This window comes from Nicotiana sylvestris, chromosome 11 (genome assembly GCF_000393655.2).
Source record: "Nicotiana sylvestris chromosome 11, ASM39365v2, whole genome shotgun sequence".
In the NCBI taxonomy this organism is placed as follows: domain Eukaryota; kingdom Viridiplantae; phylum Streptophyta; class Magnoliopsida; order Solanales; family Solanaceae; genus Nicotiana; species Nicotiana sylvestris.
The window spans coordinates 16,938,902-17,010,990 of NC_091067.1; positions in this window are offsets into that span (position 1 = coordinate 16,938,902).

The window sequence follows — 72,089 nt, forward strand, 5'->3', positions numbered from 1 at the left end:
CTTACCCAATCTCTGGTTTTCTAGATTAATTCCTTCCTAGTGTCCTAATGCACTTTAATCATTAGGTGGCAACTCTCCAATTCAAACCCAATTCCCAAAGGGGAACGAGTTGTCCTCCCAAATGTCCTAAACCCGATTTCGCGAGAAAAAGGGGGCGCGACAACATTCATATGTCAAAGCCTTTCTCTCAGTTAAATCTTATAGTATCTCCCAAATGGCTGGTAATAGCTAGTTGTGTAGAAGTGTGTTGTAGTGCTTCATTGTGAAGTAGAGTTGCTAAACATAATTGGATTTTTGAATTCTGGAGTTATACATCACGTGACTACATACAAAGATCTTCTCTCAAAAATCTAGCTTCTTGTAATCCCTTATATTACCACCCTTCCTAGTGGTTACAATGTAAAGGATACTTCCATAAGCTCTCTCACTTTCTTTTCATTTACCTTGCATCATATATCATTTCTCCATATTTTTCAATACGATCTTATCTCATTTTCTCGGCTAGCTATCCAACTATATGATTCGATCCAATTCATCTCACTTTTATGTACTCTACAAGCCCCATTTTCAAAAAAAAAAAAACACTGGAAGTGGGTAAATTCCCCTTTACTATAAACTTCTAATGTCTTCAACTCAGTTTAAGCTTGTTGGTTCCAAATGGTGCTCATTAGTTTTGTTGCCCTACTATCTATTTAATCTGATAACTCTCATTGTAAAATTCATTTATGTTTTATGGCATCAAAGAGGAAGTCTTATAGCATCAAGGATGGAGACATATGCCTTTTGTTAGAATAAATAAATATTGTTGGTATTCCTTGTAGATGTTCTTATAACAACCATTTACCTGCTCTTCTTGTCCTTGTGAGTAGATAATCCAGGTTACTTTTCTCCATTAAATACATTAAGATGTCTCATTCTTTCAAACTTATTCATGTGGACACTTTGAGGCCTTATTCTACACCAACTCGTAATGTTTTAAGTACTTTCTTGCCATTGTTAACTATTTTCTAGGGCTACGTGGGTTTGTCTTATGGGTTCCAAAAGTAATGATTTCCCTTAAGTTCAAGATTATATTGCCATGATTTCAAACCAAAGTGCATCCCTTTTTCAAAAGTATTAAATGAGTCGGATTGTATGGGTTACGTGGCCTTCAGCTCACTCGGCTTCTAGGATTATTGACGACGTCATTTTCATGTGCGGGGAGTTTTGCTATCCTTGGTATTCCACCTTCCTGGGTGGATAGGAGTGTTATTTGTCTTTCTCGCCGGAGCATCATGTTAACCATTAGAACCCCTCTAACCAATACATGATTTTGTCCCAATATTAAGATGTCCTAGCTATGTGGTTTCACTCATGAAAGGTTGAGATTAGATGCCTTCAGATTTTTGCACATATCATGTGCATATTGATTTGGAAGACAAGTTCTCATATCTTTAGTTCTCTCATATAGGATCATTTATCATGAAGGGTTAAGCTGTTTGAAACATGATAATCTCATAAGTGTTCAACTTTTTTTCATCCTCATGGGCTTGTGGCATAGATTCCTTGTGTTAGTTAACGATAGGAGTGTAATTCAACTTCTTGTACTTTGAAACCCATATCGCATTGAAGGTGCCAAAGTATTCTCCTTCCCAATAAATTGATTCTCCTACACTCCAGGAGACGACTGGGTCACGTACTTAAATATTCCTTATTAATTATTCCTATTGCCAATGTACTAGTTACCCATATGCCTCATGTGTCTAATAATTAATGTCGTCAAAATAATTAACCATATTAGTATTGTTAGTAGTAATCTTCGTGTCTATTAGCATATAACCTCATGAAATACTTTGCTCAGCATATTATTGGATTCATGTATAATTCTAGCCTGATCTTGAATTCCGTTGCTCCTCACTGTATTAAATCTAGTGGGTATTAAAGGTTCAAACATGTCAAAGAGGAAGCATCCCTGTGTGATCACATATATTCGATATGTAATTTTATGGTCAGTTTATGATAGCACATCTTAGAGTAATTGTTGAAGGTCATCAAAGGTTTAGTGTGGGTGTTCGTATAGAGATTTAGAATTGAGGAGGGTGAGCAGGTTATTCTCAATATTTTCCCTTCAAGACGTTATGTGAGTTGATAATAAAGGTTGCATAAGTTTATTTCACATTAGGTTGCACTAGGAGTATGAAGTTCCCCATAGTTGTTCCCCATATATTTTGTGTTTTCACATGTTTATGCCTAAGAAGGTAGTTGGAGATCCTTTAAGTATCATTCTGATGGAAATTATTGAAGGTAAAGTTAATGGATAGTTAGCTTATGCGAGGTATCTAGTTGTCATCCTTGTTAGATAAGTTTGGAGGTTGGGGTGTTTCCGTGAATGTGTTTTGGCAAAGCCTGTAAGTCGAGGAGGCCACCTTGAAGGCCGAAAGTAAAATATTTTCGCTTGATTGTGTAACAATTAGTTTCGATTTGAAAAGTACTTTATAGGTGTTATGATTTAAAAATGTGCAGTCAATGTTCAGGTATCATTATGATTATGTAGCGCTTGTAATGGTAAGATTAGTGTTATGAAAATATACATTGTGGTGCTTTGTCGAGTTGTGGATGAGTTGTTAGGGTGTTTTGGTGGTTCTCTGGCAGGTGGATAGGCTTAGTTACAAAGGAGATGTTGCCGAAATTTCTGAAACATTTGGGAGTTAGTCAAAATTTAGGGACTCGAGGTAGGTTAGAAAAGAGATATGTTATCTTAAGTGTTTGGGGAGGAATCTACTCCTCATTCGAGGACGAATAATCCTGGGGGGGGAGAATGTAAGGCCCCGAAAAGTTTCGCTAAGTAAATTAGGATTTCGTGGTGCCATATAGGCTAATTATAATATTTTATGTGCTAGTAACATGATGGACATCAATTTGATTTGGTAAATAAGTGTATAAGTCATATAATGTTTAATATGGGGTCTAATGGGAGGCCTAAGTCTAAGTCAAATTGAAAATTTTTATACTAGGATAAAATTCCAAATGAGTTTGCACAAGTCTACACTTTGGACGCGCATATCTAAATATATATAAGGTTTTACATGGTGAACAACCTATCAAATGAAAGGTCTTCGAGTCTAGTTTCTAACGCTTCAAACCGTTTGTCATTTGGACATTCCTGCACAAAGTTATGATCAAATTACCAAAGGATGGATTTGCGACCAATTTTGCGATCGCAAAATGACTATGCAGACCGCATATGCGACACATAATGAAGCAGTGTCGGGCAAAATATTATGTTGTCGCATGTTAATTATGTTGTCAATTATGCTATCGCATAATGATTATGCTACAAGAATGCTTCCCACATTTTGATTATGCTATAGCATAATTGCACCACATAGTTGACTTCGGGGGTCATTTTTGAAAATTTTCATATCCGAACCCACTTTGATAAATAAGCTTTGGGGATTCATTTGGGACATTTTACACTAATTCTAGAGAGAGGTGAGAGCATTTTAGAGAGAGAAAGAGGGAACCTAGCCTCCTAATCATCAATCTTGCACAAACCCTCAAGAATCAAGCATGCTAATCTCTAGCTCACTATCTTCCGGTAAGTCCTACTTCTAATATATTATATATGCGATTATGATTTCAAAAATATATTGTGGGGTTAGAATAGGCCATGCATGTGACACTAAGCTATAGTATGTTGGATTAATGAACTATTTTGGGTAGTTCTTGATGAAATTAGATGAGGGAAGAAGGAATTTCCATTGTAGAACCTTGTAGTCTATTTCACGTGATTAGGTGTTTAATGAAATTCCTAAAAGAGATATACCATGGGAAATCCTTCTAAATTATTAATTAATTTCGCTTTCTCCTTATAGATTGTTATTGCTAGAGGTGTTGGTGGATTGTAGAAACATAAGAAAAGCTTAAACAATGTATGTATGGCTAAAACCCTCTCTTTTTAGAAATTGAGCTCCCATGGTGTCCCCTCATGTGTTGTAAGTCTGGAATTTGATCTATGTAGTATTTGTTATTTTAAAGAATTTGGCGTTGCAAGAATATATGTGAAAGGTGTGTCTCAATGTGTTCAATGTGCTATTCTTGGTAAATTGGGGATATGTGAAGAATGTGAACTATATGCTAAATTACATAGATTTCAAGTCAAGTTTAAATTGTGATTATTATGCCGAATCATGAGAATTCCTCTCTATGCTTACAACTTGAATTGCTCTTGTATGTGCCCATTATCTTAAATTGCAAGTTTGATGTTGAAAGTGAAAGTGATGTGGAATGTGAGTTATGAAATGTAGCCTAATGCCAAATATGCTGTGATAATTGTGACCCTAAATGCCTATGAATTGATATATGTGAAATAAAGATTGAACTGAGATGATTAATGAGAAAGGAACAGCGCCTTGGTAATGTGGCCTAGCCGATCGGGCCGTGATCGGACGCCATGCCACACACATGGTGGTATTGTGCTGATATTGAATTTTGGAAAGTGAGAATGAGATTTTGATTGAGGTACATGTCTCAAATGAGGCAACCTAGCCGATCGGTTTGTGATCGGACTCCGCTCAAGAAAGCGGTGATATTGTGAATGATGATGAACGGTATTAAATGCTCCAAACTAAAGCTATGGAAATTATGTGAAAGCTATGTGATTCCTTTTATTTGATGATGTGGTGATTCTTTAAAGCTTTTGTTGAATCCTTATGATTCTTTTGTTCTTGTATGGTTGTTCTTTCTTTTGAGATGGTGTTTAGTTATACATACTAGTGCTATTCGATGGCACTAACGTCCCTTTTTTCGGGGGCACTACGTCTTTAAATGGATGTAGGTGGTTCCATAGCAGGCAGTGGTGGTCGCAGCTAGTGACACGTCTTCCTTTCTGCTAACATAGTGAGCCCCACTTTATTTTGGGGTCCTGTATCAATTGTTTATCATGTACTTTGTATTTTGAGGTATAGCCGGAGCCTTGTTGTCGGCATTTCCATATTACTCTTCAGTTGTATTTAGAGGCTCTGTAGACAGGTTGTGGGTGGTGTTTGATAATGGGGAATTGAGTTAGAATTCTTGATATTTGGCAAAGATTTATAAAACTTGTAATATTTTGATAATTATGAATTAAGCTGCTAATGGAAATAAAATGAAAGTTGTTAATGAAATACTTACAAAGTATGATTAATGGAGTCCATCTCCTATTTATTCATGAATTAGTTTGGGTAGAATGAAACCTAACAGGCTTGCTCAGTCGGGTTTACTCGGTTGAGCACCGGTCGCGCTCCTCGGTTTTCGGGGCGTGACAGTTATGTCCTACAGTATTATATTACAATGATGTTACGTCCTACAGTATTATATTACAATGATGTTATGCATTACAATATTATATTATGAAGATGTTACGCTTCACAATATTAAATTACGACGATGTTGCACCCTGCAGTATTGTACGTTGAATTTGTCGTAAGGTAATGGACATCGGTCCACGGAAAAATTTATTTGGAGATTATACAGATTATGCTATTTCGAACAAGTGATGGGTAAATTCGTGAAGGTGAGAGGGGAAGCAAGTCAAAGAAAACAAATTTTCGTCCAAGTTTGGCATGTTGGGATAAAATACGGGCCGAGCGCTAATACCCAATATTTATGGACTAGTGTCATACAAGGTACTACATGACCATGATAGTAAGGTGTACAAGGTTTGTTAAAAGTGAATAGTATTTTAAGTAATTTAGGGTAAAGTCTTAATTATGTGGGTAATTAGCTAATTATTAAGTAATGGGATATTACCTAAATATTTAAGGGATTATTGGATAATGATTAAACCCTCCCCCTCCCCCCACTAAGGAATTAGGTGGAAGCACCCCAATCCCATTTAAATGATTCATTTAGTCTTGCATAGATGTCATCTTTGGAATGATTGAGATGACTTAGTCATCCAACTAGTGGGCCACCCATAATAAGTAAGACTATCACATTACTTCATTTTTGGCAATGTAAGTTCATATGTCTTACAAAACCAAATACGTGAATTGCAAAACATTTGATAACATACCAAATCCATGGCTGACTGTGAGCTCTTTAAATAGCAAAACAAATCGTACCAAAAAATTGATAATGTTGGTTGATTCATTTTGTAAAGCGTGATTGCAAATTCTAAGAGAATCGGTTCAGGTATGTTAAGGTAATCCCTTCTTTTTTTTTGGCATGATCCATAAGATACAAATGAAATGTGCAAATGCACAAGTTCCATACATGACTCTATTCATAGAAATATTAGAGATGCTTATGTTCTTGATTTCCCATGTGTCATATTATTCTATCATCTGTTCATGGGTATTAGAAAAATACGTAAGTTGAAAAAGTTTACTTCATAATATTATTCAAATGTATAATGATCTTATGACACTCCAAGAGATTTAATTGACGTACCTTTCATGCATTGCATTCATGTACATTGACACAGGACCAGATAGCCTTATATACGCGCATATATATATATATATATATATATGGGAAAAGGTTACGGCGTTATATATGCATCACCACCTGATCAACTGGTATACATTGATGATTTGCACATAGTGACCGAGATGATATGATGGGATGCCCTCAGAGGCTTGATAATGTTATGAACACATGTACCTATGCACTACATGAAATTCACACGCATATGCATGATACTATAAGTATTTCATGATTTACAGAGTTATCCAAACATACAGGTTGAATCATTTACTCTATATTTCTTCCATGTCTGTTATGTACTTATTTATGTGCCTTATATACTCGGTATATTATTCGTACTGATGTACCTTTTGCCTAGGGACGTTGCGCATGCCCACAGGTCCCGATAGACAGGTCGAGAGCCCTTTAAGTAGGCTATCCGCTCAGTGGAAGATGTTGGTGCGCTCCATTTGCTTTGGAGTTGCTTGTTTGGTTAGTATGATTTAGATGTGTATTGTTTGGTATGGCGGTACTCTGTCCCGACCTTTATGAAAATTATGTGTTCTTAGAGGCTTGTAGACAGATGTCATGTACGTAAAAGATTGTATGGCCTTGTCGGCCTATATTCAGTGTACGAGTGGTTATTTTGGCCTTATAGGCCCGTATGTCTTACTCATAAATTGGTATTACATGTTATATTATAACTATTTCACAGTAGAATCTCCTGCTCAGTTATCTATGATAGTATGATACGAAAAGATATGTTATATTTGTACTCGGTTGAGTAAGGTACCGGGTTGTCATGCCCCGAACCTGGGCCTGGACGTAACACGACACTCGGTGCCTAACTACATGTGACCGAGCGAACCAACTGGCTGGCTGAATCAACATGTGGTATCTAACATACTGAATACGGAAGATAAACTAACACATGCTGATATACTGAAAGTCTGAATGATATAAATCAAAGTGCGGAAATACTAATACAATTCTGAAACATATTTGTAGCCAACATAGCTTAATATGAAAAGCCCGTGACTTTGTATAACTATTACTCTAGTCTATGAAGCCTCTATTTGAGTACTGAAAACATTGACTATATGTGAATATTGAAGACTGTAATAATGATAATGCCCTGAAAGAACTAGGGATCACCAAATAGCTGGTACGAGAATCCTAGCACTCTGAATCATTAACCTGTAAATCATTACCTGCATCGTGAGATGCAGGCCCTGAGCAAAAGGGACGTCAGTATATTTGAATTGTACTGGTATATAAAGCAATTGAAAGAAAGAATTATAAATGCTGAAACTGAAACTAAGCTGATAACTGAGAATTGATAATTGATCACTGAAATGATAACTAATAAATGAAATGATACCTAATAACTGAACTGAACAAAGGAAGTAAGGATATAAATACTCTCTCTTCTGAATGATGAACAACCTGTTTATCTAAATATTAAACTGCGGCCTCAGGCCCAATATATATATGCGTACAAACTACGGTCTTGGGCCCAAGTATACATATACATAACTGCGACCTCATGTCCAAAATGCATAAAGCATAAACTGCGGCCTCAGGCCCAAAGATGCATAAAGCATTAACTGCGGCCTCAGGCCCAAATATAGGTATTCAACATTCAGGGATTTAAAATCATGAACTAAGAATCATACCGCAATACATAATAGTGAAATATTGAATCACGCTGAGTTATATGATACTGGAATACTGGATCACACTGAGTTATATTATACTGGAATACTGAATCATACTAAGTTACATAATACTGGAATACTGAATCATACTGAGCTACATAATACTGGAATACTAAATAGAACTAAAATGAGACATGTATTCTTGAACTGGTTATGAACTCTGAAACTTCAACAGTTTATGACATGCTGAGTAAGCTATACTAAGACTTAGGGACATCAAGCCCAAGTCTATGTTGAATATGAACTGAGCTCACAACGTTCAGAATGAAAGTCATGAATGAGTTATGAAGCTAGAGAATAGAAGTCCTACAACTATTCAAGGAACTAGGCTTAACTATATTTCTGAGGCAACTGATGCAGTTCGTAGGGCCGAATTCAAAGCTTAACAATTGGAAGGCTACTCTTATCCCTGCCAGGAAGGAGTCTTGGTAGTTTGTTTTGTTTTCCTTTCTATCTGGGTCATTCCAGGGTTGTCATAAAAGAAACGTAGAGTAGGGAGAATCATTAAAATTCCCAAACATAGAGGGTTAGCCTCACATACCTTAACTTCCTGCTCTTGAGCATAATACAACATTCGCCAACCCTTTCAACTTTAATCTTTTTGACGTTCAATCTTCTTGAATTCGATTTCTAGGGTTTTTATCTCAACAATGGTGTCCCAAGTCGAATATCTAATGATATGGAGGGTTTACCCATGTTAATAAGATGTTGGGAAATTATAATTAACTTAGAATCACCATTAGAACTTACCTTGGATGGTGGAGGGACCCTTGAGGAGTTAGTTTTTTTAGAGTTTTCTTTTGTAGAGAAAGTTTTTATGTTTTGGGGTTGTGGGGGATGAAATAGGGCTAAAAATGACTTCCCAAGTCATCCACCGCGTCTCGGTTGGCGCGACCGCGGTCCCGACCACGGTAAATCGCTGGAACACTGCCTCACCACCGCGGTCGCTGTAAAATGCGGCAGGACCGCGGTGGTTGCATACCATTCTGTAAAATGGGAATAACATTTTTCATAGAGCTCCATTTGGAATCCATAATATATCGTTGGAAATATATTTCAAAGGCCTACAACTTTCATGCCTTGAATGTTTCCAGATTCCTTACACATTTTCACTAAAACCTGTTGGAAGATAGACCTTCTGCAAACTTAGTCGATTTTGCCAAATCTTATGCACCTCACTTTCCATCTTGATATTGAAACAATTATTTTCACCCATAATCATCCCGATGGGACTTCACATGTTCATAATATATCCTTACTACTCCTTTAACTCATTCATACCTAAGCCAAATTTTTACGGGGTGTTACATTATCTCCCCATTGGGATTATTCGTCCTCGAATGATTGTCCTGACCGTAACTTCTGTTAACTCCGGATCTTAAACGGGTCTGGTGCAACAATGAACTTTCATCAACACTTGCATACTAAACATAATGAATACATGATTACTGAACTGTTTAGATACTGAACTGAACTGCATTGCCTGAATATTGATCTGCCATGAATACGTGAATACTGAACTAACATGGATATCTGAATATTGAACTGGCACGAATATTTGAGAATTGAACTAACATCAATATCAAAGTACTAAGTTGGCATGAATATCTAAGTATTGGACTGACATGAGTAGTTGAGTATTGAACGGACTTAAATATCTGAGTATTGAACTGACATGAGTATCTGAGTACTGAACTGGCATGAGTATTTGAGTACTGAACTGACATGAGTATTTGAGTACTGAACTGACATGAGTATTTGAGTGCTGGAAACTTGAATATTATAACATTACACGCGAAATACTAGTTGTACCACCACTAATTCTGGTGGCAACTCTAACTCATAAGCTAATTGACCGATCATTCGCAAGATTCTATATGGCCCAATATAGTAGGGACTATGCTTTCCCTTCTTCTCAAATCTCATAATGCCTTTCATATGCGAAACTTTCAAAAACACCCAATCATCAACTTGAAACTCTAGGTCTCTATGTCACACACTCGAATAGGACATTTTGGCGGCTCTGAGTTTTCTTCAAACGCTCTTGAATCAACTTAACTTTCTCTATAGTCTGATAGACCAAATAAGGTCCTAACAACTCCACTTCTCCAACTTCGACAACCAATTGGTGATTTACACCTTCCCCCATACATAGCAATGTACGGTGCCATCTTGATACTAGAATGGTAGGTTATTATTATCAAGGCCAATAAGAGGTATGTGATCATCCCAATTACTTTTAACACCAAGGAAATATCCTCAATTGTTTGAACAATGCGCTTTGCTTTTAGGATGAAAAATGTGTGCCTAATCATTTCTGAAAGAACTTTTAAAAGTTCATTTTAAATTGAGCACCACAGTCCCAAATGACGTACCATGGAGTCCCATGTAATTAGACGATTTCCTGAATGTATAACTTGGTATAATCTTCTGTTGAATCTGTACTCCTTACTGGCAAGAAATGTCCTGACTTGGTACGTCGATTTACAATCATCCAATCAAATCATGCTTTTAAAATGAGAAATATAATCCCGTTTATAAATTTCATATTTACTATCTCCATATAAAATATGTGTATTCTGTGATAAAATACTAGGCTTTCTGCTGCTCGACTTTCACTTGCTGATAATTAAGACAATTAGCCGCAAGTCTGCGACGTTCTTTTTCATGTAGTTCATCCAATCAATCTCCTTGGTCATGATGCATATTTGGGGGACCTGGATGGAAATAATACTAGGAATTATAGGCTTCTAACATGATCTTCCCTTTTTAAGTCCATCTATGTTTGGAACACACAATCTTGGTACCTCAAAGTACCATCATCTCCCCCTTATTCTAAAGCCATCATCTTATACTTGTGAATGTCCTCTTTCAGCTACAACAAATAGGGATCATCAAACTATTTCTCCTTCACTTAGCCTACTAAGGGGGAACAAGTCATATTCTAGACAACAACTCTGTCATCTTTTAGAGTCCGAAGTCGAATTCCTATCTTGGCTGGTGAACTTCTTTTACCAGAGTTCTCTTTTCTACCTCAATCATGAGTTATACTTCCCACACATTATCTTCTTAAGAACTTCCTGAAAACACTTATAGAATTGTTGTGAGCTAAGTCTTTAACCAGTACTCTGAAGACTAGAGTCTCGTGCAATGACACTACCCTTCTGATAAATAACTGGGCATGATTATATAGCTTTCTGTGATCATTTTATCATCAATAACTAAACTCGGTGATCATTCTACTCACTTTATTTTTCTTACTCTTGCTAGACATAATCCGTATGGTAATTATACAATTTTCCCTCATTACCGAACTAATTTTCTTTTTCATATGCCATGCTTCTATTCGAGTTTCAGATCTCCAACTGGACTTACTAAAAAATTTCACATCACCCCTTAGACCACAAGTCTTATACTTGTGGATCCTTCTTTTTTTGCTGGGATCCAAATAACTTTCCTTATTCTCTGCAATTCTTTGCACTCTACGTCAATGACGACTCATCTTCCAACTTACTTCTGAGAAATATTTCTTACTAGGAAAAACTAAATTATTCACTTAACGGAAAGCAAATGTATTCATAGCTATCATATACAATCTTAATAATTTAACTCTGCCCACACTGTCAATCCTGGAGAAACCACATTACGATAATTCCTAAAGGCTATTCTTCTATAGTTTGTGCTCTCACTGCTAGCTAATATTTTTTCCCACTACTACTGTACTTCGAGTTTAACTTAAACTCTTTGGGTTCTAACACACGTTCGGTATTTCAAACTGTCATCCACTCACTAGAGTTAACCTGGCTAAGTGAATCAAATTGTACCCCTACTAGCTCTGCTGAAAGTGCTAATCCACTGTATCAACTCAAAACTTACTTACTATTCTTTTACTAACCACCTGCTAACATCATATTTTCTTCTCCTGACTTGAATAACTAAAGTGAATCATAAGGTTACTCCTAAATTCCCTCACCATCTGACCATATTCTTTTGCCTCACACTATCATTCTTTTCGAACTATATACATGGATCACACTTAGGGAAATTCATCTGTCTTAAACAAAATTAGAATATGTAACCCCAAACTTTCAATATAATATAAAATCATATCATATTATAAACATCCCGGGTAATCATTTAGTCACATAACCTAAGGGGGAATTGCCATATCTTTTATCTTACACCAATAGCTGCTTCTTATAGTAACTTACTAATGTGGTACTTCTAGTTCTGATTTGAATAAATATGAACAACTTAAAATCATTCCCTGAAATTCACTATTGGCTGCTCTTAGTTCTCATTTCATACATCATATCTTCTAGTCATTTGCATGAATTGTACGAAATCACATCTTTAGTAATAACAAACGTTTCTAACTCCTAGGTATTTTGCCCTTAGGCTCTTTTCTGTCCAAAACTATAATGACAAATGCTAGGGTCTAACAACTCAACTATCATCATCCAACTTGTGGCTCCATTTCCAAAATTAAAAGAAATAGTTTTCTAAGGTAAAACACATACGATTACCATACACAAACTTATCCTTCAGAGTATACCATCATCTGATAAATCACTTACTACACCATCCGACGATTCTTGGGTCTTAATCCGGACCTAAAATATGCGAAGATTTAGTTATAACCACTCTTACTTACATTTTCTTTGAGAACCCATAGGCATCACTGTATTACTCACCCGTCACCAGAATTTTGATACACTGAAAATTGGATATCTGGTAAATATATAACTGAATACTGGCGTACTGAATAACCATAAACTTGCTAACTGAAAGATTGTATAACTGGTAACTGAGGTAAACTGATAACCATAAGACATGATAACTGCTTTTGTACTTTCTGATAAGGTTATGCTCTAATCTGTAACGCTATCCATTGCATCCCACTTTTTACATCCTCTAAAGTTGCGTATTTACCAACCTGTACTACATAATTATACCTCAATGGACAATTATCCTCTCTTGGACTTTAGGTTTCTCCTGCACGTCGCTTGGGCATCCAATACATTTGGAATTCGATAGGAAGAAAAGGCTACATATTGCTCTAAGATTCATGGCACGATCTAGAGTAGAAAGAAATGAGACAATCCTGGATGTCTTGGTAGTTAACCGTTTATATGAGTGGATGACACACACATATAAAGGAAACTCTACTAGACACAGCTTCATAGACTCCTTAGGACTATTGAACCTAGTGCTCTGATATCAAGCTTTGTCACACCCCGAGCCTGGGCCTGGACGTAACACAACACTCGGTGCCTGAATACATGTGACCGACCGAACCAATTGGCTGGCTGAATCAACATGTAGTATCATAACATACTGAATGCGGAAGATAAACTAACACATGCTGATATACTGAAAGTCTGGATGATATAAATCAAAGTGCGGAAATACTAATACAATTCTGAAACATATTTGTAGCCAACATAGCTTAATATGAAAAGCCCGTGACTTTGTCTAACTGTTACTCTAGTCTATAAAGCCTCTATTTGAGTACTGAAAATACTGACTGTATATGAATAGTGAAGACTGTAGTAATGATAATGCCCCGAAAGAACTGGAGATCACAAAATAGCTGGTACGAGAATCCTAGCGCTCTGAATCATCAACCTGTAAATCATTACCTGCATCGTGAGATGTAGGCCCCGGGCAAAAGGGACGTCAGTACATTTGAATTGTACTGGTATGTAAAGCAACTAAAAGAAAGAATTATAAATGCTGAAACTGAAACTATGCTGATAACTGAGAATTGATAATTGATCACTGAAATGATAAATAATAAATGAAATGATACCTAATAACTGAACTAAACAAAAGAAGTAAGGATATGAATACTCCCTCTTCTAAATGATGAATAACCTGTTTATCTGAATATTAAACTGCGGCCTCATGCCCAATATATATATGTGCACAAACTGCGGCATCGGGCCCAAGTATACATATACATAACTGCGACCTTAGGTTCAAAATACATAAAGCATAAACTGCGGCCTCAGGCCCAAAGATGCATAAAGCATTAGCTTCAGCCTCAGGCCCAAATATAGGTGTTTAACATTTATGGATTTAAGATCAGGAAGTAAGAATCATACTGCAATACATAATAGTGAAATATGGAATCACGCTGAGTTATATGATACTGCAATATTGGATCATAATGAGTTACATTATATTGGATTACTGAATCATACTGAGTTACATAATACTGGAATACTGATTAGGACTCCAATGAGACATGTATTCTTGAACTGGTTATGGACACTGAAACTTCAACTGTTTATGACATGTTGAGTAAGTTATACAGAGATTAGGGACATCAAGCCCAAGTCTATGTTGAATATGAACTGAGCTCACAACATTCAGAATGAAAGTTATGAACGAGTTATGAAGCTAGAGAATAGAAGTCCTACAACTATTCAAGGAACTAGGCTTAACTATATTTCTGAGGCAATTGATATGTCGTAAAAGAAACGTAGTGTAGGGAGAATAATTAAAATTCACAAACATAGAGAGTTAGCCTCACATACCTTAACTTCTTGCTCTTGAGCATAATACAACATTCGGCAACCCTTTCAACTTTAATCTTTTTGACGTTCAATCTTCTTGAATTCGAGTTCTAGGGTTTCTTCTCTCAACAATGGTGTCCCAAATCGAATATCTAATGATATGGAGGGTGTACCCATGTTAATAAGATGTTGGAAAATTTAAATTAACTTAGAATCACCATTATAACTTACCTTGGATGGTGGAGGGACCCTTGAAGAGTTAGGTTTTTGAGAGTTTTCCTTTGTAAAGCAAGTTTTTATGTTTTGGGGCTGTGGGGGACAAAATAGGGATAAAAACGACTTCCCAAGTCATCCACCACATCCCGGTTGGTGCGGTCATGGTCCCTATCATGGTAAATCGCTGGAACACTGCCTCGCCACCGCGGTCGCGGTGAAATGTGGCAGGACCGCGGTGGTTGCATACCATTCTGTAAAATGGACATAACCTTTTGCACAGAGATCCGTTTGGGCTATATAAAATTTCGTTGGAAAGTATTTCAAAGGCCTATAACTTTCATTCTTTGCGTTTTTCCAGATTCCTTATATATTTTCACGAAAACCTGCTGGAAGATAGACCTTCTGCAAACTTAGTCAATTTTGCCAAATCTTATGCACCTCACTTTCCATCTTGATTTTGAAACAACTATCTTCACCCATAATCATCCCGATGGGACTTCACATGTTCAAAATATATCCTTACTACTCCTTTAACTCATTTATACCTAAGTCGAATTTTTACAGGGTGTTACACGGGTGCCCATCGTAGCCCATCGATTTGGGTCGTGACAGTTATATGCACATATGGTGCGGTTCTATTTGAGATTTATAGCGGAATTTGAGCGAGATGAGTATTTGGGTATTGCATGACTGATTGTGTGTTGGCTATGTTCTTTTCTGATTGTGGTATTGTGTTATTTGCTCTCCATAGTTATGGTAATGCACTTTGGGTTCTTGATGTCGAATTTTGCATGGTCATTGATTTTGAGTAGGGTAGCTCGAGGTACATAATATGGACCAACGTTTGTATGGGTCACGTATTGTAGCAGAGTTATGTTGTGACATGATCCTTTGTATTATATTCGTGTGGTTTGGTTATATGGTGTGTGATAAGTTCTTAGCATTTCTTTGTGGCTGTATATGTTGAGCTTGCGAGATAATTCCCTCGCCCGAGTCATTTTCCATGATTGAGTACATTTGGAATATTGCTTATTGGTGCACAGATTGCATGAGTTGTGGCTTTAAACTGTATTACTGTGTCATGGAGTGACTATGTTAGATGAGATGAGGTCATCATACGTAGAATGGGTGCTATCAGATCAGATTACGGTATATTTGGAAGGATATTGATGCTGATCGACTTAGAAATTTGCTATAGTTCCTATCAAAGGAGAGGGAGTTCCACAACTTGTTGGTCTGATGAATGGTTATGAGTTTATGTGTGTTTCTTTCATCGTTAGCAGTATATGAACGTGTTAGAAAGAGGCTCTGTTTGATAAGAGGTTAATTACCGGTAGTGGGTTGTTTTGAGCAGCTATTGTGATTAGAAGATATTGCTATGAGTATTTGAGTTATATGGTATATCATGTGATTTCATCTTGGGTTACAAATATGGCTTGATACAGCTTGTTCAGACTTATACAGTGTGTAGATGTGAGATTATGATTTTATGGAAAATTTCGGATGTGAAAAATTTGGTTCTAAGGCTTATGGGCTAGGTTGGATTAATAAATTTCAGTCATGTTGTGTTATCAGACCTAGATGAGATAGAGTGACGTGAGATCACCCCCAGGTATGTGCATAGTGAGGTTACACGGCTATTTGATGGCTTTTAGAACAACTTTGGGCGCGTTCGAGGACGAACGTATGTTTAAGTGGGGGAGAATGTAACAACCCGACCGGTCGTTTTGAGCATTTGCACTTTGCTAGGTAGTTTGGGGGCACGAGTAGCTCCATATGATATATTAGGACTTGTGTTCAAAATTTGGGTTAATTCTGAGTTGATTTGATATGTTTCGGCGTGGGTTTTTGGAAGTTCAAAGTTCGAAAGTTCATTAAGATTGATTTGAGGTGTATTTCGTCGCTTCGATGTTGTTATGTGTATTTTGAGGCCTCGAGTAGGTCCGTATTATGATGTGAAAATTTTTGGTATGTTTAGACGGGGTCCCGAGGGGATCAGGTGAGTATAAGATAGGTTTGGGTTGTGTTGCGCTCGTTTTTCTTATGTTTCAACCTCATTTCTTTAAGCATAAATGGTACCACATTGAACAAATGAGCTCCGATTTCTATTTTTATTGAAGCATTAGATTTGTATTGTAATTTGTAATTATGGAGCCATAGAAAAAAGACTCGTCAAATTTGGACATTGTATGAGGATTTTATAGTCATTTTACTAAGAATTGGGTTGCCAGATTTTTTTTAGATTAATTACAAAATTGTCACTGTTGCGTATTTAAATATCTACACTATTTCTAAATATTAAAACAAATATATCTCCCTCAATATAAGGTCAAATGGAGTGATTCAAAAGCCTATATTGACTAGAATTTCACAAGGAATCCATTAGAGGTATCAAAAGTGAATTTAGAGATCTTTTGGCACAAGAAACGTGGCAGAACAGTATTAAAATGAGGGTTTTATGCATTTAACATATTTTGAGTTGGGGAGCTCGGAGTTGGGCATTTTTTCGAGGTACTTTTCAGCATATGAATTTGGGTAAGTATTCTCTACTCGGTTTTGGTTATATTTCATGAATCTATCTTCGATTTTAGCTTTTGGTTGATGAATTTTAAAGAAGAAATTGGGGGGTTTGGCCTAAAGTTTCATAATACAAATTTTTTAGTTTTGAACACCGATTCGGAGTTAGATTTGAGTAAAATAGTATGATTGAACTCGTAATTGAATAGGTTGACGAATTATGTGAGTCTTGTCGGGTTCCGAGGCGCGGGCCCGGGTTGGGCTTTGGGTTTTCGATTAAATATTCGACCTTTTTCCGATTGGGATTGGTTCCTTTAGCATTGTTTGATGTATTTAAGTTGTTTTTGATTAGTGTCGAGCCATTCGAAGGTCAGAACACGCGTGATGGGATTTTTGGAGTATTGTTTGGCTTGCTCGGTGTTGGAATTGTCTTATTTAAGATAAGTAACTCTTCTAAGCTTAGTGTTGACGATATGAAACCCCGAAGTACGTGTTATGTGATTGGTATTGAGGTGACGCACATTCTAGCTGACGGCCGTATGGGTGTGTACCCTGTGAAATGGGACTTTGTTATTCCCATGGCCCTGTATAGTTGCCCTATTTTGTTGATATTTGTATTTTCATCATGTGATAAAGCAATTGAGCTGTCAATCATGCTAAATATCATGTTTAGGCTTATGCTAATATTGTTTGTACCCATAGTGGTTATTTCTTGTTATCATCTCACTGATTTCCATTGATATTTTGTACTCAGTCATATCCATGTATTCATATCGTGTCTCAGTCTCAACTATTGTTGTTGATGAATCATATCATTGTTGTCGGGCTAGTTTCATGAGATTTTGAGCCCGTGAGCGACACTGGAGAGAGTGATGACTGAGTGAGGCAGAGGGCCTGATTATGAGGATATAAATAGATATATGGATCGGGCTGCAGCGATATATAGATCGGGTTGCAGGCTGCGGCGATATATGGATCAAGCTGCACGCCATAGCGATATTGGGTCGGGTTGCGCGTCGCAGCGATATAGAACTTGGGATGTAGGAGCCCCTTCGGAGTTTGTACACCCCCAGTGAGCGCAGTCAACTATATATATATGGATTGGGTTGTACGTCGTAGCCGTTATTATATAGCGCTGAGTGATTTAGTGTGCTGAGTATTGAGCTTAGTAAGAGAGGATGCAAGGTAATGAGAATGAGTACTCTGAGAGTGCGAGTACATGTTTCATCTCTGAGATACATGGCATTCACATGCATACATGACATACAGGCATAGGGATAAATTCTTCATCATGCTATATAGTATCACGTCATTCATGACTTATTATGTACATTGATATGTGGGTATGGGGAGGCACTTTATACTTGTTATTTGGAAAGAAAATAAAATATTTTATTTAATGTGGAAAGGATATTTGAAAAATTACAATTTTCAAACTTACTCGTACTTTTAGCATTTTCGGTAAGAGATCTGGGATTTTCTTTCACTGAGATATTTGAAAAGCATGACCATTTTCTGGAACTGTGAACAAGCTGAGTATTTTGCTTTTGAGATATCTCTTTTATACTTGCATTTATATTGTTATGACCTGTTGTGAAAATATTGGCTTTGAACCCGATCTTGTGTTAACTCGTCAAGGCTTTCAACTTGAGGTTACGTTTGTTACTTTTTGAGTACATAGGATCGGTTGTACTCATACTGCACTTCCAACACAGTGCGTACAGATCCCGGATGTCGATGTTGCTACGCTCGATTGTTGCTGGGTTTGAAGGCGTACCCAATTTGAATTGTTTTATTAAGTTAAATGAAACTGGGTAATTGTTAATTGGCTTACCTAGCGGGTTGAGTTTGGTGCCATCACGGCTGGTGGATTTTGGATCGTGACATATAAAAAATAACCCGATATGATAAATTAAATCGTCAAATCAATCTCCAAATAGTAACAGTTATGTAAAATCAGAACCCCATAATAAAAGAGTTTAGTCACGAATAGTCATGATAGCAATCTCAATTAATTTCCAAGAATACAAAAAATCAATAAAAGAAGGGAAAAGGTAAGAACCCAAGACGAATTATGTCGTTTTCGAACTTTGTGATTGCTTTTCTCTGCCTCCCAATGTATTAGATGACCTAAAACACTACTAATACACTGCCTAAAATTGTCCAGAAATACGAACTGAAATCGGTCGAAAAATTGAACAAATCGACCGATTTCTTACTGACTTTAATCCGCCAAAATTAGACTGGTTGGTAATAAATAGCGACCGAAGTTGATAGCAATTTCCTACTGATTTCGGTCGGTCAATTAAATTTCGCAAACTATCCAAAAACAATCTGCCCAAAAAAACCAACCGAAGTCGGTCTGTATTTTTCGACCAAATTCGGTCGGTATTTTTATTTATGCAATTTACAAATGCACCGTTTGGGAATCGAACCATGGTCTATACTATAGAAGGATATGACTCTACCATTGGACCATTAATACAATTTTGGTTTAAGTCTTTCTATTATTTTATTTGTACTCTTTAATTGCATTTTCGCACGAAAATAACCGACTGATTTCGGTCGGTTTTATTAAAAATATAAAATTACTGATCGAAGTCGGTCATTTTTTTAAAATAACTGACTGAAATAACTGATGATTTTGGCTGGTTTTTTAATTTTAATTTTAATGTTCAATTTATTTTATATGAAAAACCAACCGATTTCGGTTGCTTTCTTAAAAAATAAATTTTGTGGGATGCTAAAATAGTTTTCCGCATTTTTGCACAAAAAAATGACCGAAGTTGATTGTTTCGTAAAATAAATTAAAAAATAAAGTATTTTTAAAAATCGACCGACTTTGGTCGGTTTTGGCCAAATTTCTTGTAGCGAAAGAGGCAGTTTGGACTTATATATTGCGTACAAAAGTTGTGGGCTGAAACTTTTCTTTTCCTTTTCGAGTCAGCTCAGGGATTGATGCTAAGTTGGATGCTTTGCGTCCTCTTCAGCTTGAACTTCTCAGTATCGGATGCTAGGATGGATGCTTTTCGTATCCGCCCTCTCTTCCTTCAACTTTGATGTGCCCAGGTGTGGATGCTAAGGTGGATGCTCTCTTGAGACTTCACTGCTAAGGGGGCTTCAGTGGCATTTTCTCTACCTCTTCTCCGTAGCTGGAGTTATCTTTTCTTTATATTTTTGCACTCTAAAAACCCTAAATCATCACACATAACTTAATTAGTCGAAAAACCAATAATTAACATGTGTTGGGCATTTTTAATATCAAATAACACCAAAATACGGTTAAAACATGGGTAAAGTGACGTTAAACCATATAGAAATATGCCCAACATCACCAACCCACACTTAAATCATTGTTCGTCCTCGAGCAAGGTAAAATTAACCTATAGTAGATCGAACAAAATTAAGCTTATAATTATCAGGCCACAACTTTTGAATTAAGGTTTGATCATATATATTTGCTAGATAAATTGGATAAGGAGGAATTTTCATAAAGTACTATAGTTTAGAGTCCAATAACTAAGTTTACCTAATTACCATTTGTTGTTATTGTTCAATTGTTACCAGCTTGTATAACTTGTATTCTAACGCATCACAAATACCATATGAGTTAACTGTTTCAAACGCGCAACGAATACAAATAATCTCAATTCTCAACCTCACGCCTTCCGATTGACTTATTGCTTGCGAGGAAATCTTAAGGTGCAATAGATAATATTAAAATCTAAAATGCTTACTAGCTATTTTACTTACTTAAGTTAGTCACAAAAGGAAAAGAACTATTAAATTTTATTGACTTGGATATCAGATACCAGATAGTTATACAAAAAAAGAAATCACGTTCACTTATTTGAGGGATATATGTTAGTTGACAATTAGCTTGTTTAAACATCTTGCCATGTATTCGATCGTTGAACAAATTTATTGCTGACCAAGTCTATCTATTCTTTGTTCAATTATGGGTATGAAATTCTAAAACTCATCAAAATGTGCAGATTCTTGATAAAGTAGAGAATATGGCAAATTAAAGATGCAAATTACACCATTCTGACTAAAGTTGGAATATTGGACTTTCAGTAAAAGCATGGCTAAAAGGAGTCTTGCGTCAAACCCTTTTAACGAGTCACGTTGGAGGGAAGTGTGAAAACACTATAAATCCTCCTAATTTGGAAGGAAACTAAAAAACACTATGAGCTCGGAGAATCAAATTCATTTGTTAGGCCCCACTTAAAAATAAGGTCAATCATAATTCAAAGGGGAGAAAATGCACTGAATTATTTTTATAACTGTCTAAGGTTACTTCTTTTTATTGAATTGATCAAGTTAGAAATACTATTAGAAATCAGGTGATTTTCGTTCACAATTTTCGACCAAATTCTAACCGATTTTAATTGGACGGAAAAATAATGGTCGCAAATGTGGACCGATCACAATTGGTTGAGTATTTCCGACCGGAATCGGTCGAAAAATTCAACGCGTTGACTGACTGTCAAACTTTATTTTCCGATCGAAATAGGTCAGAAATTATTAAATATTTTTTTAATTTTCAAATTTCCGACCGAAATCTGTCGGAAAATATTATTTTTTTTAATTTTAGTTTTCTGACTGAATTCAGTCGGAAATTTTAAAAAATAATAATAATATTTAATTAAACAATTATTTGTAATCTGTTAATTTATTTTAAAAAATAAATATAAATTCATAATTTCCGACCGAATTTGGTCGGAAATTTCAATAATTTGGAGAATTTATTTGAAATTTCCGACCGAATTTGTTCAAAAATCTGGGTAAAAACTGGGCAGAAAATGGCTGCTTTTAAGCTATACCACCTGCCATTTTAAACCAATATACATTCTATAATGGCAGCTTACATTGCTGCCATTCAACCATGAAAACCCAACAAAATAACAATAATTAATAACCACCAACAATAACAAATAACCAACAACAACAATTAACTAACAACTAATAACCACAACCACAACAACTAATAACCACAACAACAAATACTAAAATGTTCAATAGCAAAATAACAATATAATCATCATTCAAATAACCAACAACAACAAAATATTGACAAGTTTAAAACTTTATTTAACAATACACAACATTCAATGAGTTTTTTATGTAGCATCATCTCCATCTTCAGTCCTAGGACCTTCATCGTCGGCACGTGGGGAAGGAGGAGGAGACCGAGGAATGGGGAAAGCACCACTAGCAAGAAGATTGACCAGCTAACCTTGAAGGAGATCAAATTGTTCGGTCCTCCTTTCTAGCTGAGTTTGAAGGGTATCAAATTGTTCGTCCCTCCTTTCTAGTTGAACTTGAAGGGTATCAAATCTCTTTTTTTTCTCTAGCCTTGGTCTCTTCAAGCTCTGATGTCAGTTTTGCGATCTTCTGTTCCATAGACTGTATAGTCAAACTAACAATCGCCTCGCCTTGGGCGGAAGTCCCTGTACCTTGCAATCCAGCCCTGTAGCGCCGAAACGATTTATCTGAAAGGCCGTATGCTATCCCTTTTTTAGGACCGCCGACAGTATCCAACCATATCCTTTCCTCTTCTTCGTCTGAAATGGGCGGTCGCTCGCCTTGCTCATTCGGTGGCAAGCTCTGAGTGTACTCCTCCAAATTGATCTTGCAGCGACCCTTTATTTAGAAGATAGAAAATTACTAACTATATAATATAATAAATATTTATAGTAGTTATGAAACTTATATATGTAGTCTCCGCCCGGTCCTCGACCCTTCTAGTTGGATCTGTCGGTGCCTTCTTCTTCCGAATGTGAATCTCCATGAAGAACTCATCATGACTCATCTTCCTCCCCAATTATTTTTCCTACAAATATAATAAACATGTTAACGAAAGTTGTAGTTATACTCGCATTTTGTTGTAAAAGCAGAGTGCAATTTAAGAAATAGGAATTTTAAGTAACTAGATCGTTGAGAGAAACATAGAATAAAAAATACAACATGAAGCTGCAGGTGACAAGCTTCTGTGGTGAAAGTGTTTAAACATATTATAGGTCTCGTGCAATCTGAAAACAGACACATCACAAACTTTTGTGTTTTTTACTCCTATCACATAAAGAACTATCTCAACTCCTATTTAATGAATATAAAACGTGAAAAATATGCAGTTTAAAACAAGAACAGATTTGGGCCATGCAACCTCAAGTATAAGTAAATGACTTTAGCGTGACTTATACTAATTTTTTGAAGTCTGAGCCGCAAAGGCCAAATATCTAGTTCATTTGCACGATAACTAACAGAAAAACCACGGGTCAATTCGGTGACTACTCCAACGGACTGCTAAATGACTAATATTCTAGACCACAAAAGTTTATAACCTCATCTCCTACAAACTAATACCACAAAACCTTTTGACTTTGTTCCTTGAAGAAAAATGCATCGTAATGCCAGTTTAGTCAGAAAATTATGAATTAATTGAGTAAGTATCCAATGCCTATAAATAGACTTCTTCAAACATGGAACAATTAACTTCAAACATGGAACAATTAAGGATGAGAACAAATAAATTAAGTGTCCAATGCCTATAAATAGACTTCTTCTTGATAAGCAGTCAACTAACCCTCACTTTTACGTTCTGTTATAGCTCCAAAACAAGTCACTTAGCTAATTAGAGAGCAAAAACAATGTGTTTCCACCAACAGCCGATATCACATAAAGAAAAAGAGTGAATTGATTATTTTTAGTATAAACTCCAAACAAGTATTTCTGCTAATGCTTACAACTTGTATAGATTATTGGGATAGTTCGGAGAGGATTGTGGATAAGCTAACTATACATTATGTATGCAATTTTTTTTTGGACGGTGATGTTCAAGCCAACTTAAGCTCACCTTGACTATTTCACCGCGTACCTATTACCTCCAACCAACATAGGTACCGGAATATTATGTGTGTATTTTTGAAACGCCAACTTGCCGTGATATTCCAAAATTTTGGGAGATATATAAATATAGTTCGATAAAAATAGACCGAAATATTTTAAGGAATTATCAGTTGTCTCCTCGTATCCCCCATGCTCCTTGAATCCAGACAGTGCAAGGAGCCACCCTTCTCAGATGCTCGGGCCTTCTTTCCCTATTCACTCTGCTTCTTGAATTTTTCGGTGGTCCAATACCTCTGCAGATCCACCCATACACCCAGTAGAACCCATGAAGACTTATTTTTAACCCTTCGAGCGGAGCTAAAGGAATCAGAGAGTCTCTTACGACATTTGTACTCCCAATTTTTACAAATTTCACGGTTATACCGGTCCTCCCAGGAACACTTAGTTTGCAAATAAAGTAAGTAACGTTAGATGAAAATATTGTAATATAACTTAAATAGATAAGAATTGTATTAAAACCTTAAATTGGTTGAACATCTGTTGCACGAGACTCTCTGGAAAGTCAACGGATAGGGTGTCAAATACAACGAGCCAAGAATATCAGTGATTATCTTTGTAACCCGATGATTAAGAATAAACCTGCAACATAGCAATTATGTTAAGATTATATATATATATATATATATATATATATATATATATATATATATATATATATATATATATACTAGTTTTAGTGTACACGCTTTACGCGTGTATCCTATATCATAAGTATATAATTTTAAAAAATTAGGTAATTGTATTAAATAATTTATTTGAGTTATTGAACAAATTAAACGAAAGAAGATCTAAGCCCTAAGAAATATAAATATTAATCTAATTTAGCTAGTTCAATAAATAAAAATTATGTCTCATATACGTATGTGTTTTTGTAATTTCTTAGGACATATGTGAATATCTTATCAAATTATTGTTAGTTTTGTTACATAATACAGAAAATAAATAATAAGTTAAGATTACAACATAATCAATTTTACTCTTATTTTTTCACCGTCAATCCTCTTCTTATAGAAATAAATTTATGTATCTTAAGAGTATTATCAATTTAAATTTTTAACTTATATGATGCTTTTAAAAAATAATTAAATTGAATTATTTTGCTAATTACTCTCTCCTTTATAGTTTATGTGAATCTTTTTACTTTTCGAAAGTTAATTTGACTACTTTTAAAAGCTAAATTAGATTGGATTAACTTGATATTTTAAAATTAAAATTTAAATATTTAAAAACTATACCCGAAATACTATAAGTTGCAATTATTCTCATGTCAATATAATAAAAAAAATATTTTAACATTTAGTTAGTTTGAATCTCAGAAAACAATTTTTTAATATAAACTTAATTGAAGAAGTAATTAATCAAAAGACATAATTATTTGTTCTAACTATTAAAAATAAATTATTTTATTTTTTCTGCATTGGGGCTTCATACTTTTATAATATTATATGAAATATAGATTATTTGTTAACTACTTTACTACTCGAATAATTTTTTTTATCTTTATTATTGTTTTATAATATTTAAAATGTACATTCACTAATTTTAAAAATATTTAATTAAATATAAACCTCTCACTTTTATTTAATAGTAACAATATACAGAAGCTTTCCCTTAGAATTCAAAGTGTTTTATAAGAAAAAATAAATGTCAAACATGTCATTGAATTTATCGTAAGCAAATGTATCGAAAAGAAACGTAATACTCCTATGTATTACTGATTTCCCCAAAATAATATTATTTGAATGTCCTAAATATTAGGATTTCTATGTAATTCAAATAAGAAAATATTTAATAACAAAAATTTTAGCTGATTTCAAAGTCATAAAATTTAGGAAAATAACTAAATTACGATTTTGTCTATTATAAAGTCTATTTTTAAAGGGTAAAAAAGGCGAACGATATTTCACTAAGGGTTTTCGTGCTTTTAATATGTATATATATATGTATGTATGTATGTATATATATATATATGTGTGTGTGTGTGTGTGCGCATGTATGTATAGTATAATGTAGTATATATACTAAGTGTGTAGTATATAAGCTATATTCGATATAACATTAGCTCTATTAAGATGTATATACTATACACTTAGTATATATACGATATTATACTCTCTCTCTCTCTCTTTCTATATATATACATAAGTATTAAATATTATTTATTTAAACCATCTTTATTATTTACACACATAAATATTATTAGATTTATATTTTAATTTGTATAAAAATATTTTTCCGACCGAATTCGACCGGAAATATTGAATTATAATTATTTTGGTTGGTTAATTAAATATATATAATTTTTGTCTTGGGTGAAAAACAAATAATATCAAACTTTCCGACCGAATTAGGTTGGAAATTTGAAAACAATTTAATAAATAATTATTTTTTACATTACATAGAAGTATGACACCAATTTCCGATCGAATTCGGTCGGAAATTTAGTAATTTTTTAATAAACAATTATATTTGTACATTATACAGGGTAGGCTGAATAATTGACCAATTGAAATTGTCACGACCCTAAACCCGGACCCGGTTGTGATGGCGCCTCTCGTGAAGACAAGGCCAGTCGACACTTCCCATATCCAATTATTAACAGTTAAACCATAAGAAATAAATCTAAAGCATGATAAGATAATCCAACGTTAACAGATAATAGCATAATTCGCGGAAAATAACCCAACACAGCCGATACCGGGGTCTCACTAGTCATGAGCATCTAAACACTTCGGAATACTCCAAATCAAACTACAAAGTTTAATACAGAAACTAAGAACATAAAGAAGTAAGATATGGAAGAGCTCCGGGCTGCGAACGCCAACAGCTACCTAGAGACTCTTCGGGTCTGCCTGAGCCGGAAATGATCAGCACCCGAAAGCGGGACCAGATACACCTGAATCTGCACACAGGGTGCAGGGAGTAAAGTGAGTACTCTAACTCAGTGAGTAATAATCATAAATAAAGACTGAAAGCAGGAAATCACGTAAGACACAAAAGCATGCTATAATGAAGCAGTAAAACCATTAAAACAGTAAACCAGTGAAAGATAGGTAAAAATCCTTTAACTCAAATTTAACTTCATGAAAAGCCTTTTTCAACAATTAAGCAGGTAATTTGACAGTCAATTATGAAAAATAGACATATAAAAGTTCTCCCCACGGGCACAGTATCAACATATTCTCCCCTCGGCCAATATCTCAGAACAATACCAGCCCATCGGGCAATCACATGGAACAATACCAGCCTCTCGGGCTCAATCTCACATCACAATGGGTACCCCCGCTCACTGGGGTATATAGACTCCTGGAGGGTCCCCTTACGGCCCAAGCACAATATCAAGTCATCTCGTGGCATCATCACTAGACCCTCGGCCTCAAATCAATCAAGCTACCTCGTGGCGTATATATCTCAGGCCCTCGGCCTCATAATCAGTATTAAATGTTTCCTCACAACATAGGCCCTCGGCCTTACTCAATCAAAATCCTCACACGCTACTCGGGCAATAGTAAAACATGATTCTCGGCCCAAAAATATTATTTAATGTATTAAAACAGAGTAAACATGGCTGAGTACGAAAACAGAGAAATATAACATGACTGAGTTCAAGTATAAAATTAAAAAAGTGAGGAAATACCAGTAAAAATCCCCGAAGGGTTCAAATAGTTGGCACAAGGCCCAAATATGGCATTCAGCCCAAATCATGATGATAGCAAATAGATTTCAGTCAAATACGTTGTAAAATAGTCATTTGGGATGGACTAAGTCACAATCCCTAATAGTGCACGACCCTACGCTCGTCATCAAGCGTTTGTGTCACCTCAATATAGCACTACGATGTGCAATCTGGGGTTTCAAACTCTCAGAACATTATTTACAATTTTAATCACCTCTATCCAGTCCGAACTCTATCCCGTGATGCCCTTGCCTCTCGAATCGGCCTCCGGATGCTCCAAATTTAACCAAAATCAGTGCAAAACCATCAAAATGTGCTAAGGAAACAAAGCCCACTCGAAATTATCCAATTTCAATAAAAAATTCCCAAATTGGTCAAACCCAACCCCCGGGCCCACGTCTTGGAATTCGACAAAATTTACAAAACTAGAATCCTCATACTCTCACGAGTCTAACCATACCAAAATTATTCAATTCTGATACCATTTGGCCCTTCAAATCATCATTTTATATTTTTGAAAGGTTTCACAAATTTTCTTCCCAAATTTCATCTCAAATCATGAATCAAATGATGAATTCAATGATAGATTCATGTACTCTAGCCAAATCCGAGTTAGAATCACTTACCCCGATGAATTTTTTGAAAAACCTTTAAAAAATCGCCAAAATCCGAGCTCTCTAGGTCAAAATATAAAATAAAACCCTAAGCCTCGTATTTATAAAGCACCTCCTGAATTTCCACCACTGCTGACCGCACAAAATCGAGTGCGGACCGCGGTGGAGCACCGCCGACGGCATAAAAACCAGTGCTGATTGCGGTGGATTTGACTACAGTGACAGGCTTTGGTATTTTAGCCATAACGTTCGCTACAGATATGCAAATGCCAATTATAATATGTTTCTAAAAACAAGATTCAAAGATCTTCAACTTTTGTTTTTGAATTATCCCGCAATTCCTTGTAGATCAAATGATATAAGCTTCTGAAGTCAGACCAGTGAAACCTTCCTCACCGTGGACCGCACAAAATCGAGTGCGGCCGCAAAGCCCCCACCGCGGCCGCACAAAATCCTTTGCGTACCGCACTGGTGTCTGTAACCTCTCTGAACCTGCAACAGCTATGTTTTTAGGCCTAAAACATCCCGGAACCTACCCGAAACTCACCCGAGCCCCCAGAACTTCAAACCAAATGTACCAACACATCCCATGACATCATTCAAACTTGTTCAAATCTTCGGAACGCTCACAACAACATCAAAACACCAATTTAACATAGCATTCAAGCCTAAGAAATCCAAAAACTCTTAAATTATGCTTTCGATCAAAAAGTCTATCAAACCTTATCCGAATGACCTGAAATTATGCAAGCACGTCACATACAACGCTACAAAGCCATTCCAACTTCCGGAATTCCATTCCGACCCTTAGGTCAAAATCTCACTATCGGACCAGAAACTTCAAATATTCAACTTTTGTCATTTCAAACCTAAATAAGCTATGAACCTCCAAAACACAATCCGAACATGCTCCTAAGTCCCAAATCACCTAACGACGCTAACCAAATAATAATAATTCTGATCCGAGATCATATACAAACAGTCAAATCTTGGTCAAACCTTTCAAATTTCAGGATTCAAACTAAGAACTGTTCTTCCAAATTCATTCTGATTACCCTGAAAACCAAAACCAATGATTTACATAAGTCATAATACATCACACAGGGCAAGTCATGCCTGAGAACTGGCGAGCAAAGTGCAAAATCTCAAAACGACCGGTCGGGTCGTTACATCCTCCCCCACTTAAACATACGTTCATCCTCAAACGTGCCCAGAGTTGTTTCACAAGCCAATCAATCGCTGAATAACCTTACTATGCACATATCGGGGGGTGATCCCACATCATCCTTGCTCATATAGGTCCGACAATACAATATAACTGAAATTTCACAATGCAACCTAGCCCATAAACCTTAGAACCACATTTCCACTTCCGAAATCATCCACAAGACAGAATCTCACATCTATACCCTGAATAAGCCCTAACAAACTGTAATAACTCATACCTGTAACCTTAGGTGCAATTACATGATATACCACATAACTCAAACGCTTGTAGCGATAACTTCTAATCACAACAACTGCACACAACAATCGAATACCGATAGAAAACCTGTTATCAACTAAAATATCATTCCAACACTTTCATATACTGCCAATGATAAACGAAACACGTAGTAAGCCATAACCATTTCTCAGATCAACCATTCATGAAGCCACTTTTCCTTTGGCAAAGTCCATAGCAAATTTCTGAGCCGAACCTCGATATTATTCTTCCAACACGTTGAAACCGAATCCGTTTGTATTCATTCTAGAACTTAACGATCACATCTAATCCAATAAAACTTCTCTGGTGACATGACACATCAATGCAATCTAAAGCCATAACTCGTGCAACTCGCACACCAATAAACAAGAATCCGAACATACTCAAATCATGAAAGTGACTCGAATGAAAAAGTTGTACCGCAAGCTCACCAGTACCACCACAATACAATGCTAAAAACCAATCACACGTCGTAGAAATGGAACACACGAATCTAACCCGAAGGGTCATACCTCCAAATAACTTCGCTGCAATGCGCGACCCTATCCAAACACTGGCCCACATGAAACACCTCAAGTCACTATGCTCAAAATCGACAACCACGCGCAATTTGATGTCTAGAACCAAAGCAAATCATCATAACCACGGCGAAGCAATTGACATAACATTACACAAACCCGAAAGGACATAACTGATACGCTATCCACCGAGCAATACCCAGTACTCTTCCTGCTTGACTTCTACTAGTAAACCCCAATGGGACCGCACCATGTGTGCCTATAACTAACAAATCCTAACGCCTCACAAACCAGAAAAGTAACTCATAGATCAACTTAGAAAACTAATAGCTCAATAACCACTAAATCGACACATCTCTCACCAATAGCAACTCGAAGTCAACAAAGCCGTCTCGATGCAGAACACACATCTATATAGGTCTACCAATGAACCCCTTATCAAAGAGTTCTTGAAGCTGCTCCTTCAACCCTTTAACTCTGCCGGTGCCATATGATACGGTGCCCAGCACCAAATCAATACCGAATTCAACAACCCGATCCGGCGACATGCCTGGCAACAGGAATCACATCCGAAAAAGTCCCTCATCCCTAGAACTGAATCAAATAGTAAGAGTCTCTGCACTGACATCCATCACGAAGGCCAAATAAGAAAGACAACCCTTCCCAGCCATCCGCTGGGTCTTTAAAATGACTCCACCCTACTGGGAACATAATCTGTCGAACCTCGCCAATCAATCCGTGGCATTCCCGGCATAGCCAATATTGCTGCCTTAGCGCAATAGTCCAGAATAACGCGACACGGAGACAACTAGTCTATACCCAATATTACATCAAAATCTAACAAACCAAGTAACAAAAGATCCACTCGGGTCTCCAAACCCCGATATTCACTATACAGTGCCGATACACGTGACCCACAACCACAACATAACCTACTTATGAGGACTCCCAGTATTCAACTCCGTATAGCACACGAATCTCCATATCAAATCCCAATTCTACCGTCCGAATACATACTACACCTCTAATACCCAATCATTCCACGAGAGATACATCCAAAAATCCTTCTGTGCCACCAGGCAAACTCGAATATCAACAATCAATCCAACAAGAGAATGCCGCAATACTAATGAAGTATCATCAACTTAAACAAGTTATCCTTTTCTGAAACGTATACCCTCATCAAGCCATGCCAATTAGTGTCACACCTCCTTTTTACATACCCGCGAGGGTACAAGGGAGTTTTTTCCAATTAAAGGACAATCGAAACGGGATTCGTTTATTTATTTCAGAGTCGCCACTTGGGAGATTTAGGGTGTCCCAAGTCACCAATTTTAATCCCGAATCGAGGAAAAGAATGACTCCATATTACAGTCTGCGCACCAGAAATCCGGATAAGGAATTCTGTTAACCCGGGAGAAGGTGTTAGGCATTCCCGAGTTCCGTGGTTCTAGCACGGTCGCTCAACTGTTATATTCGGCTTGATTATCTGATTTTATACAAATATGAACTTATGTGCAAAATTTTATCTTTTTACCGCTTTCTTACTTATTGTTATTATTTTACGAGAATTGCAACGTCGTGGAAACATATCTCGAACCACGTTACATCAATGCACCCGTAGTTGTTTGGCATATCTCGACTCGGTTGAGATTTGGATTTGGGTCACATAAATGTGCACCCGAGTTAAGGAAAATAAATTATTAAAGGCGCGCCTAAAGCAACTAGCGTCTTGTTATTTTGGGGAAGGCCGTAAAATTCGCTAAACGGTCTGTCCTCGAATTCTAAGTATTTTAATATATACATTTAGAGGGCCCCGCAGCTTGTGCATTTTTTGTTTGTCGAGGCTCGTCTCATTCATTATTAAAAAGAATTTGCAATGTCATGGAAATACATCTCAGACCACGTCACAATCAATGTACCCGTGATTAGAGACACATTTCGATTTCGTTGAGATTTGGATTTGGGTCACATAAATGTGCACCCGAGTTTAAGGAGATAACATTATTAAATACGCGCCTAAAGCGACTAGCGCAGGGTTATTTTGAGAAAAGGCCGTGAAGTTCGCTAAGCGGCCGATCCCGAGTTCTAAGTAATTAACACATACATTTGTGAGGGCCCCGCAATCTATATATTTTACTAGGCGAGGCTCATCTCATTTATTTTAAATGGACAAATCCTAAAGCGACTACATCTTTTCTATTAAAATTAGTCTCTAAAATAAATAAAGAAAATCCTAATTAATTACGAGCTTTTTTTTATTTAAGAAAGCATGGCATACTAATTGCTATATTAATACAAATATTGATGAACAAGAATTTTACTAAAAAAATTCGAAATTATAAATAAAATAAAAATTTGACAACTAATATTCAAAAGAATCAAATATAGTTAGATTGAAGCTCGCATTGTTATATATATAAATAAAAAACTATTGGAATTAATTATTCACAACCATTTGAAACTGGATTTAACCATAATACTAAAGCTTAATAGAAAGTTTATTAGACTTAAACGTTCTTCTAATTTTGTTTGAACTCAAATCAAGCCTTAATACCTAATTCACGAAATTTAGTTCAAATTCATGCCTTAGCTAAATTTAAGTACTTGTTCACAATTAACCTACTGTTGATAATCTTAGAACCTTCATAGCTAGTGAATTAACCCGTTTTGCCAAGCCGATTCATTAAAGACTAACTTATGTTATTTTCTCTTATTCCAATTATTATTCAATAATACATAAAATAGCCTAAATACAATCAATAAAAGGAACAGAGAAAAAGCGAAATTAAAACTTCAAAATTCGATTCTTCATATGTATTCATGCTTCCACATTTTTAGCTTGCAATAACTAGTATTACATTCGTGTACCTGGTATTGGAAAACAAGAGAAGATGAAGCTGAGAAGCAGCAACAGTAGTAACAATGTAGCACAACAACGACAGTCCAGCAACACAGGAATAGACCAGTAACAGTAGGAATAGTAGAAAACCCAGGAGACTATAAACGACTCCAAGTATAGAGAAGAAGTAAAAGGCAGGAAGGTTCTGACTATTTCAGATCTTAAGCGAGGCAATGAAACAGTAACTATTCTTTTTCAACTTCAAAACTCTCCAAAATGAATTCTGCCCCTGTATATTCAGTGTATCCAGAATGTATATCGGGTGTATACTTCTCACTCCGCCCCCTCTTTTTTTCTTCTCTCTATCTAGTTTTTCCTCTTTTTTTTCCACCCCTTCTTCCTAAATTTTCTCTTCTATTTATAGCAAAATTTTCGAAATTTTCAGATTTGTTTTTTTATTATTTTATTATTTTTTTAATTAAAAGAAATCCCACTTACAAATTGCTTTTATTTTTTTAGAAAAAGAAATCCCACCTTTATTTACTTTTATTTTTAAAATTCCAACTTTAATTACTTTATCTTATTTAAAATCCCACTTTTTATTTTTTTTAAAAGAGAATCTCACTTTATTTAACTTTTCTTTAAAAAACAAACCACTATCTTTTCTTTTTCTTTTAAAAATGCTACTTTCAATTACTTTAAATTTTTTAAATTTTCAGATACCTTTATATTTATTTTTTAATTCCAACCTTATTTTACTTTTAAATTTTTTCTTTAAACTTTTTTTTTTTTAAATTTTCTACATTCTTTTACTTTTTTTTAAAAATCATTCCCGAAATTATTATATATGTTTTTTTAAAAAAAATAAAAAATAAAAAAATATATATTTTCGGATTTTTTTATATATAAAAAAAACAAAAAATAAAACTATTAATAGTGATAATTCACCTTTTATTTTTTATTTTTTTGGTTTTGTTTTGTGTTGGACAAAAATGAAGATGGGGTGTTGGGTTAATGGAGCGGACCGGGTCGACCCGGTTTGAAACGGACCGGGTCATGGGGAAAGTTGGGCAATTATTTGGGCCTGTGGTTTGAAATTGAAGAAGTGGCCCAATCCGATTTTTCTTTGTATTTTTGTTCTCTTTTCTTCTTTTATTTTTCTAAAACTAAATTATAAAAGTACTTAAATTATTATTAAGAACTAAATTAAGTTATAAAAGCGCAAATTAACTTCCAATAACAATTAATGCACAATTAAGTAATAATTAAGCATAAAATTGTTCATTTGGACATTAAATGCTAAAAATGCAAAAGATGCCTATTTTTGTATTTTTTTATTAATTTAACAAATAAACATGCATAGACAAACATACAAATAGTTACACAAAATATCACAAAAATTGCACACCAAGAAAAATTATTTTATTTTTTGAATTTTTTGGGAGTAATTCTCATATAGGGCAAAAATCACGTGCTTACAGCTGCCCCTCTTTGCCCGAAGACACGAAGGGTTTTCGTGCAAAGATAAAGCGAGCGATTTTTGCCCATCCGAGTACTCCGTGTGAAGCATTTTTTGAAAAAGATTTGACTTGAAAAAGATTTGACCGAACCTTTGCTTAAAAGGTTTCCTACATATCCTGGGCTAAACAGGAATCAGGTCAATGTAGTTCGGGAAGTTTTGGTAGCTGGGACTACCGTGAGACTGCAATGTTACTGCTGTTGCATGCTGTTATCACTGCTTACCGATCTCCTTGTTACACCGTGTTTAAAAGAAAACAAGAAGCTAGGCTAGACTAAAATTTGTTCTTGTTGCCTTGCTTTCTTGTCGGCTTGTGTTTCCTCCGGTGCTTTTCTTCAGATGCTTTTCTTCCTTTTGACACATGCACTTGAGTTTGTGCTGGGACCTCTTGTTGCATCCTTTTGCTTCCCGGTGCTGGGGATTTTTATTGTTTCCTGCTGGGGATTCCTGTTGTAACCCTCTGTTTTATTGTCCTCTGACTTGATCTTGAAATGTGTGCCTCTGTTGTATGGGCGGGCTCCCAACTTCAATACTTGAAAATTAATGCTAAAATATATGCCTCTGTTATCTGGGCGGGCTCCCAACTTCAACGCTTGAAATGTAAAGACTGAATGTATTCCTCTCGTTATACAGGTGGGCGCCTGGCATGAAATGTGATGACTGAAAAGTATTCCTCTCGTTATACAAGTGGGCACCTGACATCAACAACAACTTTGAAAATAAAATCCTATTCGAGGGCGGATGACCCAAAAATATCCTATTCGAGGGTGGATGAACCCAAAATATCCTATTCGAGGGCGGATGAACCCAAAATATCCTATTCGAGGGCGGATGAACCCAAAATATCCTATTCGAGGGCGGATGAACCCAAAATATCCTATTCGAGGGCGGATGAACCCAAAATATCCTATTCGAGGGCGGATGAACCCAGAATATCCTATTCGAGGGCGGATGAACCCAGAATATCCTATTCGAGGGCGGATGAACCCAGAATATCCTATTCGAGGGCGGATGAACCCAGAATATCCTATTCGAGGGCGGATGAACCCAGAATATCCTATTCGAGGGCGGATGAACCCAGAATATCCTATTCGAGGGCGGATGAACCCAGAATATCCTATTCGAGGGCGGATGAACCCAGAATATCCTATTCGAGGGCGGATGAACCCAGAATATCCTATTCGAGGGCGGATGAACCCAGAATATCCTATTCGAGGGCGGATGAACCCAGAATATCCTATTCGAGGGCGGATGAACCCAGAATATCCTATTCGAGGGCGGATGAACCCAGAATATCCTATTCGAGGGCGGATGAACCCAGAATATCCTATTCGAGGGCGGATGAACCCAGAATATCCTATTCGAGGGCGGATGAACCCAGAATATCCTATTCGAGGGCGGATGAACCCAGAATATCCTATTCGAGGGCGGATGAACCCAGAATATCCTATTCGAGGGCGGATGAACCCAGAATATCCTATTCGAGGGCGGATGAACCCAGAATATCCTATTCGAGGGCGGATGAACCCAGAATATCCTATTCGAGGGCGGATTAACCCAAAATATCCTATTCGAGGGCGGATGAACCCAGAATATCCTATTCGAGGGCGGATGAACCCAAAATATCCTATTCTAGGGCGGATGAACCCAAAATATCCTATTCGAGGGCGGATGAACCCAGAATATCCTATTCGAGGGCGGATAAACCCAGAATATCCTATTCGTGGGCGGATGAACCCAGAATATCCTATTCGAGGGCGGATGAACCCAGAATATCCTATTCGAGGGCGGATGAACCCAGAATATCCTATTCAAGGGCGGATGAACCCAGAATATCCTATTCGAGGGCGGATGAACCCAAAATATCCTATTCGAGGGCGGATGAACCCATCTTCAAAAATTTGGAATTGTCTTACCTCCGACTGTCTTTCTTAGAATCGTGTTGTCTTGCTATCTCTTAAAACTTGATTTGATTTCCTCGTTCTTTCGAGAAAATTTTCGACAAATGGCAGAAAATTTTCTGCCCCAGTGTTGGTGCTTTTCCTTGTGGCATGTTTTTTCGCCATTAACAAGATTTCCTTTTCATGCTTCAAATCAAAGAAAATTTGTTAGTTTTAACACATGGTGAGTGGTCGTGCCACTCTTGCTGGGGATGGTTTTTCCCTTTCCCTCTTCCCCGCTCTGTGCTTCATTACGCTATCAAAACTTGCTGGGGATGAATTTTCCTTTTCTTCCTTCCCCACTCTGTGTTTGCGACCAACTTCTTTTCACTTTATCGCCTTATCTTTGGCCTATTGTATTCGCCTTTTGCTTTGCATCATTTTGGCAACTGGTAGTAAACTCTGAAAATCCTTTTCAAAAACAAACTGTTGGGGAGGTAAAATCTTTAAACCAAGAAATGAAAAAGTGAAGACTTTCAAAAAATAGAAAAAGAAGAAGTCTTTCTGAACAAATGCTAGGGAAAAGGAAAGAAAAGAACTTATCTGAATGATATAACCGATTCCAACGATCATGTCGCGTATTCCGGATTAATCAACCCAGTCTATTTGTATCAATCAACCTTCCAGACGGCCTCATGTTGCTGGGGATAAACAGACACTCAACTCTTTGCCAAATGCGGATCCTTCCCGCCAATCTTGTCTTGTCGCCTCATAGTGCCCTTCGAGGGGTTTTCACTAATAAGACTCTCTCATTTCTCTCAACTCTTGTCGCCTTATAGTGCCTCTGAAGGTTTTCACCGATAAGACTTTCTCATTTTATTTTATTTTTCAGTTGAGGATTGGAGTGCTGCCGATATGACTCTCTCTGTTGGGGATTCTTTCGGCTATCAATTCATTTTCAGCTTATGATCTTCTTCTTTGCTGGGGATCAGAGTGTTATTCCCGACTTCCATTTGAATTGACTTAGCACTTCTCAGATACTGATCGGGAGGTCTTTTTTGGACATCAATAGGGGTTTTTGTGTATGGCTGAAAGTAGAAGGGGGTATCCAAAGTTCAAAAATAATTTTTAGGGGTAAAATAGTACAACTCTTGGAATCAAACTTTCTTGACAAAATTACAAGCGCCAACTTCTGCCCCAGTTTTTCTTGCTCAGGGATTTTTATTTTGTCACACTATGTTACATTATGCACACTATGTTACACTATGACCGAGCCGTGAGGCGCCTACGTATCCTTCTTTGAGGAATCAGGTCAAACGTAGTTCCCATTCCTTTGTTTTTTTTTTGACTTTTCTTTTGTTCTTATTATCATTACTTTTTTTTCGTTTTCATTACTGATTCCAAAAGAGGGGTATGAAAGAGTAAATAAGGCTCAAAAGGGGAAGCAAAGGTCAAAGTGTTTGGATAGAAGAAAGAATTGCCTCCGTCATTTCATTCTCTGATAAATGCTAAGTACAAACAAACAACAATTATAATTACAAGAAATCATAATATCTCTTAACTGCGTCAGAATTGATAGCCATGTCGACGCATTTCCCTTCGATATCTGTTGATCATAAAGCGTCATCGGGCTTGCTCTGTTTAGATTGTGATAATCAACACACACCTCGGATTTTCCGTCTTCTTCTTCTTCTTCTTTTTTTTCATTGGCACCACATTAGCCCACCAATCAGGATATCGAGCGGCCCGAATAACCTTAGTATTCAGCTGTTTGGTCACTTCTTCCTTAATCTTCCCACTCACGTTGGTTTTGAACTTCCTCAATTTTGCTGGACGGGGGGTAATGCCGGGTCAGTGGGCAATTTTTGAACCACTAGATTGGTGCTTAAGCCCGGCATGTCGTCGTATGACCATGCAAAATGTTTTGAATTCAGTAAGTGCTTTGATTAGTTCTTCCCTGATGTTTGGTTCCATGTGGATGCTTATCTTAGCTTCCCTGATGTCATCCGCATCCCCTAGATTGACGACTTCCGTGTCATTTGATTTGGGCTCTTTTTTTCAAATTGGCTCAACTCTCTGTTAATTTCTTCGAAGGCTTCATCCTTATCGTATTCCGACTTATCATCACAATCTTGTACTATAAATTCGAAATCAGATTGATTTTTTTAGACTAGGTTGAAGATCCGTCGTGCATGCCATGTCATTAGAACCAGTAGAAAGAGAACTGTTCAGAAGAGAAAAATAAGAAGAAAAATTAAAACAAAATAAGGAATGAGGAAAAAAACTTTCACTTTATTAAAATACGGGATAGCAAGGTTTCACACTTTGGCGAGCACAAGAAAGATCTGGATTACAACCCTGGAATAATCCAGACAACAAAAAAAAGAAAATCAGAGCCCACTACCAAGACTCCCTTCGTATAGGAAGAGGAGTAGCCATTCAATTATTGATTTTTGCTTTCAACCCTACAAACTGCACATCTGCCTTGTTGGACCCTTTTCCCAACACCATAACTGGCTTGTCATCCACCTTTTCCAACTATACCACCGCTTTCCCACTGGTTAACATTTCTTTTGAACCGACACGGATCATCATCACTGTTTGTGAGGGTTTCTTTAGCTTCCCTCCTTCGTGCATTAGCTCAATCATGTGGGTTTCAAGGTGTGCCGGCAACGGGTTCTGATTGATGTTGGGTGCCTCTGGTGTCTGAACCTCAATCTTGTTGGTGTCAATAAGATTCTGTACTGCATGTTTCAACTTCCAACATTTCTCGGTATCATGTCCGGGAGCCCCCGAACAATACTCACAGCTTACCGAGTGGTCCATATTTTTGGGAAGGGGATTTGGCAATCTGGGCTCAACAGGACTCAACAAGCCTAACTGCCTTAATTTGTGGAACACGGCAGTATAGGTTTCCCCCAACTCAGTGAATGTTCTTTGTATTCTTTCATTTCTGAAAGCCTGATTTCCCCGGAAACCTGCCCCTGGAGGGTTCTTGTAGGCTCTTGGTGGTGAATAGGTGTTTTGCAGTGGTGTATGTGTGTTCTAGGGAGCCGGCGCGCGCCATTGTGAGCGAACCGGAGGCTGAGTGTATGTTTGGGCTTGGTTAATGGAAGAATGAGGCTCCGAAGGGTGATAGTAGTGTTGGGATGAATTGTGGTGGTAAGTTGATTGGCGAGGTCGTTGTTGATTATAGTAAGGCGGTGAACCTCTGGGTCCCGACCAAATTCCTGAATCAACTACCGCTTGCTTCCTCTCTCTTCTTTCTTCCGATTTCTCCTACCCCGCCTTGAATAGCTTGAGTAGCTGCCTTAATTGCTGAATAGCTCATAATTTTATTTGTCTTGAGGCCTTCTTCCACCATACCTCCCATCTTCACTACCTCGTTGAATGATTTCCCTACCGCTGAAACCAAATGGGCATAGTAAGTTGGTTCCAAGGCTTGGAGGAAGTAGTCTACCATTTCACTCTCCTTCATAGGAGGATCCACTCTTGCTGCCTGTTCTCTCCACCGGAAGCCATACTCTCTGAAACTTTCATTGTGTTTCTTCTCAAATTTTGTCAAAGATAGTCGATCTGGGATGATTTCCAGATTGTATTGGAAATGGTGTGCGAATGCCTGTGCTAGGTCATCCCAGGTGTACCATCTCCCATGGTCCTGGCGTGTATACCACTCCAAAGCTGATCCGCTTAAACTTTGACTGAAGTAAGCCATCAATAATTTGTCTTTTCCCCCAGCTCCTCGCATCTTGCTGCAGAAACCCCTTAAGTGGGCTACTGGGTCGTCGTGCCCATTGTATAGGTCAAATTTAGGCATCTTGAAGCCAACTGGTAATTGTACATTTGGGAACAAGCACAAATCCTTGTATGCTACACTGACTTGCCCACCTAACCCTCGCATGTCTCGGAAATATTGTTCTAGACTTTTGACCTTCCTGAACATCTCTTCTTGTTCAGCATTTTTGGCTGGCTTGTCACTTTCGGTTGGGAGGTCAAAACGAGGAGTAGTTGAATGGATTTCGGAGGCTTTGAGGGTGGGCTCCGGGGGGTAATATTGGGTGTCCTGGGCCTGGAATGTAGGCTCACTAGGAGATTTGTGGAATGTAGCCGGAGGAGGTGCTACGAAAACAGGAGTCACAGGTGGAGGAAAGTATGAAACTGGTTTCGGAGGTGGAGACTGCGGTGTCTGAGAGGTGGTTCCTCGGTAGTGTTGGTAAATGGGGAAATTTGGGGATAATTCAGTGGTAATATTATCCTGAGTTTGGGTCATTGATGGAGCAGGGTTAGTTGGGTAAGATAGGGGTAACTGCCCTGTAGACCAAGCCTGGTACATTTCAGCCATTTGCTGTTTGAGTTTAAACATCTCTTCTTTTATTTTCCCGACATCCATCTCCTCTAGCTCAATACCTGTGTCAACATCTCGGATAGACATACTTTCGGGTATTGGTCCTTTTGATCTCGTGTGATAATGATAATATGCCAGTATACTCTTTAAAGAAACTAACTGCTTGAATTCTGAAAATGAACAAACTTGTTAGTTTTGAGAATTTAACACATATATAATTACACGTTGAGATGCAATGCTCCTAGACAAATATCCCCTTTCTATTATGCATTTGCTCGACTGCTTGTGTCGTCCCAGCTTTCTTGAAAATTTTATTCACTTTTATTTTATTCTATTTTCTTATATATATTTTATTGTGGTGGTCGAATCTTATAGAGATTGCCTACGTATCATGCCCCCGCATGAATCAGACCTTGCGTAGTTCGGACCAGTAAAAGATAAGCAATACTAATCATTTTTTTTTCAATTTTCATATTGGGTTTCAAAGGTTTAAAAATGACCTGCAAACTTGAAAATCAAACGACCCACATATTATAATCAAAAGTTTTACAAACTCCAAAACAAACGGCCAGCTTCCTTTCTCCATTTGACAAATGCAACCAAACGGTTATTTTTGCAAATGTGGCCCCTTCCAAATTTTGAGGCCGGAGAGGATTATTTTATGACACTTTACACACTTGTCCATTCTTTTACGAAAATAGCCTTTCGACAACTGAAAGATACTCTGAGGCTATTTCGGCAAGAACGGTTTAAGACGCGGCCGAAGCTAGCTCGGCTTATTATGACAAAATTCAAACGGTATTCACCTGACCGCTGACTCTTTGTTTTTTTTTTCAAATTACAATAAAAACCAGGTGTTGCAACACGGCCCTTCAGCGCCTTGGGGACGAAGATTTTTTAAGGCTGTGTGGGTCAACTGGACCAAATTTTTAAAAAATGACCCAAAGGTGGCTGTTTATGCAAAGTCAGCCTTCCGGCGTCCCTTTCGGGAACATTCGGCTATGCCTTGATAAAACAGCGTCACCCGACTTCTTTATGACAAAATTAAAATTTGACATATTTTTTTTTGGCTATTTTTTAGCAAAAGGGGAGGCTGGACACTGCCCGACTTATTTATGACAAAATTAAAATTTTGACACGTTTTTATTTATTTATTGGTTTTTGGCTTATTTTAGCAAAAAGGGGGTTGGACCCGATGAGGGTTGCCTACGTATCTCACATCCGGTGAGAATCAAACCCGCGTAGTTCGGGCTAATTAACCGAACTATTTTAAAACAAGATTTTTTTTCTTTTTCAGCAACAAATAACAAAACCACTTTCAAAGCACGACTCTTTTCATTTTCATTTTGAATTTTTCAGAAACAAATAAATAAAACTATTTTAAAAGTAAGACTCTTTTTCATTGTCATTTTCAGGGGAAGACAAATTATTTTCCTTTTTATATATTTTTTATATATATTTTTTTTAAAAAAATAAGACAGAACAACGACTTTTTTTTCTTTGCTTTTAGTAAAACAAACTAATAAAACATTTTTTTTCATTTTCTCGAAATTTCGGTAGAGGTTTGACAATATTTAGGCATTGAGTTTTTTTTTTCAAAAATAAACAATCAATTCCCTAACCGCTATTTCTTTTTTCATTTCAAAATATTGTTCTTGATATTCAAAAGTCAGTCAACACACAAGTCCGAATCAAATAAATGCGCAAGTAGGAGCAAGTAAGATGCATCAGGATGGTCATTTTCATTTTTGGTACACCTGTCCTAGACAGACCCAACCCCTATGTTGAGCCTCCAAAGTCAAATGCACGTGATGCAAACAAACGTTCCTACTAGGGATCCGGCATGTAGCTGAGTTATTCTAAGTGAAAAACCTGAGGCATATTGTTCTAACCCTGGCTTACCCAAGTGGACAGCTTGAGCCGAAATGGGGGCAACGTACCGGGAGCACGAAAGTCTGCCCGGCCTAGTTACTTGTCCCAACTTCGTCTTATTTGGTATGACTTCTAACAGAAAGGTGGGCCACGCGCACGTGTACACCATAAATTTAGAAGACTCAGAAAGAAGAAGGGTTTCGTAGCAGTTTTATATACACAATTCAGATAATATTAAAGTGGTAAAAGCATCATTTAGCACATTAAGCATATATCATGTAAAAATCAGATAATAAATAAAGCCAATTATAACAGTTATTTTAAGCTCGAATTCTTGAACCCTGAACCAGTGGTTCTGGGTCTAGTCCCCAGCAGAGTCGCCAGAGCTGTCACACCTCCTTTTTACATACCCGCGAGGGTACAAGGGAGTTTTTTCCAATTAAAGGACAATCGAAACGGGATTCGTTTATTTATTTCAGAGTCGCCACTTGGGAGATTTAGGGTGTCCCAAGTCACCAATTTTAATCCCGAATCGAGGAAAAGAATGACTCCATATTACAGTCTGCGCACCAGAAATCCGGATAAGGAATTCTGTTAACCCGGGAGAAGGTGTTAGGCATTCCCGAGTTCCGTGGTTCTAGCACGGTCGCTCAACTGTTATATTCGGCTTGATTATCTGATTTTATACAAATATGAACTTATGTGCAAAATTTTATCTTTTTACCGCTTTCTTACTTATTGTTATTATTTTACGAGAATTGCAACGTCGTGGAAACATATCTCGAACCACGTTACATCAATGCACCCGTAGTTGTTTGGCATATCTCGACTCGGTTGAGATTTGGATTTGGGTCACATAAATGTGCACCCGAGTTAAGGAAAATAAATTATTAAAGGCGCGCCTAAAGCAACTAGCGTCTTGTTATTTTGGGGAAGGCCGTAAAATTCGCTAAACGGTCTGTCCTCGAATTCTAAGTATTTTAATATATACATTTAGAGGGCCCCGCAGCTTGTGCATTTTTTGTTTGTCGAGGCTCGTCTCATTCATTATTAAAAAGAATTTGCAATGTCATGGAAATACATCTCAGACCACGTCACAATCAATGTACCCGTGATTAGAGACACATTTCGATTTCGTTGAGATTTGGATTTGGGTCACATAAATGTGCACCCGAGTTTAAGGAGATAACATTATTAAATACGCGCCTAAAGCGACTAGCGCAGGGTTATTTTGAGAAAAGGCCGTGAAGTTCGCTAAGCGGCCGATCCCGAGTTCTAAGTAATTAACACATACATTTGTGAGGGCCCCGCAATCTATATATTTTACTAGGCGAGGCTCATCTCATTTATTTTAAATGGACAAATCCTAAAGCGACTACATCTTTTCTATTAAAATTAGTCTCTAAAATAAATAAAGAAAATCCTAATTAATTACGAGCTTTTTTTTTATTTAAGAAAGCATGGCATACTAATTGCTATATTAATACAAATATTGATGAACAAGAATTTTACTAAAAAAATTCGAAATTATAAATAAAATAAAAATTTGACAACTAATATTCAAAAGAATCAAATATAGTTAGATTGAAGCTCGCATTGTTATATATATAAAAAAAACTATTGGAATTAATTATTCACAACCATTTGAAACTGGATTTAACCATAATTACTAAAGCTTAATAGAAAGTTTATTAGACTTAAACGTTCTTCTAATTTTGTTTGAACTCAAATCATGCCTTAATACCTAATTCACGAAATTTAGTTCAAATTCATGCCTTAGCTAAATTTAAGTACTTGTTCACAATTAACCTACTGTTGATAATCTTAGAACCTTCATAGCTAGTGAATTAACCCGTTTTGCCAAGCCGATTCATTAAAGACTAACTTATGTTATTTTCTCTTATTCCAATTATTATTCAATAATACATAAAATAGCCTAAATACAATCAATAAAAGGAACAGAGAAAAAGCGAAATTAAAACTTCAAAATTCGATTCTTCATATGTATTCATGCTTCCACATTTTTAGCTTGCAATAACTAGTATTACATTCGTGTACCTGGTATTGGAAAACAAGAGAAGATGAAGCTGAGAAGCAGCAACAGTAGTAACAATGTAGCACAACAACGACAGTCCAGCAACACAGGAATAGACCAGTAACAGTAGGAATAGTAGAAAACCCAGGAGACTATAAACGACTCCAAGTATAGAGAAGAAGTAAAAGGCAGGAAGGTTCTGACTATTTCAGATCTTAAGCGAGGCAATGAAACAGTAACTATTCTTTTTCAACTTCAAAACTCTCCAAAATGAATTCTGCCCCTGTATATTCAGTGTATCCAGAATGTATATCGGGTGTATACTTCTCACTCCGCCCCCTCTTTTTTTCTTCTCTCTATCTAGTTTTTCCTCTCTTTTTTTCCACCCTTCTTCCTAAATTTTCTCTTCTATTTATAGCAAAATTTTCGAAATTTTCAGATTTGTTTTTTATTATTTTATTATTTTTTTAATTAAAAGAAATCCCACTTACAAATTGCTTTTATTTTTTTAGAAAAAGAAATCCCACCTTTATTTACTTTTATTTTTAAAATTCCAACTTTAATTACTTTATCTTATTTAAAATCCCACTTTTTATTTTTTTTAAAAGAGAATCTCACTTTATTTAACTTTTCTTTAAAAAACAAACCACTATCTTTTCTTTTTCTTTTAAAAATGCTACTTTCAATTACTTTAAATTTTTTAAATTTTCAGATACCTTTATATTTATTTTTTAATTCCAACCTTATTTTACTTTTAAATTTTTTAAAACTTTTTACTTTTTTTTTAAATTTTTCTACATTCTTTTACTTTTTTTTTAAAATCATTCCCTAAATTATTATATATGTTTTTAAAAAAAAAAAATATATAAATATATATATATTTTCGGATTTTTTTATATATAAAAAAAACAAAAAATAAAACTATTAATAGTGATAATCCACCTTTTATTTTTTATTTTTTTGGTTTTGTTTTGTGTTGGACAAAAATGAAGATGGGGTGTTGGGTTAATGGAGCGGACCGGGTCGACCCGGTTTGAAACGGACCGGGTCATGGGGAAAGTTGGGCAATTATTTGGGCCTGTGGTTTGAAATTGAAGAAGTGGCCCAATCCGATTTTTCTTTGTATTTTTGTTCTCTTTTCTTCTTTTATTTTTCTAAAACTAAATTATAAAAGTACTTAAATTATTATTAAGAACTAAATTAAGTTATAAAAGCGCAAATTAACTTCCAATAACAATTAACGCACAATTAAGTAATAATTAAGCATAAAATTGTTCATTTGGACATTAAATGCTAAAAATGCAAAAGATGCCTATTTTTGTATTTTTTTATTAATTTAACAAATAAACATGCATAGACAAACATACAAATAGTTACACAAAATATCACAAAAATTGCACACCAAGAAAAATTATTTTATTTTTTGAATTTTTTGGGAGTAATTCTCATATAGGGCAAAAATCACGTGCTTACAATTAGTAATATCATTTCTCTAATCATCTGTAACTAACCATGCTACCTAAGAATTTGTGACTTTCCTTTCAAAACTGAACTGTGACCTTACACATGCAAATCTCAATCCTACATAATATACCGCATATCCCGCACCATCCTAGGATAAACATGAGAATATCATATCCATTCCGAGCTACAAGCAACAACTTACTCAACTAGCCAAGAACTTTCCATTGATCCTATCAAGAAGAAAATCACTATATATATCATGCTCCTGATGCTCGTAGAAAATATACATCTCTAACTGTGGTAAAAACCATCAAGAACTCTCCAAATTCCATTTGCAAAAAACTAAACCGTCAGGACCGAATCCTTCTAACTCCACCAAGATATGCAGACCACTAAAACCCAAGAGCATTACCGCGAACACCTGTAGAAACTCATTACCACATAAGCATCCAAAGAACTGACCATAACCCTTACCATAATACTGAAATTCCTCAACCCAGACTCACCACACGAGACCCAAACATAAAACCACACTGTCTAAGGCTCATAAGCCACTGGATACTACCTTAATATTCCCAGAAGCACCACATTCAAAATACCTACCCTGAAGAGGCTTTCTGCGAATCCAAAGCCACTACCTTTACCTTACTGATATATAGAATCTCATACTTGATATAGGCATGCCACAAGTCTTGACACTCTTCAATGCAAACCTCAGTTTCTAGCCAAAAATACAACTTGAAAATCTCCAATTATTACATGTAAAATCTTGAACACATTAAAACCATTCTCGAGAGTCGTCCACTCTACTCAAACTGCAATTATCCTGATCAAATGAACCGAACAACCTATGCCTCATTAGCACTCCGACACCGTAGAGTGTAACCTCACATGGATGCAATCAAGTAACTTCATGTCCTATGCACCAAGCATCCTCTACCAATAACAACTCAAGACGTTCCGTGATTCTCATACACCTATGAAGCATAATATAACCTTTGTCAAAGTTTTCCTCTACTCGAGCCATCCTCGGTCTCAATCTTCGCAAGCCATAACTGATTTACCAGTACTCCTCAAACTGGAACCAATATAACACATAACCGTGCAATTAACTAATCAATAGTAGACTCTCCCACTTGGCTCAAAGCTATAGATCAAAACACACCATAACTCATAATGCATATACTCTATTACTGCCATAATACCATAGGGAGATTTAACTAAATCCTTTCATAAGCTTATGCAACACACCCATCTAGTACTTTAAATCTCCTGCAAATCTCGCATTCATCCTCGTAACAAACAGGCCCACTCTCTTAAGTAACTTAAACTCAATTGTAACACATATCTTTCGCTGATAACAGAGATCTCCCAATGAACGACGTAAGGATTATACAAACTTTAGAACAATCCACAATAGATAATCTACCTACTTAACCTCAGACTAGTATCTCTCTATACTCTTCCATAGTCATAACTATCACACAATCACCTAATCTTCCTGAATCCGAACTCATATCACAACATGAAATCTACTTCATTTCCCAACTAGACAACATGAAAGGATCATTCAACACACCCACGACTCGGGGCTACACAATAAATTAAGATGGAAATCAAGTACTATATAGTTCTTCTATCCTTAAGCAGACCCCTCTCGTCTCGTTCGAATTATATGGACACATCTCACAATCACTCATCACATAGTCAACCAGCCATCATCTCCACTAATAGGGACACTACCGAACATACAAGTTCAAAAACACATGCTCACACAATCAGTACCTCGGTGCTCAAGCTACATGCAAAACTCGGCCTCAAGTCCTCTAGACTGTCCTAACATCAATGCACAGAAATTACATCTCGCCCCTCGATCAGGGAATCACAATCCATCGATGCACATCTAATACTGAGTGATAATGTGTGCATACAGACACGTGGAAGTAATTTCAAGAGTTACATTTCAAGTTGAATCAATGATGCATGATAAGAATTCAAGAATGTCGAAGTTTTCCTAAAGGTTTTGTAGCCTCTCAAAGATAAGTACAGATGTCTCCGTACCGACCCGCAAGACTCTACTAAACCGGCTCATGACTCATGAGACCTATATAACCTAGGCTCTGATACCAACTTATCACAACCCTAAACCCGGACCAGGTCATGATGACGCCTCTCATGAAGACAAAGCCAACAGACACTTCCCATATCCAATTATTAACAGTAAACCATAAGAAATAAATTTAAGCATGATAAGATAATCCAACGTTAACAGGCAATAGCATAATTCGCGGAAAATAACCTAACACAGCCCGATACCGGGGTGTCACTAGTCAAGAGCATCTAAACACTCCGGAATAATCCAAATCAAACTACAGAGTTTAATACAGAAACTAAGAACATGAAGAAGTAAGATAGGGAAGAGCTCTAGGCTGCGAACACCCACAGCTACCTAGAGACTCCTCGGGTTCGCTTGAGCCGGAAATGATCAGCACTCGGGAGCGGGACCAGATACACCTAAATCTGCACACAGGTGTAGGGAGTAAAGTGAGTACTCCAACTCAGTGAGTAATAATCACAAATAAAAACTGAAAGCAGAAAATTAGGTAAGGCACAAAAGTATGCTATAATGAAACAGTAAAACCATTAAAACAATAAACCAGTGAAAGATAGGTAAAAATCCTTTAACTCAAATTTAACTTCATGAAAAGCCTTTTTTAACAATTAAGCAGGTAATTTGACAGCCAATTATGAAAAATAGACACATAAAAGTTCTCCCCTCAGGCATAGTATCAACAAATCTGCCCCTCGGGCAACATCTCAGAACAATACCAGCCTCTCGGGCAATCACATAGAACAATAACAGCCCCTCGGGATCAATCTCACATCACAATGAGTACCCGTGCTTACTGGGGATGTACAGACTTCTGGAAGGGCTACTTACAGCCCAAGCACAATATCAAGCCATCTCGTGGCATCATCACTAGACCCTCGGCCTCATATCAATCAAGCTACCTCGTGGCATAAATATCTCAGGCCCTCGGCCTCATAATCAGTATCAAATGTTTCCTCACAACATAGGCCTTTGGCCTTACTCAGTCAAAATCCTCACAAGCCACTCGGGCAATAGTAAAATATGATTCTCAGCCCAAAAATATCATTTAAAAATATCATTTAATGTACTAAAATAGAGTAAACATGGCTGAGCATGAAAACAGTGAAATATAACATGAATGAGTTCAAGTATAAAGTCAAAACAGTGAGGAAATACCAGTAAAAATCTCCGAAAGGTTCAAATAGTTGGCACAAGGCCCAAATATGGCATTCAACCCAAATCATGATGATAACAAATAGATTTCAGTCAAATACGCGGTAAAATAATCATTTGGGACGGACTAAGTCACAATCCCCAACAGTGTACGACCCCACGCTCGTCATCAAGCGTGTGCGTCACCTCAATATAGCACTACGATGTGCGATCCGGGGTTTCAAACCTTGAGAACATCATTTACAATCATTACTCACCTCTATCTGATCCGAACTCTATCCCGCGATGACCTTGCCTCTCGAATCAGCCTCCGGATGCTCTAAATCTAACCAAAATCAATACAAAACCATCAAAATGTGCTAAAGGAACAAAGCCCACTCAAAAATATTCAATTTACATCAAAAAATTCGAAATTGGTCAAACCCGGCCCCCGGGCTCACGTATCAGAATTCGACAAAATTCACAAAACTAGAATCCTCATACTCTCATGAGTCTAACCATACCAAAATTATCCAATTCTGATACCATTTGGTCCTTCAAATCATCACTTTACATTTTTCAAAGGTTTCACAAATTTTCTTCCCAAATTTCATCCCAAATCATGAATCAAATGATGAATTCAATGATAGATTCATGTACTCTAGCCAAATCCGAGTTAGAATCACTTACCCCGATAAATTTCTTGAAAAACCTTCGAAAAATCGCCAAAATCCGAGCTCTCTAGGACAAAATATGAAATAAAACCCTAAGCCTCGTACTTATAGAGAACCTCCCGGATTTCCACCACTGCTGACCGTACAAAATCGAGTGCGGACCGTGGTGGAGCACCGCTGACCGCACAAAAACCAGTGCTGACCGCGGTGGATTTGACTACAGTGACAGGCTTTGGTATTTTAGCCATAACGTTCGCTACAGATATGCAAATGCCTATTATAATATGTTTCTAAAAACAAGATTCAAAGATCTTCAACTTTCGTGTTTGAATCATCCCAAAATTCCTTGTAGATAAAACGATATAAGCTTCTGAAGTCAGACCAGTGAAACATTCCTCACCGCGGACCGCACAAAATCGAGTGCGGCCGCAAAGCCCCCACTGCGGCCGCACAAAATCCTTTGCGGACCGCACTGGTGTCTGCAACTTCTCTGAACCTGCAACAGCTATGCTTTTAGGCCTAAAACATCCTGAAACCTATCCGAAACTCACCCGAGCCCCCGGGACTTCAAACCAAATGTACCAACACATCCCATGACATCATTCAAACTTGTTCAAATCTTCGGAACGCTCACAACAACATCAAAACACCAATTTAACATAGCATTCAAGCCTAAGAACTCCAAAAACTCTTAAATTATGCTTTCGATCAAAAAGTCTATCAAACCTCGTCCGAATGACCTAAAATTATGCAAGCACGTCACATTCAACGCTATGGAGCCACTCCAACTTCCAAAAATTCATTCCGACCCTTAGATCAAAATCTCACTATCAGACCGGAAACTTCAAAAATTCAACTTTCGGCATTTCAAGCCTAAATAAGCTACAGACCTCCAAAACACAATCCGAACACGCTCCTAAGTCCCAAATCACCTAACGGAGCTAATTAAATCATAAGAATTTTGATCCGAGATCATATACAAACAAGTCAAATCTTGGTCAAACCTTTCAAATTTCAAGCTTTAAGCTAAGAACTGTTCTTCTAAATTCATTCCGACTACCCTGAAAACCAAAACCAACGATTTACATAAGTCATAATACATCACACGGGGCAAGTCATGCCCGAGAACTGGCGAGCGAAGTGCAAAAGCTCAAAACGACCGGTCAGATCGTTACAGAAATTTGGTAAATTTTTAATAAATAATTATTTTTGTACATATGACAAAATAGTTGACTAATTTCCGACCGAATTCGGTCGAAAATTTAGTAAATTTTTAATAAATAATTATTTTTGTACATAATATGAAAGTATGACCAAATATTTGACCAATCGGTCGGAAATTTTATTTTTTTGCTGATAGGCAATTTTTGTTTCGCTCCAAAATTTTTCCGACCGAAAAACCTTGGACGGAAATCACCTGATTTCTAGTAGTGAAAATAAATTCACGTGATTGATACGTGTACAATCTCTTTACTATTAATTACATTAGTTTATTACATAACAATATTATATTCCTGAATAAATAATACTAGCATTATAAACCTCGTATTCTATTTGAAGTATTTCTACTTGAATAGTTTTCATCTCCTTTTTTGCTAGCAATTGATTAGCAAGTGCAAGTCTAAAGTATACATTCTTTTCTTATGGTATTGAAGTCCTCTTTTTTATTTCTTTTGTTTTCTCTTTCTTCATACTTTCTTAATGTTTAGCAGTATCATCCGAATTCTTCTATTATGGTTGTGAAGTTTTTTTTTTTTTTCTTCTCATTCTTCATACTTTCTTGATGTTTAAAAGTTACGTCCTCGAATTTAGGCATTGAAGTCTTTATTATTCATTGACGAAATGTGTTACAGCGGCAAACGAATAAAAACAATATTACGGGACGTTCGATTCGCATGAAATTATTAATTTAATTAACAATGATAATCTGTGCTAGACAACGATAATCTGTGCTATTCTAACATTATTTAGCAGTTCCTCCATTTTTTGCTTTAGCAACGTCCGTAAAACTACTAAAGTACTTGCTAGAACTTCTTATAATGTATATATTTTAGACTAGTTTCTCTGCACGTGCATCGCACGTGTATGTCAAGTAATGTTGTAATTAACTTCATAAAATAATGTCAATATTATTTTAGAAAAAAAAAGAAGCTTAGCTTTGAGTAAATAATTAAACGTTAAGGAAAAAAGTGCAAGCTTTTTGTGATAGATTAGTGTGGATTGTGGCATAGTTATTTTTTGGTCGAGGTAAAGATGATTCGATATCATGTGAATCTACGAAGATGAATGATCAAAGTTTAAATTAGACGCAATTTTTCTTGTGTTATATGCTTCTTTCATTTGTTGTTACTTTGTTATGACCAGGACTTGGGGTTATCGACATTTATAATCCTCTTAAAAATGCTATGTAAGAAAATATATTGCAGGTGTATACTGTTTGTGATAGAATTAATTGGCTAAAGAGTTAGCTTGTTTCTGTTCCTATTAATATGTTAACACTAAAACTGAAAAGATATGGTGGACGTAAAAGGTGAACAGAAACAATGAAGTGCTTAGTCTATCAAGCATCACATATGAAGTGTAATAAAATTTATCAACTTTGGCTAATTCAAATATAATGGTATTGCCATTAGCATGACTTTAATGCAGGATACGTATAAAAGTTTTAAACGGCATCCAAACATGAGCTGTGATACTACACAGTGACCATCACTACTTAGTTCGTTCCCCATCTAAATTTCTTTATTATTTTGTTATTAGTAAATTTCTTACATATTTTGATTTTAACAATAAAAGCTTAACTGTCTATTAGGAAATATGAATGTTGGTACTTGATACTCTCAGTCCACATATATTTCATGTAAAAATAACAAAAGAATATTTTCAGATTAAAAAGAGATACTACACACATTTACTGTGTGTGGATATATCTTTTTGTAAGGATTAACACAACAGATACATCTAACCAATATCTTTCACTTTTTTATCAACTATTACTTTGCACGTAGAATCAAGGCAGGAGAGAAGAGTATATTTTGGTCAGGAAAGAAATACTTGAATACAATACACAAGCATTTTGATAATGAAATATAATTATGTGAGAGGTCTTGTGAGAAAGGAAAAAGAAAGACAAAGGTGTTTTGTTGAATATTACGGAACAGTTGATAAAAAAGGTGTGACTACACAAGTGACATGTACTAACCATTCTCATGTGAGTTCTAATATATTCTTCAATCTATGTGTATCTTTTTCTTGATTATGTTACGTCTTTGTATCTCTTAGTATTCCATTTGTTTCTTTAACTACTGTTATAATAACATGCCATTATATTCATGTAGCATGTATGGTAGTTTTTACCTAATTATACATTAACAATGAGTCTTTGTTCAAAGACTTAAATTCCTGAATAAAGTCTACACTAATTAACATTCGATTCTTTTTAAATGAATACCTCTAACGAATATTCTGTTTATTACTAGACAAATATATAGAAATAAGAGTATTGACCTATGGAGCCAATTGTATATTTTTACTATAATCGTGAAGGAGTGATCTAACTCGATTGATCCATTTCAAAAGATGATTGTGCACTCCTATACTTTAATAAGTTAAAAATATTTTTTGGATGTGTGATGCTGCTTAGTACTTTTGATTTATTGGACATGAGTTCTTGACTAATTTTTCATAAAATTAGAATATTCTCAATTTTGAAATGTCCAATCTTGCTCATTTGCGTAACTTTCGCGCGTTGAAAAATATTTTGATAGAAGATTTTTGTGTGAATATTTTTCTTAAAACTTTATTTTAATAATACTAATATTTATTTTACAATTTTTTTTATTACGTGACTTGATATACACGTGCAACAAATAAGAATGCTAGGTAAAAAGAAGTGAACTTACAAGTAGATTTTCGTTGGAGATAGATGGAAGAAATAGTAGCAAGAGGCGTAATCTAAAGCCGTTAATTGAGAACATGAAGAGTCATGAGGGGAGCAACGATTCTTTGCCGAGAGTAGCGATGTAGAAGCCTAAAGGTTGCAACGGTTCAAAACCTTAGGAACGGTAGTTAATGGTCTTCAGGTTAACTAGGTTAATGACATGAGCAATTAAGTAATTTAACTTTTAGTTTAGAGGCTTCCTACTTTTATAGTAATATAGATATAGATAGATATAGATAGATATAGACACTAGTAATAGCACTACTTTTTGTAATGATTCATAAGTAATAAGTATATAAATCCTTTTAGCCAAAAAAAAAAAGAAGTCATATATTCTTGGCCATGAAATAAGATCTTCCATAGGCAGTGGAAGAAAAGAAGGCATTGCATGAAGGAGGAGCTTATCAAGTTAGCCATAGTGACCTGCCTGAAACCAAGAAAGAAAAGGACTGTATCATCAATATATATTAGTAGTATATATTAATGACCTTTCCAAAATGGCGCAGGCAAGTCATCCTTGGCTACCAAATAAGACTCCTTTCACCATGCTATACCTCTCTTCTATCTCCTTCTCTTCTTGATCACTTCGTAGATTAACATGCACACTACTAAAAATATGCAAACCAAATATCATCGGAAATAGTTCTGACGAACTCCCCGTCAGAAAGTCCTTTCCGATGAGCCAATTTCCGATGGAATGCCCAAAAAAAATCCGCATTTTTTGGTAGTAATAGAAGAATGAAAAGGTCTTGCATGAAAAAAGAAAAGTATGTCAAGATAGCCAAGGAGACTGCCTGAAACCAAGCAAAAAAGGCCACCAATATTAAATGGTCAAACACCTTTTAAAAATAATGGAACAGGCAAGTCATCCTTGGCTACTAAACAAATATGACTCTCCTCTTCATGTAAGATCTCTCTTCTTTATTGAGATCATGATTATTATATGAATAGTTAGCCATGTATTTATAGCCTTAGCTAAATAGTAATGGAGAACTAAGCATCTCTCTGGCATATAGTTGCTTTATGTTTTTCCTTTTTATTTCTTTGACTTTGTTCTCTTCAGCTACATTATCTGACTTCTCAAATAAGAATAAGTTCATTTCATTTGCAAGGGCACTTGCACTCAATTTATTTCCAACCAATTCTTTCCCATGCCATATCACGATACCCAGTGGACTAAAGCATATCAAGCATATTAATTGACCGTTGGAAATAGTGTGCACCCATAACGGGTGCTCTAACAGCTCAATAGGTTTAGAATAACGTATACACTATTAGAAATCCGGAAAAAAACGACCAAAATTTAGCGACCAAAGTTGGTCTATGGGAAAAAGCGACCAAAGTTGGTCGCTAAACTAGCGAAAATAATAAAATAAATAAAAGAAACAAAATAGCGGTCAAGGTTGGTCGCTACTTGGTCGCTATATTAGTCAAAATGTTGACTGGACTGGTCAGACTTTCTTGGTCAAACATTTACTGAGATTAGTGACCAATGTTGGTCGCTAAAGTTGGACCCACCTACAAAATTTTAATAACTATATTATTATTTTAAAAAAATTGTAAAATATAAATATATATAATATAAAAATTGTGACCAACGTTGGTCGCAACTAAAAGGGTAGGAAGAGACCGTCCAACTTTGGTCGCTTAAATGAGACCCAGTTATACAATTTTAATAATTATATTATTAATTTAAATATTATATGAAATATAATTAAATCTGATTTAAATATAGCGACCAACTTTGGTCGCTAAACTAAATTCTTGAATAAATGGCGACCAAAGTTGGTCTCTATTCAGGTCAACAATGGTCAAAATTAAAAATCACTTTTGTATTTACTATCTAAATAATATAAATGTAAGCCGTTAATACTTTTGTAATACAAGGGTTGAATAGTACTACGAATCGTGCGTGTCTCTCTCTCTCTCTCTCTCTATATATATATATATATATATATATATATATATATATATATATATATATATGTATGTATGTGTGTGTGTGTGTGTGTGTATTGGAGCTGTAGCCTTTTTTTTCAAAATTAATGTGTTTTCTTTTATTTAAAAGTAGTCTTGGGATCTACAAAAACTTCCTGAAGAAGTCTTGAAAGTACCTGTATGTGCTAGTACTATGCTAATTGACTGCAGGTACGTCCTGGACAGGTTAGGTAAATATATATAGCTTATATATATATATATATACTTACGCTATATTATGCACTGAGTATAAGTCTATTAGCTAATATTATATCGAATATAACTTATTATATATATATATATATATATATATATATACTTACGCTATATTATGCACTGAGTATAAGTCTATTAGGTAATATTATATCGAATATAGCTTATATATATATATATATAATATATATATATATATATATATATATATATATATACTTACGCTATACTATGCACTAAGTATAAGTGTATTAGGTAATACTGTATCGAATATAGCTTAAATATATATAATATATATATATATATATATATATATATAATATATATATATACTTACGCTATACTATGCACTAAGTATAAGTGTATTAGGTACTACTGTATCGAATATAGCTTATATATATATATATACTTACGCTATACTATGCACTAAGTATAAGTGTATTATGTAATACTGTATCGAATATAGCTTATATATATATATATATATAATATATATACTTACGCTATACTATGCACTAAGTATAAATGTATTAGGTAATACTGTATCGAATATAGCTTATATATATATACTATATATACTTACACTATACTATGCACTAATTATAAGTGTATTAGGTAGTATTATATCGAATATAGCTTATATATATAATATATATACTTATGCAATACTATGCATTGAGTATAAGTGTTAGGTCATACTGTATCGAATATAGCTTTTATATATATATATATATATATATATATATATATATATTATATACTTACGCTATACTATGCACTAAGTATAAGTGTATTAGGTAATACTGTATCGAATATAGCTTATATATATATAATATATATATATACTTACATATATATATATATATATATATATATATATATACTTACGCTATACTATGCACTAAGTATAAGTGTATTAGGTAGTATTATATCGAATATAGCTTATATATATATATATATATATAATATACTTACGCTATACTATGCACTGAGTATAAGTGTATTAGGTCATACTGTATCGAATATAGCTTATATATATATATATATATATATATATATATATACTTACGCTATACTATGCACTAAGTATAAGTGTATTAGGTAATACTGTATCGAATATAGCTTTTATATATATATATATATATATATATATATATATATATACTTACGCTATACTATGCACTAAGTATAAGTGTATTAGGTAATATAAGTGTATTAGGTAGTATTATATATATATATATATATAGCTTAAATAGAATTAAAATCCTAAATTTATACTACATATGTACATAATTTTAAATTGTATTATATATATATATATATATATATACATATATATATATATATATATATATATATATATATATATATATATATAGCTTAAATTGAATTAAAATCCTAAATTTATACTACATATATATATATATATAATTTTAAATTGAATTAAGAGTAATATAATTTTTTTAGAAATAGCGACCAACTTTGGTAGCTATTTCTAAAAATTCAAAACTGATTTACCTACCAAAATTGCGACCAACTGCGGTCGCTATTTTTAATTCAGACTGTCAAAACCGGGATCCCCTCCCATTCTTTCTAAAAATTTCTCAAAATCTCTCTTTTCTCTCTCACACTCAAATCCCCCCCTCCAACTCCCAACATCAGAGGCCCCACCCACGCCACCAACGACCACCGCCCCATCGCCGTCGCCTCTGCCGCTGCTGCGTCTCTCTCCTTCTCCACCTCCTAAAAATTCTAGGTTAGAATTACAATTTATATCTTTTGTGTAAGCTTATAATGTTTTGTTTATTAGCTATGAATTAGTTTCAAATGACTAGTATTTCAATTGATTATTTAACATTGTATTTTATAGAAACCTAGGGTTTAGGTTGTATTTATCATTATTTAACATTTTATAAAAATTTAGGGTTTATAGAAATCTAGGGTTTATAGAAATGTTAACATTTTATTTAACATTGTATTTAACTTTATTTAACATTTTATAGAAATCTAGGATTTATAGAAATCTAGGGTTTAGGGTATGGGTTGAACTTTTAGGATATGAGTTGCATTGAACTTGTAGGATATAAATTGAACTTGTAGGATATAAATTGAAATTTTAGGATATGAGTTGAATTTTTAGGATATGAATTAAAACTTTTAGGATATGAGTTGAACTTTTAGGAAATAAATTGAACCTTTAGCATATGTATTGAACCTTTAGGATATGACTTGAACTTTTAGTTTATGTTTAAACTCGTAGGATATGAATATAACTTTTAGTTTTTAGGTTTTGTTCTTGTGAATTGAACTTGTAGGATATAAATTGAAATTTTAGGATATGAGTTGAATTTTTAGGATATGAATTGAAACTTTTAGGATATGAGTTGAATTTTTAGGATATGAATTGAAACTTTTAGGATATGAGTTGAACTTTTAGGAAATAAATTGAACCTTTAGCATATGTATTGAACCTTTAGGATATGACTTGAACTTTTAGTTTATGTTTAAACTCGTAGGATATGAATATAACTTTTAGTTTTTAGGTTTTGTTCTTGTGAATTGAAATTTTAGGATATGAGTTGAATTTTTAGGATATGAATTGAAACTTTTAGGATATGAGTTGAACTTTTAGGAAATAAATTGAACCTTTAGCATATAAATTGAACCTTTAGCATATGTATTGAACCTTTAGGATATGACTTGAACTTTTAGTTTATGTTTAAACTCGTAGGATATGAATATAACTTTTAGTTTTTAGGTTTTGTTCTTGTGAATTGAACTTGTAGGATATAAATTGAAATTTTAGGATATGAGTTGAATTTTTAGGATATGAATAGAAATTTTAGGATATGACTTGAACTTTTGTGGATATGAATTGAACCTTTAGGATATAAATTGAACTTTTAGTTTATGTTTAAACTCGTAGGATAAGAATTGATGAACTTTTAGTTTTTAGGTTTTGTTCTTGTGAATTGAACTTGTACGATATAAATTGAAATTTTACGATATGACTTGAACTTTTTAGGATATGAGTTGAACCTTTAGGATATGACTTGAACTTTTGTGGATATGAATTGAAGGTTTAGAATATGAATTGAACTTTTAGTTTATGTTTTGGAATTTTAGATTGCCGGAGGATTATTAGAAGAGGTTGATGACGTTATTAGACATGCAATAGAACTTTCACCAAGAATAACTAAGACACAGTACCTGGCAAAGTGTGCCTTTACTTGTTCTTCTCATTAGCGACAATGATGATGAGAAGGCAATGGCAAGTGTTTCAAATAGTGATGGTGTAGGTAGGAATTTAGTATTTCCTAAGTAGATAAAAGAAGAGCTTATAGAGTAATTCTGTACTTCATTTTCCATGAGGAAAAGAAGTTTGATTGATAGTGACAACGTTGATACGGAATATTTTCCGTTGGTCGTGGCAGTTCCCATAAAGCGGAGATCATAAGACTCTATGATGACAAAGATTATAGGAAGTTTTGTTCTAAACTTTCTTCCAAGACTGATCCGTACAAGCTTAATGTGATATTGGTGATTTTTCTTCGGATTCAGACAATGATTTGACCGACAAAAGTATGGAAATGCACTTAAAAAGAATTAAAAGTAAAACATTTTTCTTGGTAGAGAAGGATGCTGAAAAGATTTTACCTTTAATTCTTTTTAAGAGCATTTCCATACTTTTGTCGGTCAAATCATTGTCTGAATCCAAAGAAATATCACTAATATCACATTAAGCTTGTACGGATCAGACTTGAAAGAAAATTTTGAACAAAACTTCCTATAATCTTTGTCATCATAGAGTCTTATGATCCCCATTTTATGGGAATTGCCATGACCAACGGAACACATTCTGTCTTCAACAACCTTGTCACTCTCAATTAAACTTTTTTTCCTCATGGAAAATGAAGTACATAATTCCTCTATAACCTCTTTTATCTACTTAGGAAATGTTAAAATCCTACCTACACCATCACTATTTTGAAACACATGTCGTTGCCTTCTCATTATCATTGTAGCTATAAAGATCAACAATTGATCAAAGATACACCCTGTCAGGTACTGTATCCAAGTTATTTTTTATATCCAAGTTCATCTCGAGTAATAGTACCACGAGGATAATCACCAAAGCCACCAGACAGTTTTATGATGCCAATGAAGCAAGATGAGTTATTCAATGAAACTCGTATTGTAAAGAAGAAGAAAGAGACTGATTCAGAAAGGAGGGTCGAGCCTCGACTATATACATGTAAGTTTTTTACTTTTCATTAAGTATTTTGATTTACTTTTATATAAATTTTGAAATACTAATTCAATATATATAATTTTTCATATAGGTTCGCTTCACATGCAGCTGACGTGGGGGAATTCATACGCAGTCAACCACCTAATGAATCGGGCGAGGCAATCCAACTTTCGGACGAGGATGCTGAAAGAACACTCCTTGAGTACTTTATATACTTTGAACTAGACAAAAAAACTTAGTTCTATTGTGTTAGTTCTTTTTAGTTCGAATGAGCTTGTAATAAGCGTTAACTTAGTTTTGTTAGCTTAATGTGTTAGTTCTATTGATTGTTGCTTTTAATTGTTGTTGTTGTTGTTGTTGTTGCTGGCATAAAATGCCTGTTTAGGATGTTTGGTAAGCTGGCAGGTAGTGTAGCTGCCAAAACAGGCAGTTTCTGCCAAAAATATACCAAGAAAAGCGACCAACTTTGGTCTCTATTTGGTCGCTTTTCACTATAAAATAAATAATTTTCTGGGCAATAGCGACCAACCTTGGTCGCTACCTGCCCAGATTTCTATTAAAAAACAATTTCTGGAAATATAGCGACCAATGTTGGTCGCTTATCTTTAAAAAAAAATTAAATTCTTGAATTTAGCGACCAACTTTGGTCTCTATTGTCCAGATTTTAAAATATAATATTTGGATTAGAGACCAAAGTTGGTCGTTTTCTAATGATTAATGATAAATTAAAAACAACGCATTTCATATGTAGTGACCAACTCTGGTCGCCAAATTTATATTATTATATTAATATAGCGACCAAAGTTGGTCACTAAAGTCAAAATCAGAATATTTGACCCTTTTAGCTTAGAGACCAAAGTTGGTCGCTAAATAGCGACCAAATTTGGTCGCTAAATAAAAGGGACCATCAATATAGCTATCAGGCGTGTTTGGTCGCTCTTTGGGCCATAAACGACCAACTTTGATCGCTTTTTGTGGTCGCTTTTTTTCCGGATTTCTAGTAGTGATACAGGATTGGGTTCGTCCAATCGTGGTTCAATTAATCTTTTTGCTTCCGCTACAAGGAGATACTCAAGCGATATGACAATGTGTTTTTACGTACTAGTTCTACTCGCCGTGCTTCTACTTTTCTTAATGGGCCTTACGTGAATCTAAATTAATTGGCTGGCCGGGACATGAAAAAAAGAAAGATAATTCCTTGGAATATTGACTCTGTTGTTAAAAGAATCTGGTAAATGAAATGTTGATCAAATCTATGAAATTAAAAAGTGACCCCAAATAAATGGAAAAAAAAAAAAGTCTCCATGCCACTACACAAGGTATTGGGAGTGACACATCTATGTGCATTGGTGTTTATTGCAAAAGAAATTGTAGCATCTTTATTATAGAAAAAAGTCCTGTATCAAACCCTTTTAACATGAGAATCGTGGGAATCAAATCTATTTGTCCTGCCCCACTTGAAAACGAGGTCAATCATTCTTAATATCTGATCGAATTTTCACCTAAGAATTAATAAAGAAAAGAAAAAGAATAATAAGATGTAGTGTGTGATGACCCAATAATGTCATCTTTAATTTAAATATTTATTTCTATGTTTCATGAAAATGTCAAGAACTTACCTGCTATGAGTTGAGTATCACTTATATAGTTGATGTATATGGCGTTTCTTTTCTAGCAACATATTGCTTATGAGGTCACTATCAGAATTATTTTTCGTGTGGTGTTACGTTGATTGGATTGTGTATGTGTTGTTAGGATTGGTTCTTGGGATTCTCTGACAGGTGGATAGGCCTAGTTACAAAGGAAACTCTGGCAAAAATTTTGGAAAACTTGGGAGTTAGTCAAAATTTGGGAGTAGAGATGTGTGAGAAAAGCGATAAGTTATGCTAAGTGTTTGGGGGTCGACTCTACTTCTCATTCGAGTATTAATATGATGGATACCAATTAGATATGATAATAGGTGTACGAGGCATATTAGAAGAGATATGGGGTCTAAGGAAAGTCCTAAGTCTAAGCCAAGTTGGAAAATTTTATAATAGACTAAAGTTGCAAATGAGTACGCACAAGTCCTCACTTTGGACGAGCATATCTACATATATATAAGGATTTGTGTGAGGAACAACCTATCAAATTAAAGCTCTATGAGTTTAGTTTCCAGAACATCAAACCGATTGTCATTTGGAGGTGTATACAGAAAGTTATAACCGTTTTACAAAAAGTTAGCAGAGCAGGCTACGCAACCTGAGTATGGCTACGCAAATTTGGCCAAATTGAAAGCCTCCTGCGTAGGTTTCATGCGTAGCCTACGCAAGGAGGCTAAACAGAACTAGAGTTGAATTTTAAAGAGCTGAAAACGTGGGTTTAGAGAGAGAATGAGTTAGTTCTTCAACTTGAAATGAATTTTAGAGAGAAGGAGGAGCTCTTCCAGCATGGATACACTTCAAGGTAAGTTATTTTGGTATACAGATGATTATATAACATCACTAGGTGAGAATACTAACATTATTATGGATCAAATCCATAGGAAATGGGTTGAATCTTCAAGAACACCAAAAAGAGAAAAAAATGAGATTCCTCCACCAAAAGATAATTCTTTCACTTGAGCTTCATATATATGTAATATTGGAGTATGGATAGCATGTTTATGCGTTTTATTTGAAGTTGTAATGGGTTATTGTATGAACCCTAAGGGTGGGTCTTGAAAATGCTATTTTTGGGGAAAGAAGAAGATGAATAGTGAGGAATTGAATTGAGAATCACCATATAGATTGGAGTAAATGATTTTAACTCGAATTTGGTTAAATTACATGAATCTATTATTGTTTTTATCAACAAATTAGTGTTTTGGGTTAAAAAAAATGGTAGAAACTTCCATAGACTTGAATTGAGAATTTGAAGGCCGAGCTGTGGTCAAATTTGAGTAATTTTGGTATGGTTAGACTCGTGAGGGTATGAAGATTCTGAAAATGTAAATTTTACCCGATTTTGAGATGTGGGCCCAAGGGGCATTTTGGTAATTTTACATAATTTTGCATATTAGTGATTCATTTAGTAATTATTAATGTGATTAAGTAACTTATGACTAGATTCGAGCGGATTGGTGGTGGAATCAAGAGGTAAAGCTATACTAGAAGCGTGAGTTGAGTTTGGAGCATTCGAGGTAAGTGTTTGTTCTAACTTTGGCTTGAGGGAATAGGATTAGGATGTTATTTGCTACTTGCTAATGTGGAGTACGGTGTATAGGCATGGTGACGGTTATCTATGCACCGGAGTCTAGCATGACCGTGAGTCTTAATTGCTTTTAATTCGAATAACGTGACACAATCTCCTTGTTTATTTGATGAGCTTCATATAATGTGAACGGTTGGGGTAAAATTGTGATTGGTGTACTTTTGGAGCATTAGCTCGAACAAGAATGTGTTAGTTAAGGAAGAAGGGATAAACATAATGTGTTGTGATTACTCCCTTGTCGGGATGTGTAGGCCGATATACATACTCTCCATTGTCAGGATATTTTTGGCTGTTAGTTGTACCCTTGCCGGGTTGGAGTGATATGTTGTTGATTTCCCCTAATGGGACTCTCCTTACAAAATCAGATGTTTCGAATTTTATTATGGGATCGTGTGGCACGCCGTCCACTTATATATGATATTATGGGATCGTGTGGCACGCCTTCCACTTATATATGATATTATGGGATCGTGTGGCACGCCGTCCACTTATATATGATATTATGGGATCGTGTGGCACGCCTTCCACTTATATATGATATTATGGGATCGTGTGGCACGCCGTCCACTTATATATGATATTATGGAATCGTGTGGCACGTCGTCCACTTATATATGATATTATGGGATCGTGTGGCACGCCGTCAACTTATATATATATTATGGGATCGTGTGGCATGCCGTCCACTATATATATATATATATCATGGGAACTGGATTTTCTTCTGTTTATTTTCGATATTTCAGTTTTATCTGTTATCCCCGATAGCATGTCCCCTCCTAGCTTTACTTTGTATTATCTTGTTATTGTTTTCTTGCACTTGTATATATATTTGTACAGGTTAATTGTGGTAGGTCTTGTCTAGCCTCGTCACTACTTCGCTGGGGTTAGGCCAGGCACTTACCAGCACATGGGGTCGGTTGTGCTGATGCTACACTCTGTGTATTTTTGTGCACATATCAGGGAGCAGCTTACGGACCACAGCAGTAGGACTTCTGGGAGCTATTTTCAGTTCAGGGACTCTCGAGGTAGCCTAGCTGGCGGTCGCAGGCCGAAGCCCCTTTCCATGTTTTTCGTTTGTTCATCTTGTATTCGACAAACATGATATATTTCCTTTCAGACATTGTTTGTAGTATCCTGTAGTAGTCCGTCAGCTAGTGACACCAGACCTTGGGTAGTGATGTGTATTAAACTTCCGCACTTTTGGTTTTTAGTTGCTTTAGATTTAAAGTCTTCCGCTTAAATTTTGTCTCGTTTATTATATTGTTTGAAAGAAAGCAGGAAAGGTGTTTTAAATATTTGGCTTGCCTAGCTCTGATAGTAGGCACCATCACGACACCCGATGTTGGGAAATCCGGGTCATGACAGGTTTGTATCAAGGCACTAGGTTACTTAGGTCTCACAACTCACGGACAAGCTCAGTAGAGTCTGAGGGATCGGTACGGAGACATCTGTATTTATCCCGCAGAGGCTACTGAGTTAGGAAAACTTCACCTTGTTCATTCTTGTTGTGCGATTCTGTTTCTCAAGTACTGATTGTCTTCCCACTCTATTCTTTCGTAGATGGCGAGAACACGTGCTTCCTCTTCTACTGCGCAGCAGCCTGAGCCCCCAGCAACAGCTCCTATTAGGGGCAGAGGGCGAGGCCGAGGCCGTGCCAGAGGCCGAGGCTGGGGCAGAGCTCAGCCCCGAGTGGCAGTCCCAGAGGTGGAGCCTCATGTTGACTACGACGAAGGGGTTCTAGCTCCAGCAGCTCCGGTGGGCCCAGCTCAGGTCCCAGAGGGTTTCATAGCCACTCCAGTGCTTCAGGATTCTTTGGTCCGACTGGTAGGCTTTATGGAGGGCATTTCTAGAGCGAGTTTGCTATCCGTAGCTCCATCCACATCTTAGGCTAGGGGAGGAGTTCAGACTCCCGATACTCGTATTCCAAAGCCGGTATCTCCTCAGGCTCAGGTTCCAGCAGATCATCCTAGGGATATGATTCAGGGAGGTGGGGCCCAGCCCCGTTGTTATGCCTTCCAGCCAGGCCAGAGGCTGAGTCATTAGATGCTATGATTACAGGTACTATTCTGGTCTGTGATAGGGATGCTTCTGTGCTATTTGATCCCGAATCTACGTATTCATATGTGTCGTCCTATTTTGCACCCTATTTGGTTATGCCTAGTGAGGCCTTGAGTATTCCTGTATATGTGTCTACGCTAGTGGGGAATTCTATAGTGGTGGACCGGGTTTATCGTTCATGTGTTGTGGTATTCAGGGGTCTTGAGACCCGTGTTGACTTGTTGCTCTTAGATATGGTGGATTTCGACGTCATATTAGGGATGGATTGGTTGTCCCCGTATCATGCAATCTTGGATTGTCATGCCAAGACCGTGACCTTAGCCTTACCGGATTTGCCCCGTTTAGAATGGAGAGGGACTCCTGGTCATTCTTCTCGCAGCGTTATTTCTTATGTGAAGGCTCGACGCATGGTCGAGAAGGGGTGTCTAGCTTATCTGGCTTATGTTCGTGACTCCAGCATAAGGTCCCGTCTATTGATTCTGTTCCTATTGTTTGGGAGTTTCCCGAGGTCTTCCCTTCAGACCTGCCGGGCATGCCGCCCGACAGGGATATTGATTTTTGTATTGATCTGGCTCCGGGCACTCAGCCCATTTCCATTTCGCCGTATCATATGGCGCCGCCAGAATTGAAAGAGTTAAAGGGTCAGTTTCAGGATTTGCTTGAGAAGGGTTTCATTAGATCCAGTGTTTCGCTTTAGGGCGCACCGGTGCTATTTGTAAAGAAAAAGGATGGTTCGATGAGGATATGCATTGATTACCGGCAATTGAACAAGGTGACGATTAAGAACAAGTACCCACTGCCGAGGATCGACGATTTATTCAACCAGATTCAGGGTGCGAGGGTGTTTTCAAAGATAGATTTGAGATCTGGCTATCACCAGCTGAGGATTAGGGCGTCTGATGTCCCTAAGACAGCATTTCGCACTCGGTATGGGCACTATGAGTTTTTGGTCATGTCATTTGGATTGACTAATGCCCCAGCAGCGTTCATGGAGTTGATGAACCGAGTGTTCAGACCTTATTTGGACTTGTTCGTGATAGTCTTCATTGACGATATTCTTATATACTCCCGCAGTCAGGAGGAGCATGAGCAGCACCTCAGAGCGGTTCTTCAGACCCTGAAGGGTAGTCAGTTGTATGCTAAGTTCTCAAAGTACGAGTTTTGGCTGAGTTCGGTCACATTCCTGGGTCATGTCGTATCAGCAGCAGGTATTCAGGTAGACCCAAAGAAGATAGAGGCAGTCAAGAACTGGCCTCGACCAGCTTCAGCTACGGAGATTCGGAGTTTCTTGGGGTTAGCAGGTTACTACCATCGGTTCGTGGAGGGGTTCTCATCTATCGCAGCCACGATGACCAGATTGACCCAGAAAGGTGGCCAGTTCAGATGGTCAGACGAGTGTGAGTCGAGCTTTCAGAGGCTCAAGGCAGCTCTGACCACGGCACTGGTGTTGGTTTTGCCCACAGGTTTAGGGCCCTATACAGTCTATTGTGATGCATCTCATATTGAACTTGGCGTAGTGTTGATGCAGGATGGCAAGGTCATTGCCTATGCTTCGAGGCAGTTGAAGGATCATGAGAAGAACTATCCAGTGCATGATTTGGAGTTGGCAGCCATTGTTCACGCATTGAAGATTTGGAGACACTATCTGTATGGTGTGGCATGTGAGGTGTTCACGGATCATAAGAGTCTTCAGTATTTGTTCAAGCAAAAGGAGTTGAATTTGAGGCAGAGGAGGTGGTTGGAATTGTTGAAAGATTATGACATCACTATCTTATATCACCCGGGAAAGGCCAATGTGGTGGCTGATGCCTTGAGTAGGAAGTCAGCCAGTATGGGCAGTCTTGCTTATATTCCGGTCGGTGAGAGACCGCTTGCTTTGGACGTGCATGCTTTGGCTAATCAGTTTGTGAGGTTGGACATTTCTGAGCCTAGTCGAGTATTATCTTGCACGGTCGCTCGTTCTTCGTTATTGGAGCGTATCCGTGATCGGCAGTTCGATGATCCCCATTTGTGTGTCTTGAGGGACACGGTGTAGCGTGGAGGTGCCAAGAAAGTGACCTTAGATGATGATGGTGTATTGAGATTGCATGGGCGAGTTTGTGTGCCCAATATTGATGGGATTCGAGAGTTGATCTTAGCGGAGGCCCACAGTTCTCGGTATTCTATTCACCCGGGCGCCACGAAGATGTATCAAGATTTGAGGCAGCACTATTGGTGGCGTAGAATGAAGAAAGACATTGTTGCATATGTGGCTCGTTGTTTGAACTGTCAGCAGGTTAAGTACGAGCATCAGAGGCCCGATGGTTTATTTCAGAGGATTGAGCTTCCCGAGTGGAAGTGGGAGAGGATTACTATGGATTTTATTACTGGACTTCCGATGACTCGGAAGAAGTTTGATGCAGTTTGGGTCATTATTGATAGGCTGACCAAGTCAGCGCATTTTGTTCCTATTGCAGCCACCTATTCGTCTGAAAGGTTAGCCGAGATTTATATCAGGGAGATTGTTCGCCTTCATAGGGTGCCGCTATCTATCATTTTGGATCAGGGTAAGCAGTTTACCTCGCATTTCTAGAGAGCGGTTCAGCGAGAGTTGGGCACCCAGGTTGAGTTGAGTACAACATTTCATCCCCAGACGGACGGTCAGTCCGAGAGGACTATTCAGATCCTTGAGGACATGCTCCGAGCCTGTGTCATTGATTTTGGAGGCTCGTGGGACCAGTTTTTTCCTTTAGCAAAGTTCGCCTACAACAACAGCTACCAGTCCAGCATTAAGATGGCTCCGTATAAGGCGTTGTATGGTAGGCGATGTCAGTCTCCAGTTGGATGGTTTGAGCCGGGAGAGGCTCGATTATTGGGTACGGATATGGTTCAGGAGGCCTTGGACAAGGTCAGGATTATTCAGGATAGACTTCGTACAGCTCAGTCCAGACAAAAGAGTTATGCAAACCGCAAGGTCAGAGATGTTGCTTTCATGGTTGGTGAGCGGGTATTGCTCCGTGTATCGCCTATGAAGGGCGTGATGAGATTTGGGAAGAAGGGCAAGATCAGCCCTAGGTTCATCAGTCCATTTGAGATTCTTGATCGTGTGGGAGAGGTGGCTTATAGACTTGCCTTTCCACCTAGCTTGTCAGCTGTGCATCCCGTGTTTCATGTATCTATGCTCCGGAAATATCGCGGAGATCCATCACACATGTTAGATTTCAGCACTATCCAATTGGACAAAGATCTGTCATATGAAGAGGAACCAGTGGCTATTCTAGACCGGCAGGTTCGACAGTTGAGGTCGAAGAGTTTTCCTTTCGGTGCGTGTTCAGTGGAGAGGTCAGCCTCCTGAGGCATCGACCTGGGAGTCCGAGTCCGATATGCGGAGTCGTTATCCTCATTTATTTCCCGACTGAGGTACTTCCTTCTTTTGTCCGTTCGAGGACGAACGATTGTTTTAGAGGTGGAGATGTGATGACCCAATAATGTCATATTTAATTTAAATATTTATTTCTATGTTTCATGAAAATGTCAAGAACTTACCTGCTATGAGTTGAGTATCACTTAAATAGTTGATGTATATGGCGTTTCTTTTCTAGCAACATATTGCTTATGAGGTCACTATCAGAATTATTTTTCGTATGGTGTTACGTTGATTGGATTGTGTATGTGTTGTTAGGATTGGTTCTTGGGATTCTCTGACAGGTGGATAGGCCTAGTTACAAAGGAAACTCTGGCAAAAATTTTGGAAAACTTGGGAGTTAGTCAAAATTTGGGAGTAGAGATGTGTGAGAAAAGCGATAAGTTATGCTAAGTGTTTGGGGGTGGACTCTACTTCTCATTAGAGGACTATTAATATGATGGATACCAATTAGATATGATAATAGGTGTACGAGGCATATTAGAAGAGATATGGGGTATAAGGAAAGTCCTAAGTCTAAGCCAAGTAGGAAAATTTCATAATAGACTAAAGTTGCAAATGAGTACGCACAAGACCTCACTTTGTACGAGCATATCTACATATATATAAGGATTTGTGTGAGGAACAACCTATCAAATTAAAGCTCTATGAGTCTAGTTTTCAGAACATCAAACCGATTGTCATTTGGAGTTGTATACAGAAAGTTATAACCGTTTTACCAAAAGTTAGCAGAGCAGGCTACGCAACCTGCGTATGGCTACGCAACATGCGTAGCAAAAAATCAGAATTTGGCCAAATTGAAAGCCTCCTGCGTAGGTTTCATGTGTAGGCTACGCAAGGAGGCTACGCAGAACTAGAGTTGAATTTTAAAGAGCTGAAAACGTGGGTTTAGAGAGAGAATGAGTTAGTTCTTCAACTTGGAATGAATTTTAGAGAGAAGGAGGAGCTCTTCCAGCATGGATACACTTCAAGGTAAGTTACTTTGGCATAAAGATGATTATATAACATCACTAGGTGAGAATACTAACATTATTATGGATCAAATCCATAGAAAATGGGTTGAATCTTCAAGAACACCAAAAAGAGAAAAAATGAGATTCCTCCACCAAAAGATAATTCCTTCACTTGAGCTTCATATATATGTAATATTGGAGTATGGATAGCATGTTTATGAGTTTTATTTAAAGTTGTAATGGGATATTGTATGAACCCTAAGGGTGGGTCTTGAAATGCTATTTTTGGGGAAAGAAGAAGATGAATAGTGAGGAATTGAATTGAGAATCACCATATAGATTGGAGTAAATGATTTTAACTCGAATTTGGTTAAATTACATGAATCTATTATTGTTTTTATCAACAAATTAGTGTTTTGGGTTAAAAAAAATGGTTGAAAATTCCATAGACTTGAATTGAGAATTTGAAGGCCGAGTTGTGGTCGAATTTGAGTAATTTTGGTATGGTTAGACTCGTGAGGGTATGAGAATTCGGAAAATATAAATTTTACCCGATTCTGAGATGTGGGCCTGAGGGGCATTTTGGTCATTTTACATAATTTTGCATATTAGATTAGAATTTAATTGTAGAATCAGTTACTCGAAGTGTTATTTATATTATAAAATTGAATTGACTAGATTTGGGCCATTTGGAGTCTGATACTCGTGGCAAAAGCGGTGTTTGAGGCTTGAGTTGGCCGTGGAAGTTCGAGGTAAGTGTTTGTTCTAACTTTGGCTTGAGGGAACAGGATTAGGATGTTATCTGCTACTTGCTAATGTGGAGTACAGTGTATAGGCATGGTGACGGTTATCTATGTACCGGAGTCTAGTATGACCGTGAGTCTTAATTGCTTTTAATTCGAATAACGTGACACAATCTCCTTGTTTATTTGATGAGCTTCATATAATGTGAACGGTTGGGGTAAAATTGTGATTGGTATACTTTTGGAGCGTTAGCTCGAACATGAATGTGTTAATTGAGGAAGAAGGGACAAAAAGAAAAAAAAAGAATGTGTTGTGATTACTCCCTTGTCGGGATGTGTAGATCGATACACATACTCTCCCTTGTCGGGATATTTTGGGCTGTTAGTTATACCCTTGCCGGGTTGGAGTGATATGTTGTTGATTTCCCCTAATGGGACTTTCCTTACAAAATCAGATGTTTCGAATTATATTATGGGATCGTGTGGCACGTCGTCCACTTATATATGATATTATGGGATCGTGTGGCACACCGTCCACTATATATATATATATATATATATATATATATATATATATATATATATATATATATATATATCATGGGAACCAGAGTTTCTTCTGTTTATTTCTGATATTTCAGTTTTATCTGTTACTCCCCGATAGCATGTGCCCTCCTAGCTTTACTTTGTATTATCTTGTTATTGTTTTCTTGCACTTGTATATATATCTGTACAGGTTAATTGTGGTAGGTCCTGTCTAGCCTCGTCACTACTTCGCCGGGGTTAGGCCAGGCACTTACCAGCACATGGGGTCGGTTGTGCCGATGCTACACTCGG